Below are 72,089 nucleotides of genomic sequence, written 5' to 3' on the forward strand. Positions count from 1 at the left end.
CCTCTGCATAGAATTTTTAGAGAATTTCCGCGAAGCCCAGGAGTAGGGTAAAACCTTCCACTATGCATGAATATTGCTGTCCATAGTGCTCGTAGCAGGGGAATTGCCAAAGGACAGTAAATTCCCCATAATTGACAGAGATTTACCGGAGGCTTCAAAGTATGGTTCGCTCTGGGCCACAAAGGATGCTACAAGGATACGCGGCAATAAGATCTTCTGGGTGCTCATGGAGATGAACATCTGAATGTGGACCAACCGCAATCTACGGTTGTTGCTCACTGTTTACAACAGTCTGCAGAGTTTTGCAGAATTTAAGGCAGACATGCATAACATATATATTAGGGCACACAAGGATTCGATGAATCAGTGGACAAAGCTACCCTTTGTAGCCACTGATGATGCCATGTTCAATGTCTTGGAGTCATAGCCTCTGGAATGGCACAACCTAGATATTGCAGAAATTGAGAGGTTGCAGCACAAAATAAGAAAGACGATGCCAAGCTACACATCGCACAGTTGGCTAAAAAACGACGGAAGGAAACAGCAGCAGCCAAAGTGCGGGCAACGCAGGAAGCGAAACAGAAAGCAACTGAGCAGGAAAAGGCTGCAGCAGCAGTAACAGCAGCACAAGAAGCAACCGCAAAGGTGACCAAGGGCCAAACGACGCCTTTACAAGGGTAGGCAGCAGAGGAAGTAGAAACAAAAGAAGGAGGCACGGACCCACGAACCGCGTCCACACAACTGAAGTGCCAACACCCAGCAGAACGAGCAGGATCGTGGAAGAATGTCAAGGCTTTGAAATTGTCCATTGACCTGATCACCCTAACCGAGGGTGATATGCATGACATCGGCGAGATAGTGCACAATGTCACAAATGAGGCTCTCCAGGATTTCATGCAGGAGCACCAGACTGTGTTGGGGTCCCTTAGAGTGTAGTTGCAGGACTTGCAGGTGCCCCCCTCAGGTTGGTACCCTTTCGACCAACCTCATAGTCAGATCCACGGTAGTAGAGTAGCTATTGCATGTGTAGAGGATGAACACAATAGTGCTGCCGGAAGGGGCACTTGTGACATAAAATGAGGTCGACAGGCCTTCGGTTAGCACACTGAAAGGTCTCAGTGTTAATCTCGCTGCCCTTCTACGCGAGACATGATATGTGTTGCAGGATGGGATAATGGTAGAGCTGTGAGCTAGGGAGAGCCGCACGCTCCAAGTCCTCAGTGAGTAGAAGATAAATATGGGACAAATCAGCTTGCAAAGTGACAAATTAGTGTCGCAAAATCAACAACTGGTGCAAGTGATAGACGACACTTGCTGAAGCATCCCAGAGCTGGCCATACCAACAGATATACCAGCGGAGGTGCGGATCCACAGGTTAGCAGCAGGAGTCCACGAGGCCAGGGAGGAAACGACAAAGGTTCAGCTGGAGCTGAATCTGCAGATCGCCAAGCTGTAGTTAAAGGTGCAACCATCCAATCCCCCAGAAGTCAGAGAACAGTGCGCTAGCGCTATCACAGCGGGATTGTAGGAAATCAGAGGTGTAGTGTGAGCTTGTACCAGCATGTTGGAAGAATCACTTGAGGTCCTCACAACTCTACAGGAGGACCCCAACATCTAGCACTTAGAGACAAAGGCACAAGAACTCCAATAGCAGTATGACAGTGTCCGAGGAACTGCGCAAACAGTGGTCCTCACCCAACGGCTTGTGAGGATGCAATAGACTAAAGCACTAAAGGAGCAGGTGGACGCGGCACGACATAAGGAGGAAGTTCTCAAAGCGCGCATCCAGCCTTGGATCGATGAGGCCTTCACCATCACAATAGACATCGAAGGCAAGCTCGTGCACATGCAGGGGATGCACACATTAATGCAAAAAAGCACTCCAGACATAAAGGTCTTAGAATAGCGCATGCAACAGATCCAACAAGCAGCAGCTCAGTGCGCTGCTGACCTCCGCGCAGTTTGAGAACAGTTGGAGGAACTCCATGCAAAGATCGCCATGTCGACAGAGTGACTCAAGGGTGAGTCACGATGTTTGTGTTGTGTTCTTGTTGGGCATGGAATCCCCCCTAAGGCATGTTTTGGGGCTCAAAGCCCAAGTTTTGACCCAATATTGTTGTAAAGCTTTACGAATTGCGAGCGCGGAGCACGAAAAGTATGATAGAGTCACAGGGTTTTTTGCCCTAGTTTTGTAATGTAATGTCTATTGGATAGACCTATCCATGGTCCGTGGACCATGGGATTGTATAAATAGAGCGAGGCTCTAAGTGTAAAAGAGAGGAAGTAGAGAGATAGGAAGAGAGGCTAAGGAAATAAGGTGAAGTGTGTCTTTGGGTCATAGAGTAGGAGAAGGCTCTGCAGCTGAGTGCACAAAGGACTAGTAGTCTACAGCTGAGTGCGCGGACCCCTGCAGTTGAGTGTGCAGGGTAGAGTCGAGTCTGTAACCAAAGAAGGAATTAATAAACAGAAGTTTTATCATAATTCTATTTATCTGTTCTAGAGTTAATGCATGTTTGATATAATTTGCAAATATAATGTTTATTTACTGCACACACCTATATGAATGGTTTATTTTGTCAAGTATAACTGAAAGCACGCAAGTAGGCTAAAATAATCAGCTAACATTGGAATAACATTAAGGTCTTGGGTAGTAACACGAAAATGTAACGTTCATCCCCGAGTAGGGCTGCGCGAAGGCAGTATATCGGGTTGCGAGCTACAGGAAAGTGCAAGAAGTGACTTGCGAGCAGGGTCAAAATACGGACCACTTGAACTCACCAGACATCTCCAGGGTGCAGAAACTTGGGTTAGGCCCTAGTAAGCCAACAACCCTAGTGGCCTCTCTCTTGTGCATTAAGAATCTTGGTTGTAAGTTTTGCAAGGACAAGACCAAAAATCTATTTGTGCATAGAAAAATCATTAATTCCTGAGACCATTAGCTTGCCTTCTTCCCCTTATTTAAGATGGGTTCTTGAATATTTTTTAGTTTAGCAAGGTCTTCCACATTCTTATCAACCTTTTGCTACCTTTTTCAACCATTTGGACACCTCTAAAACCTTCAAAATTCCTTTAGATGAGAACTAGGACATCCTGTAGTAATTGTTTTCAAAACTACAGGTAACCCACAAGAAACCCTGTTAAAACTACATGAAACCCTTTTTGAGCATAAATGATAGTACGAGCTTAGGACATGCCCTCAACTTGAATCCCATGCCTTTCTCTCATTTCTATAACATCTTTTAGGCCTTGGACAAAAGCTAGAAAGAGATTAGAGACCTCTTGGAAAGTCACTTTTCATCACTGCAGTTTGAGTTCTGTTTTGATGGTGGATGCCTCATTTCCTTTTGTTGCCTTATTCTTCTCTCTTGTGGTCTAGATGGTTGCATAATGGCCTAGGTATCTCTTAGGCACTGTCATTTTTGGTTTTAGCACAATTTTTTCTTTCTTCCTTCTTGTGGCAGCATTCTCCCTTCCTGCTGTAGTCGTTCCTTCTTCCTTCAGAGCCTTCTAACTGTATGGGAGTGATGAGAAATGATGTAGGTTTTTGAAAATGGAGAGGACACTCTGTTTGTTTTTTGAAGAAATTTTGAGGGTGAGATAGGGTTTGTTCCTGAAATTATGAAATTGGATGGATGAATGATGGATAGATAGTGAATATGAAGTGGATGGAGGGCTTGGAGTGCTGTGGTGACTTGGCCTTTGCAATTTTTTTTCTTTTAACTGCTTTCCTCATTCCTTGAAATCATCACCCTTCATAATTTGAATTCTCAACATTGCATGAGTCAAGGAGTGAGCTGCAATTAACTAGTTGAAGGCAGCTCAGATTGCTGACTATACTTAGCTTATAAAACCTCATCTCTCATGCATTGACAACAAATTTTTAACTATAATATGCTCAAGAGAATAGGTCAAGAATATTGCATACCTGTACCTACCTGATGGTTGTTGGAGAGACATGCATGCTGCTGCTGAGTTGATGTTGTTGTGCTTCTCATGACTCAAGTACATCTTCTTGACTGCCTTTTTATTTTTTTTGATCTTATTTTGTTGATGGGTTGTCTTCTTGTTGATGTGCAGGTGATGGATTCCTCTGTTGTTGCTAAGCTCTGGAGGAGTTTCATTGTGCATGTAGTTATACTTCTCTTTCAATCATGGTGCTGAAGATTAGGCCTGGAGCCTGCTATTACTTCCAAATAGACTACTGTAGCTGCCTTTTTTTTTTTGAATGTTTGTGTCCTTTCTCTTTTGGAGGGTAAATATGTATTGGAATGAGTGGAAGGTGTGGCCAAAGAGTGACATGGTCATGATGGATGTTGGCTAAGATGTGGTGAAGTCAATGTACTTTTTTTCTATCCCAAAACATGCCTAATCATAATTTTTCCATTGGATTGCCTTTCCTGTAGATTTTCAAAACTTCCTGTTGTATTACAAGAAACTCCTGTAGTAATTTATGACAGCCTCTTGAGGTAGACTTGTTTTGTCCATATCTCCAAAAAGGTAGAATGGATTGACCTGAAACTTTTTGAGCATGTTTCCATCATCATTATGCACCTCCCCATAAAAAACATTTGGTCAATGGATGCATGGATCTCGAGAAAAACTAAATATGCTAAATATGTCTGAAGGTGATGGAGACCATTTTCTTGGAAACCGTGCACTAGAATTTGTTTAAATTTATTGGGCATGTTACCATCATCCATATGCATCTCCTCATGAAATTTTTTTTGAAATGGATTCATGGTTTTCAAGTTATGGTAAAAATAAATTTCTGCTCTGTGTTTTTGTTTCATGTAGTAAAAAAGAGCCTTCCAGTAGTTTTTTAGGACAACAAGTAAACTGAATGGGGAAAGCTTGAGAATGATGGGTGGATGGTGGAAATAGATGAGGGTGATGGATTGGTATGGCCTTGGCCTTGTTGGAGCATTTGAGAAAAGGAGGAGAAAGTCAAAATTTGACTTCTTTTGACTAGGTTTGACCTATTTTTTCTTTCTTTGGTGGCAACTTGTTTTTGTTCTTTATAAATGTTGGAGAGCACCTACATTCATGAAAGAGATACATGGAGCAAGGATTTTTTTATTTTTTATTTTTTCTTTTATTTTCTTTTTTCTAGGCCTACTAGATGCCTCAATGAGGTTTTCAACTAGTAGGTTTGCCTAGGCATCTCAAAGGAGGTTTTCACCTAGTATCTTTTTTTTTTTTTTCAACCCATTGACCGTCTCATGGAGGTTTTCAAACAATGAGCCAATCTAAGGTGCCTCAAAGGAAGTTTTCACTAGAGATTTTTATTTTTTTCTCTTATTTTTCATGTTTTTTTTTACTCCACCCTACTTGAAAAACAAAATCACTTTCAAGTATAAGAATACTTCCAATGGATCCATGTGCACATCAAGATGACAAACAAAATGATTTGTAGGCTTGAAATGTATGCTTTGACATGTGCCTGGATTTCAGAGACCAAATTATTTGACTTTGAAAGGATCAAGCATTGTTGAAGAAGAGAGTGATGCTCCATCTTGTTGATTTTTTGGAACCAAACCTCAATATAAGTTTGATGTACTTGGTTTTCTTGCTTATCTAATCAGTCTTCATGTCTTCTTCTACCATGACCTTCAAATATTCCTCTTTTTTCTGATTTTTCTCTTGATTACATGGAGGATTTGATGGTAACCATGAGGGGGCTCTCTCGATCTATGATTTTGATGTCTGCTCTTCATCAAGGGCAACCCATGACTCCGTGGTCTTCTCATTTGAATCTTCTTCTTCTAGATGTGGTCCTTCAATGATACCAAAATAATATAATTTTTTTCAATACTCTTCCTGAGCTGTGGTGAATACCATTGATCTCAAGAGGATATGTTTGGAAGTGTTGTACCTCAACATTATAAGTGGGCTGATCTACTTCAATGTGTGGGTTTGGAAATGGAGGTACAGGTAGTTGAGTGGGAGTGGATATTTGAGATGGATGTGGTTGGGGTTGTGGTTTTGGTGGATGTGAATGGTAGGGATAACATGGAGTTAGGTATGGAGGATATTGAGGAAAATACTAAGGATATTGTGAATGGAACCTGTTATCACCTAGAACTACAGTCTAATGTATATAATTTTTGTCCAAAGTTCACTGTCAAAAATTGGTGTCAAATGGGTTTTGTCCTATGTTTCTTACTTAGGGGTCATGTTTCTAAAGAGTCTTGATGTGATAAAGTGCAATTAAGAAAGGATGACTGTGAGACATCATTATTTCACCATGGTTTAGTGAAACTGTTAGTGCTGGATGGTCTTCAGAAAATTGGTAAGGATTGGAACTCTTTTATCTTTATGGCTGGTTTTCAGAGTAAAACAGGCCTTACTCCACAGCGGGTTAGAGAAAGAGAAGAATCAGTTGAGGAACCTACAATAGCTGAGCTTAGAAAGGAGGTAAAGGATAAAAAGAAGACCAAGACTAAAGTAAATAAATCAGTGAAGCCCTTGGTTATTAAAGAGCCACCTCAGCCATCATCAAAAGAAGAGGTCAAGCACAAGAAAGATGTACCTGGATCAAGTGGGTCAGAAAAAGTATCAAGAGTTAAGACAAGGAGTCAATTAAGCAAAGAGAAGGGAAAATCAGTAGCTGTTGAGGAAAGTCCAATATCTAAGGCCAGTTTGAGTGATTTGCTTGAGGCAATTGAGTTTGAGCAGGTTGAACCAGTGCACATTGAACCAATGCACATTGATTTAACTCAATCATCACCGGAGAACACTAAAAAGTCCAAAGCTTCAAAGAGACTAAAATTTGATGAACCTGGTGAGGAATTTATTTTCAAACCATGAAGGCCGGTTACAAGGAAACAAGTCAGGGAAGCTGCATAAAGGAGAGAAAGTTTTAAAGATGCCCAGAACAGAGGTAGTTGAAGAGCTGTCTAGAACAGAGGAGGCAAAACAAATCAAGCAAAAAGGCAAGAACAGAACAGTCATTATTTCCCAAGGGGGAAATATCATAGCCATAAAGAACCAGATGGAGGCAGCAAAAGATGAAATTGCCAAAGCAAAGAATGTCACTAGGGAGCGTGCAGTCAGGTATGCCAACTATCGAAGAGCTGTGTTAAAAGGTAGTAAACACCTAGTGGGTCAAGTAGATTCAGTGGCTGATGTATATACATGGACAGTTCCAGCTCTTAAACAAGCTAAACTCATCAGAAAAATGAACATGCATTTAAGAGCTGAAAACAAAGCTTTAAGGAGAGAGGTTGCAGATTTAAAAGCACAGCTAGGTTAACTGGCTGCTCATTGATGGTGAGAAAGGTCATATTCTAAATTTTGTCAAGTTTTGTTTAAGTTCCATTATTTTGAAGGCATGTAGACCCTGCTATACATATCCAAGGTAAAAAGGAGTTTTGCAATCAGGTGGCAGAGCAGTAAAAATCTCAAGGGAAATGGAAATTTTTTAAAACAGTTTCGCAGTTTCGTAGCGTGCTACGAAATTGCGAAACTGCTGTAGGTGTTGTTTTTAAAAAACGCAGGCAAACAGTTTGAAAGAAGAATTGGAAATTTGCAAAAGGGAACACCTCAGTGACATGAAAGGGATCAAAGGAAGCTGCTACAGCCATTCAACATATGCCAGGTGTACCTTTAACAAAAGGTGAAATCTTTTAACCTAAGTTTAAGATTTTTGGTTATAAAGCCACTTTATCCTCGGTGATTAGGGTTTTGAGGGAGCTGCATACGAGAAGTTGTTTTGGCACACCTGTCTATTAGAGAAGCTTCCAGCCCATTTGGGAATATGGTGATGCTCGTTATTTTTGGGGTATTAAAGAGCTGGGAACATGCTGCTTAATTTTTGAAGAATGGAGGGAGACAAGGACCGGAAAAACAGGGGTTTTATCCTTATGATTAATGAACCATCAGCGCATGCAGTATCCAAAGCTAACTTGTTCATTGCATCCTTCTCTCAGTTATCTCGGCCAAACTTTAAGGAAACAGGTGTCAAGGATCAAGAAAGAATCACGCTACGAGGAGAATAAAATCAGAGTTTTAGTTTAGTTAGGACTCTTTGTAATTACAGCTCAGCACTTAATGTATTTAATGAGTTAGTTAAATGGTAGATAGGGGTAATTAGTAGCAGTCATCGAGCTCCCCTCATGCTGGAGGAGGAAGCTCAAATTAGTTAAGGGTGTATCTCTATATATAGATCAAACTTTGATGTAATGGGGGTTGGATGTTTTTGAGAAACAGAGTTTATTTTGGCTTATGTAAGAACTTGTTTTCAGTAATACAAATGACTGCTTCTTCTTCTCAGGATTCATACATTGTTTCAGATGCTCAAGATATATGTGTTTTGTTTTATCCTTTATGTTTTACAGCTTTATAGATACACAATCACTCAGAATTCACTCTGCTGCTCTGATTTCCTGTGTGTATTTGTAAGTTGAGGTTTATTTGAGAAGTGTCTTGAGTATTTAAACATTACATGCCCTGACTTCCATGAATGAGTGGTTTTATAGTTTGCTGAAATGATGATTAACTCCATGAGCCCAATGGAAATCTTTGTAAGGTCTGTCCAGCCAATTTATATGTTAAATTTACTTTGCAAGAGTTAGCCATCTCATCAATATTTAAAATCAATAACCCTTTGAGAGAGCCCTCTCAGGCTAAGGAGGCTAAGCCTTAGTCAAAAGTCTGGTTTGAAATAGTTACACAGAGTCTGACTGATTAGCAGCCTTCAGTGTTTGATTTTGTGATAACATTTTGGTGCGTCTGCCGGGAGCCTGAAGATTACTCATTCCCGAAATTTCAAGATTGAACTTCTGAAGGTAGCAGGAGCTCAAAAAGGTTTTGGAGGCTGCATTCTACCTTGGTGACTCCATTAATTCTTAAAGTTTAAAAGGTGGCTTCGAGAGGAAGATATACAAGGAGTAATCCTGACCCAAACCCACCTAGTCCTGTGGAGAATCCTAATATCATCTCAAGGAGTAGACAAAGATTTTCTGATATACCAGGTACTTCAAATATTCCAAAGTCTTTGTTTCCTGAGTTTTCTAGAAGTCCTGAAGATAAAATTGTTGATGATAAAATTCAAGAAGTTTTGTTGAGGTCTGAAAACGAAGAAGAACTTATTGGTATCATTTTGGATTTACAAAAGAGAGGCATTGATACTTCATCTTTAGTGTCACAAAAAGATAAAGAAGAGTTTTGGGAAATTGTTACTTCTGAATTGTTATTAGAGGAGGAGGACTTGAAACAGCTCAAGGAGCTTGACCCTTTTGAAGTTTTGCTTAAGTCTAAAACTGGTTTGCCTCTCCCAAATTGGAGTTCTTTTGTCAGTGGTTTACAAAGTCCCAATAGCCCTTTCCGTACTCATACTTTATCTTCTGCCTCTGCTAGTCCAAATAGTCCTCAGACAACATCTCATACTAGTTCTGGTCCTTCTGGTCATACAATACCTGTTGTCACTGTTCCTCCATTCATTATGGCTGTACCTGCTAGGTATGCTCCTCTAGCTCTCCCTGCTGTTTTACATGATCTCCCTAGTAAATATGCTGCTAGAATTCCAACATGGGGAGGAGATGAAGACATTACAGCTGAAGAACATGTGGATAGATTCAATGATTTTATTGACAGGGAAGAAGTGGATGATGAAGATGTAAAATTAAGACTGTTTGCTCAAACTTTTATTGGGGAAGTCCGAAAATGGTTTAAAGCCCTGGGAGCTGGTAGCATTCATAGTTGGGCTAAGTTTGAAGATAGTTTTCTGAGGAAATGGGGAAATATAACTAATCCTGTTCAAGCCCTCACTGAGTATAATAGTCTAAGAAAAGCTCCAGATGAAACTGTTCAAAACTTTTCTAAGAGGTTTAATAAAGTATATAATTCCATTCCAGCACATTTGAAACCTCCTGGAGCTTTGGCACAGTTAAGATATGCTGAGTCCTTTGACTAAGATTTCTCTCTTTTACTCAGAGAAAGAGAGTCTGCTACTCTGGCTGAAATGCAAAATGATGCAATCAAGGTAGATGTGAATATGTTTGCTGCTAAGAAGTCGAAGATGGAAAAGACTAAGATAAAGGAAGAAGAGAAGCCTTCTACCTCTGCTCAAGAAGATAAATTTGAAACCATGATGAAAACCATGGAGAAATTGATGGACCAATTAGCACTTGGGAATACTGCTGCTCCCCAAGCACAACAAGAGCCTCGGTTTAGGAACCCTCAATTTAGAAGGCCTCAAAATCAGCAAAGACCAAGAGACAGTAGAAATCAGCAAGCAGATCCTCCAGTGAGACCTCCTTTCCAACAAAACATGGTGGATGAAGAAGAAGAACCTGAAGTACCTGAGGAATCTATTCATTGTTTTGGTGAAGAAGATTTAGAAATTTTCTTAACAAAGGAGGAACATGATGAGTCCAGCCAGTTAAAAGCAGAAGAGGAGCCTTCAGATTTCTTAAAGGGTTATCAGCATGCCATTTTTGAGATTCAGAAGCAGTACAATCTCAGAAACCGAGATGTCCCTATTACAGCAAATAAAGCACAGCCCAAGAAGAATATTTCAAAGGCAGTTGAAGATAAAAAGGAAAAGTCAAAGCAGATTGATGGTAAAGGTGATTCCTCTCTTGATAGGAAGGATATTCAAACCCCTGCTCCTCCTAAGGAAGTTGAAAAGTCTACTTCTGTTTTTAATATAGAAAATGAGATTGTAAAAATTAAAATATCAGTCCCATTCAATGAAATCCTGAAAGTAGACAAATATAGAAGCAAGATTGTGGAAATGCTTAATTCTCCACCAGGAGGGGCTGATATTCTAAATGTGCAAGAGGATAATCCTATTATCTGTTTAGGTCCACGACTTGAGGATGAACAAAATGATGAGTTTCCTCCTTTTTATATTAGCATTAATATCCATGATATGACTCTACACAATGCTATGCTGGATTCAGGGGCATCACATAATCTCATGCCTAAGGTAATCATGGAAAGACTGGGATTAGAAGTAACTAGACCATATAAGGACTTATTTTCTTTTCATTCAAAGAGAGTTCATTGTATTGGGTTGATAAAAGATGTTGTTGTGGCACTCACACAAATCCCAGCAAAAACAACTGTCATGGACATCGTTGTTGCAGACATTCCACCTAAGTTTGGGATGCTTCTTTCAAGGTCATGGGCAGCAAAAATCAAGGGTACCATGCAAATGGATCTGACATATGCTACCATTCCAGTGTTTGGTGAACAAAGGAGGTTGTATCGTGAAACAAGGATGGCATATATGGTAAGTAGCAAGGACAAGCCTCAGAATTTTCCTATTTACTCTTGTGATACAGGCCTTAGATCAGCTATTCTTTTCAATGAATCAGTTGGAAAAGAATCACAAGATGAACATGCAGAAAATCAGTGTCAGGAGGTACAGCAAAGAAATGAAAGAGACATCACTGGTTGCTGGTCCCTATACTTTGATGGAGCAGCAGGAAAAGAAGGCGCAGGAGCTGGGATTTGGATCACTAGTCCAACTGAAGAAAGCTTAGAAACCTTGATAGAGTTGAAGGCAAAGAACATTGCTGTTTGTGGAGATTCTGAATTAATTATAAAGCAAGTTCAAGGTGCATATCAAACAAAGGATGCAAGGATGAGAGCCTACAGAAATTTAGTGTTGGAATTGTTGGAAAAATTTCAATCCTATACCTTCAGTATAAAAACCAGAGATCAAAATTCTGTTGCAGATTCTCTTGCTGTTGCAGCTAGTCTTTTTATTATTCCTAAACATTCTTCTGATAGCTATGAAGTGAAGGTTCGCCATAGACCAGTCATCCCAGACAATATCATAAACTGGCAAGTCTTTGAAGATGATCAGCAGGTAAGAAATTTTCTTGAATTGAAAGAGGAATTTGAGCATAATCAAATAGATCAGCAGAATATGTTAACAGAGACAAGGGAAAAGTCTAAAGTGTTGCAGCTACAAAACAACCTAATTCCTAAAGGCCTTATTCCACTTGAAAAGTTATTTGATCAAAATGATGTGTTTAAAGCACCAAGATTGCAAGCTAATGAAGAGGAAATAGAAAGCTGTAATTTAGGTGACTCAGTTGTGCCTAAATTAGTCAAGATTTCAAAGTTCTTATCAGCTGATATGAAGGTCAAATATGTTGAAATGATGAAGAAGTTTATTGATGTTTTCGCATGGAGCTATGCTGATCTGAAGCAGTATGATTCTTCAATCATACAACATACCATCCCAATTAAGCAAAATGAGAGGCCTTTTAAGCAGAAATTAAGGAGGATCAATCCCCTTCTAATGCCACTAATTGAAAAGGAAGTGAAAAAGCTTTTTGATGCAAAAATTATTGTTCCAATCAGATTCTCAAATTGGCTTGCTAACTTGGTACCAGTCAGGAAAAAGAATGGGGAGATTAGAATCTGCATAGACTTCAGGAACTTAAACAAGGCTTCACTGAAAGATAATTACCCTCTTCCTAAAATGGATCTCATTTTGCAAAATATTGTTGGTTCCCAAAGAATGTCTATGCTGGATGGCTTCTCAGGGTATAATCAGATCCTTGTTCATCCAGATGATCAGGAGAAGACAGCTTTCACTACACCATGGGGCACATTTATGTATGAAAAGATGCCTTTTGGCCTCATGAATGCAGGAGCGACCTTCCAGAGGGCTATGGACATTGCTTTTGCTGAAGAAAAGGATAAATCAGTGGTGGTATATCTTGATGATATCACAGTCTTTTCAAAAAGGGAAGAAGATCACTTAAAGCACCTTGAAAGGATCTTACCAAAGTGTAGGAGGTTTGGTATTTCTTTAAACCCAACCAAAAGTATATTTGCTTTAACTTCTGGCAAATTGCTTGGACATATTATTTCTGAAGAGGGAATTAGGATTGATCCTAATAGAGTCAGTGCTATTCAAAGATTAGATTTGCCAAGGAGCAAGAAATAGGTTCAATCCTTTCTTGGTAAGGTTAATTTTGTTAGAAGATTCATTCCTAACTTTGCTAAAGTAGTCAAACATATAACAAAGATGCTAAGGAAAGGAGCAGATTTTAAGTGGACAACTGAAGCAAAGAAGTCATTTGAAGAGATCAAAAAAGCACTTACTCAAGCACCAGTCCTCATCAGCCCGGATTTTACCAAGGAGTTCCTGATCTTCACATTTGCTTCTGAAGATACAATTGCTGGAGTTTTACTGCAGAAAGGAAGTCAAGGTACTGAACAACCCATTTCTTTCTTTAGCAAGACATTGGCTAATGCTGAATTGAAATATAATATCTTAGAGAAGCAGGCATATGCATTGGTGAAAGCAATTAAGGATTTCAGAATTTATGTGTTGCACTCTCATATTGTTGCATACGTGCCAAGTGCTGTTATAAAAGATATTCTTACACAAGCAGACCCGGATGGAAAAAGAGGAAAATGGATAGCCAAGTTGTTGGAATATGACATTGAGATCAGGCCCACCAAGTTGGTAAAGGGTCAGGGCTTAGCAAAATTGCTGACTCAGTCAAATATGGACTGCATTGGTATCAATTTTAGCACAGAAATATCAGAAATTTCTGAGAATGAAGAAGAATTGATCCAAATCAATGAAAAGTTTTTGACATCAGAATGGTATAAGGATGTGGCATTTGTCTTGCAGTAAAATAGAGCCCCTAATAGCCTTTCCAAATCTAAAGCTCAGTTCACCAAATTGAAGTCCCTCAGATATTTTATATATGAGCAAAATTTATTTTGGAAGGATGCAGGAGGAATTTTGCTAAATTGTCTCATTGAAGAAGAAGCTGATAAGGTCATTGATGAATTTCATAAGGGAGATTGTGGAGGCCATCACTATTGGAAAGACACTGCAAACAAAGTTTTAAGATCTGGATGTTTTTGGCCAACTATGTTCAGAGACATTTATAAAAAGATAGCATCATGCCATGAATGTCAAGTATTTGAAGGAAAGAGAAAACTCATGCCTATGCCATTGGTTCCTATTTATGTTGAAGCACCCTTCCAGCAGTGGGGATTAGATTTTATAGGGGAAATCCATCCTCCTTCATCAGGGCAGCATCGCTGGATTCTCACAGCCATTGATTATTTTACAAAGTGGATAGAGGCAATACCTACCAGGCAAGCAAATGATTCAGTGATAATTTCCTTTTTAGAAAATAACATCTTATCAAGGTTTGGTTGTCCACTCAAGATTATCACAGACAATGCCCAGGCTTTTAAGTCCAAAAGAATGATAAATTTTTGTCATCAGTACCATATTTCCCTTGGTCATTCCACTGCTTACTATCCACAGGGAAATGGCTTAGCTGAAAGTTCAAACAAGAGTCTTGTGAGGATTATCAAGAAGCTGCTGCAGGAAAATAAAAAGGCTTGGCACTTAAAGCTGAAGTATGCCTTGTGGGCTGATCGAATTTGCACAAAGAGGTCCATTGGAACATCACCATATGAACTTGTGTATGGAGCAGAGGCTATTTTCCCAACATCTCTTGGGGTACCAGTTATGAAGCTAATTCAGGGATTAGAAGAGGAACCAAATGCCATACAGCGAAGGATTAATCAGTTGATAGCTTTGCAGGAGAAAAGGAATGAAGTGTTTGAAGGTCATCAACAAAATCAGAATCGGGTCAAGAGAGCATTTGACAAGAAGATCAAAGAGGTTACATTTCAGATTAATGACAAAGTCTTGAAATGGGAAGCTAGAATTGAAGAGAAAGGTAAACATGGCAAATTTGAAAATTTATGGAAGGGGCCATATCAGATTTCTACTTTCCATGGAAATAACACCTATATTCTGCAAGAAGTTGATGGAACACCATATGCTGGAGGACTTGTTAATGGCAGGTTCTTAAAGCATTACAATCAATGAAAGTCTGCCAAGTATCTCATGAGCATTGTATATAACTGTTTTATGAATTTTTCCTGTTGAAAATAAATGACAAGCTGAACAGAAAAGCTTTAGCCCGAGGAGAAGGCCCACAAAGCTAGAAAGGAATGCTTGTCAGTTGTGTGTATGTTTTATAAAATGGACAAAGCACTGGTTCTACGAGTTCTTAGTGTACTACAGGAGCACACTATCCCAAGTGGAGCCACTGTTATCACCTAGAACTACAGTCACATGTATATAATTTTTGTCCAAAGTTCACTGTCAAAAATTGGTGTCAAATGGGTTTTGTCCTATGTTTCTTACTTAGGGGTCATGTTTCTAAAGAGTCTTGATGTGAATCATTATCTAATACTATTGGTCATCCTCCATCATGATTGCATAAGCCATGTCTTATCTTGTACATGTCACTGGTCCTTTCCGTATTTTCGCAGCGCAGTCTTATTGGTTGATTTTGCAGCGCAATTATGTTTTAGCCTTTTCGCAGCGCGTCAGCATCCAGCCATTTTGCAGCGCATTTTGCTAATTTATAACTGTCTGCGCTACGAAATCGCGGTTTTTGGCATTTTGCAGCGCAGATTCCTAAAGGGTCACGTCTGGGGATGAGTCATTGTCTCCGTCCGGTTATTGTCAGTTGGCGTACCTCCCAAACACTTATGAGCCATCACTCCACCAATAGATTCATAGGCATGTACATAAAAATCATTCTAACGGTTTTATCATGCATGGATGTTTTATGATGTTTGTAAATGATGCATAAAGTGGCCAGCTTGTGTGATAAGATATCCGAATTGCAAAAGAGCCCGAGTTTCTTTTTCAAGCGAGCCTGCGTTCTAAAAATTTCAATTTGCCATTTGAGCTGAGGCTGGAGGTCATTCTCTGTGAAAAATTTCGAAAGCGGAATGGAGAGAAAGGAGCATAGGTCTGGAAGATGTCAGAGAACGGAGCCTGAAGGATTGGACCTTGCATTGAGAGACGAAGGTGTCAGGAAAGCTTTCAAGGATGCTGGCTGTTGGAATTTTTGTGAGAAGCTGCAGGGTGGCCATGCTCAGGGAACAAAGGAGTTTGCCTTGAACTTTACAGGTTTAAGTTCTAAAGTATCTATGTTAGAATTTCAAGTATCTCCAGAGGCAATTGCTAATGTAACTGAGATTCCAAGAGGGGGGGCAGGAGTGGTTTAAAAACTTTAAATTTGATTTGAACCCCTGCAAAGAATTTCTTAAAGAGGCATATGTGAATGAGGATTTAACAAAGGCTGTGCCTAGAAGCTATGTTAAGGAGCACTATGCTCTGCTTCTTACATGCATTCAAAAGTATTTAACCTGTGAGGGTAGATATAACAAGGTTTACTCCTATCACTTTAAGTTGTTGTTGCACTTTACTGGTAAAGCATCCATAGATATTCCATTTTACCTGTTTCGTAGTCTCAGCAAAATGTGTGATAAAGTGCAATTAAGAAAGGATGACTGTGAGACATCATTATTTCACCATGGTTTAGTGAAACTGTTAGTGCTGGATGGTCTTCAGAAAATTGGTAGGGATTGGAACTCTTTTATCTTTATGGCTGGTTTTCAGAGTAAAACAGGCCTTACTCCACAGCCGGTTAGAGAAAGAGAAGAATCAGTTGAGGAACCTACAATAGCTGAGCTTAGAAAGGAGGTAAAGGATAAAAAGAAGACCAAGACTAAAGTAAATAAATCAGTGAAGCCCTTGGTTATTAAAGAGCCACCTCAGCCATCATCAAAAGAAGAGGTCAAGCACAAGAAAGATGTACCTGGATCAAGTGGGTCAGAAAAAGTATCAAGAGTTAAGACAAGGAGTCAATTAAGCAAAGAGAAGGGAAAATCAGTAGCTGTTGAGGAAAGTCCAATATCTAAGGCCAGTTTGAGTGATTTGATTGAGGCAATTGAGTTTGAGCAGGTTGAAGCAGTGCACATTGAACCAATGCACATTGATTTAACTCAATCATCACCGGAGAACACTAAAAAGTCCAAAGATTCAAAGAGACTAAAATTTGATGAACCTGGTGAGGAATTTATTTTCAAACCATGAAGGCCGGTTACAAGGAAACAAGTCAGGGAAGCTGCATAAAGGAGAGAAAGTTTTAAAGATGCCCAGAACAGAGGTAGTTGAAGAGCTGTCTAGAACAGAGGAGGCAAAAAAAATCAAGCAAAAAGGCAAGAACAGAACAGTCATTATTTCCCAAGGGGGAAATATCATAGCCATAAAGAACCAGATGGAGGAAGCAAAAGATGAAATTGCCAAAGCAAAGAATGTCACTAGGGAGCGTGCAGTCAGGTATGCCAACTATCGAAGAGCTGTGTTAAAAGGTAGTAAACACCTAGTGGGTCAAGTAGATTCAGTGGCTGATGTATATACATGGACAGTTCCAGCTCTTAAACAAGCTAAACTCATCAGAAAAATGAACATGCGTTTAAGAGATGAAAACAAAGCTTTAAGGAGAGAGGTTGCAGATTTAAAAGCACAGCTAGGTTAACTGGCTGCTCATTGATGGTGAGAAAGGTCATATTCTAAATTTTGTCAAGTTTTGTTTAAGTTCCATTATTTTGAAGGCATGTAGACCCTGCTATACATATCCAAGGTAAAAAGGAGTTTTGCAATCAGGTGGCAGAGCAGTAAAAATCTCAAGGGAAATGGAAATTTTTTAAAACAGTTTCGCAGTTTCGTAGCGCGCTACGAAATTGCGAAACTGCTGTAGGTGTTGTTTTTAAAAAACGCAGGCAAACAGTTTGAAAGAAGAATTGGAAATTTGCAAAAGGGAACACCTCAGTGACATGAAAGGGATCAAAGGAAGCTGCTACAGCCATTCAACATATGCCAGGTGTACCTTTAACAAAAGGTGAAATATTTTAACCTAAGTTTAAGATTTTTGGTTATAAAGCCACTTTATCCTCGGTGATTAGGGTTTTGAGGGAGCTGCATACGAGAAGTTGTTTTGGCACACCTGTCCATCAGAGAAGCTTCCAGCCCATTTGGGAATATGGTGATGCTCGTTATTTTTGGGGTATTAAAGAGCTGGGAACATGCTGCTTAATTTTTGAAGAATGGAGGGAGACAAGGACCGGAAAAACAGGGGTTTTATCCTTATGATTAATGAACCATCAGCGCATTCAGTATCCAAAGCTAACTTGTTCATTGCATCCTTCTCTCAGTTATCTCGGCCAAACTTTAAGGAAACAGGTGTCAAGGATCAAGAAAGAATCATGCTACGAGGAGAATAAAATCAGAGTTTTAGTTTTGTTAGGACTCTTTGTAATTACAGCTAAGCACTTAATGTATTTAATGAGTTAGTTAAATGGTAGATAGGGGTAATTAGTAGCAGTCATCGAGCTCCCCTCATGCTGGAGGAGGAAGCTCAAATTAGTTAAGGGTGTATCTCTATATATAGATCAAACTTTGATGTAATGGGGGTTGGATGTTTTTGAGAAACAGAGTTTATTTTGGCTTATGTAAGAACTTGTTTTCAGTAATACAAATGACTGCTTCTTCTTCTCAGGATTCATACATTGTTTCAGATGCTCAAGATATATGTGTTTTGTTTTATCCTTTATGTTTTACAGCTTTATAGATACACAATCACTCAGAATTCACTCTGCTTCTCTAATTTCCTGTGTGTATTTGTAAGTTGAGGTTTATTTGAGAAGTGTCTTGAGTATTTAAACATTACATGCCCTGACTTCCATGAATGAGTGGTTTTATAGTTTGCTGAAATGATGATTAACTCCATGAGCCCAATGGAAACCTTTGTAAGGTCTGTCCAGCCAATTTATATGTTAAATTTACTTTGCAAGAGTTAGCCATCTCATCAATATTTAAAATCAATAACCCTTTGAGAGAGCCCTCTCAGGCTAAGGAGGCTAAGCCTTAGTCAAAAGTCTGGTTTGAAATAGTTACACAGAGTCTGACTCATTAGCAGCCTTCAGTGTTTGATTTTGTGATAACAGCTCCCATAAGTTCCTTGCCAACCTTGTTGCCAAGATTGGTTTTGGGGTTGAGATGGCCAATGTTGCCAAGGAAAGGGTGTGTTCCAATTACTTTGAGGTGTATATGAATAACCTTTAAATTGTGAATTAGGCTCTTGCATCATACTAGGTTGACTAGGCTTCCATAGTCCTCTTGGAGATACATAACATAGCTGCATTGGCAATTGACTTGATTCATTGTCCTCTTGGTGAACTTCCTTCAAACTTGGTAATGAAGAGCAACATTTAACATCACATGATTCTGCATGGACAACACAAATATCAACATCTTCTTTTTGCTCATTTTGTATTCTTAACATTTCTACTTATTCACTTAGATTGCTAAGATTTTTTTTTTAAAGTTATCAAGAAAATTTCCAAGTTTAGTTTGACTTACCGATCTTGATGCTGATTTACCTACTCTTGCCCTTCCTCTTGATATGTGTTTGCATGTTTCAAAAATTTATTCAAATGATAATTGGTATACATCTCCTCTACTCATGATATCAAGGAGATTAATCCATTCATCCCTAATTGTTCTAAGTAAGAGGATTTTTTGTGTGTCAGATCCTAAATGATGTAGTTTTTCCCTCTTAACATTATACATGAACCTTTGTATTAGATACTCTAGACTCCCATCTTATTTTTGATTCATTCTAAAGATTTCTTCTTTAAGATCACGATCTTTATATTTTTCTAGAAATATATTTTTCATATCATTCCATTATCTTATTGAATTAGTCCCTAAACTCATGAACCATTTAAGAGTTCTGTCCTTCAATGTTGCTAGAATCAATCTCAATTTTTTGAGTTTTTAATAAGTAACCATAAGATCTACAAAAAATTTCAAATTCAAAGAGAAAGTTTTCCAGATCCTCTGACCTTAGACCATGAAATCTTGGAAGAAAATATGAAGGGATATTCTTCATGTGAAAACTACCATTAGTATCTTGAATGGGAAATCCAAGAGGATATTCCTCATTGTCATCATCTCCATCCATTTTTTATACATCCTTTGCCATCTTCTTATTATACCTACAAAAGTGAATGGTGATGTGGCTCTTACCGCACCACGTAATCAAATGGGGGGGGGGGGTTGGAGATTTTTTGCTTTTAAAATGAAAGCTATAATGCAATGCAATTTTCTACTTTTGAAATTAAATATGCCTAATGCAAATTTTTTGTTTTTGCAAAAATTAAAAAGAAATGAATCAACTAGGGAAGAAAACAATGCATACTTTGACACCTCCTCGACAACGGCACCAGAAAGTGATGAGCCTCGGTATTACAACAAGAATGTTACAACTCCCAAGGCTACCGACTTTAATTATCAACCCAGAGTTCATACAAACTTAAGAGGTATCGGCAATATATGTGCATCATACAATGTGTCATTCCTTTTCTATCATGATGTAGTGGAGTGCATGTACTAAAACCAAATCCTAAACTAATTGCAGAAAGTGAAATGATCGACATGGAAAGCTTAACCTATTGGAAGAAATAAAGTACAAGGAAAGAAACATATTCTAATTGCATAAATATGATGAACTAAATGTAAAGGAAACCTAACTTAACCTTATTTATCACATGTGTTGATTTAAAATAACTAAGCATGGAGTCTGATCTAGGGAGTATTAACTGCTATGTACATGTGTGAATATAAAAGAACTCCTTTTTTAATCTTTTGTTTTATAAATGAAATGCTAATCCTCACTTGTGCTTTGGCAGGGGAGACAGGTATGGAGGAAGAGGGTTAAAATGGTCTTCATGGAATGGAGGTCAAGTAGAGGCCTAATCCCAGCTTCAATGATGATTTTTCTCAATTTGGTCTCAAAACAGGCCGTTACAGGATTTGCTATAGGATGTACTACTCCTATAGGATCCCCTGTTTTACTACAGGATGTTACAGATTTACTATATGAAATTATAATTCATCGAATGAATAAGAAAATCAAATCCAAATTGGATGGGACAAATTTTTTTATTGACTATGATGTCTTAGGCCCCCATTCCAAGTGGAATCACTCAAAAAGACCTCTGTTAACCCATGCTAACAAATAACAAGAAATTACTAGTTGGAAATCCAGAAATTCGAGAACTAGTGAGCTACTAAATCTATAAAATGCCCAACCCAATAAAGTGAAAATTCAATGGGGTAGTTTTTATTATGAACTAGAATGTTTTTGTGATCTAATAAAAGTGGAACCAACTTGATTGAAGCTCATTAGAATGCTCTAAAAATAGCAAAAATTTACTGTTATTTGCCACAAAGGAGTTCGAGAAATCTAGATTTGGGAATAAGAAAGCTAATCCAAGTAGCTCAATGATTACTATTACCTTCCAAAGCTTTTCAAAGTATGAAATGATGCTTGTGATCTTGCAAAATAACTAACATCAACCATTTAACCCAATCATACAACAAGAAATCATTAATACTAAATGCAGAAATAGAAACAAACAAAAACAAGAGATGCATGTGAATAAGAAGTGAACTGAAGGAAAGAAAATGATACAAAAGGGCTCTAAGGCTCTTGGGATGGCCAAGCCCAAGGAAAATCAAAGGCCTATGGAGGATAATAATATTTAGAAGCTGAACATGACACCAATATTCATTATTTTCATCAATACGATTACATCCCTGCAAGAAAATACAATGGAGCTACAGAAATACGAGTTATCTCAACAAGAACACTGATGAAAATCCCCCTCTAGAGGAAAATTAGACTTTGTACTTATACAAAATTATTAGGAATCATTACCCATGAATGGAGGAAGCTTTCCCCACCAAAATCCCTTGATTAGTGGATCTAGTTCCCAATACTAGGAATCTGCATTAAATGGCAGGGAACACATTCCTAGATTTTCTCAATCATTGGAGTTCCACAATCTGTGCCATAATTCCATAATATCTTGTTGATTTATTATTTAATAGTGATCCTCCTGTAGTAGGGAGAAAGTCCCTAAATTATCTCCTCCTCAAAATCTTGATAATCTGCCCAATATTCTCATAATATTCTACAAAAATAAATAATATTGGGCACAAATATGCAATTATTCATAAACCTTCCTAATGAATATATTAAAGTTAAAAATACATTATCTAATGAAAAAAGAGAGGTTTAATGTGCTAAAGGATGGTCATAGGCCTTAATTTATGTTTAATTTAGAAGCATGGACCTTAATTTATGTCTAATTTAGAGGCCCATCAGCTGGCACATCCCTAGAGGGATATTCTACACAGTAGAAGGAGTTGGTGGTTCGTGCGGCTGATTGGGCTCTGATGAGATACTACATTGTTGGCTACATGGGGCCTGACCTAGGTTCAGAACTGATTTAGCCAAGAAAATCCTGGTACTACTGGCCCTTTCGTCAAGAGTCCGCAGAGCGCGGATTGAACTCTCACTCGAAGTAGTATGGGAGGGTGTTGGAACCAGGTTTCATCACCCTAGGGATGTCTTGATGAAGTTTCTGGAGGTTTGCGGTTCGAACCTGCGCACTTGCGCTACTCCATTCAGCTGTCTATCCTTCGCGACCTGTGCCACTATCTCCACATACCTCTGTAAGGGCACGAAGAAAGTACTACCCTAATCTCTATTCTTACTGCGCTATTATATTAGTGCTTAACTTAACTTGTGAGGGCCCAATATTCTTCTTACTTCATTCAACATCCAGGCAAGTGCTTTTAATCATAAACAGTATAAACGCATAAAGATAAACAGAAACATAGATGCACAATATTCCAAATCAAACTTATCTTTATTAATATTCCTTTTCAAGTAATCCCACTTACATACCCGACTCCACCTTGCGCACTCAGTTGTAGGGGTCTGCGCACTCAGCGACGAACTCTACTAGGCCTCTGCGCACTCAGCTGCAGGGTTCCACGCACTCAGCTGTAGACTCTACCAGGCCTCTGCGCACTCAGCTCCAGAGCCTCTTTCTACTACTACAACCCAATACACTTCAACTTTCACTCTATGCTCTAACCATGCCTTCGCATCTATCTATTAATTGCTTTCCTCCAAAAAACTATCTTCACACTTAGAGCCTCGCTCTATTTATACAATCCCATGGTCCGGTAGGTTGACACAACTTTACATTAGTTTACAATTCTTAGGGCAGAAAACCCTATGGCGCATCCTAGACTTTCATGCTCCGTGTCCGTACTTCGCAGAGTCTTTACATTACATTGACCAAAACTTGGGCTTTTAAGCCCCAAAACATGTTGTGGGGGATCTCATGCCCAACAAGCCCCCAACAAAATCATCGTGACTCGTCCCGAGTCACTCTGTTGGTGTGGCGATCTTTGCACGAAGCCCCTCCAACTGTGCCTGTGCTGCACGAAGGTCCGCAGTGCACTGTTCTATTGTCTGTTGGATCTGCTCTACTCTTTTTTCCGAATGCTCACTGTTAGGGGTAGATCCTTGTCTTAAGGCATGGATCACCTTCATTTGTGCTAGCTTTTCTTCGATATCAGTAGTGATGTGGAAGGTCTCATCAATCCATGGCCAGATGCGCACTTTAAGTACTGCCTCTTTCTGTTGCACGGCATCCACTTTTTCCTTCAACGCCTTCGCTTGTTGTAGCTTCGCTAACCGCTGAGTCAGGACAACTGTCTGTGCCATTCCATGCACATTGTCATACTGCACTTGGACACTTTTGTTTCTAGGCACTGTATGGTGGGGTCCTCTTGTAAGGAAGTGAGGACCACGAGGGATTCTTCTAGCATTATAGTACAGTCCCACACTGCTTGTCCTATTCCTTCTATCCCCTTTTGGATAGTGCCAACGCGCTATTCCATAACTTCTAGGGGCATGAATGGCTGCGCATTTAATCACAGTTCGACAATCTGAAGGTTGAGGTCTAGCAGTATCCTCATTGCTTCCTCCTTTTCCTCGTGGAATCCACTAGCCAATTTGTGAATTCGAACTCCTACTGGTAGGTCTATCACAATTTCTAGCTCGAGGGCATGGTGACATGCTTCCTATACTATCTATTCCAGCTGCTGATTCTGCACCAGAGCTTCATCGTGTTATAGACTAAGCTTCTCGATGTTGATTTTTTGTTCACTGAGCATTTGTACGGCGTGTCCTTCCCTAGCGTGGATTTCTGCCATCGCTCTTTCTTGTAGCTGGTATAATATATCCCACGGAAGGGTAGCCAAGTTTAGGCCAAGTCCCTTGATCCGGCCTACCGTGGCTTTGTCCTCCGTGCTTTCCGGTGTTAGTTATTTTTGCCCATAACAACTGCTCTGTTGCCAATGTACCTACGGTACCGTAGACGGCTACCGTTCCTTCCTATGGGGGTCACACTTAAAGTTGCTGTAGTTGCGCCCTGAGGGCCTGCAACACATTCTGCTGCTCTGTAATTGCTTCCTGCAGTGCTTCCCTCGTGACCTGACGAACTGTGTTGTTGATGTCGTATAGGTCACTGTCTGTCAACGTAATGGTTCACCATCTAGCTTGGAAACCTTGGTCTTCTTTTCTGGCCCTGTTAGTTTCCTACCACACAACTGTTTCAGTTGTGTAGATGTCGTGCTTTGGTCCGTGCCTTCCGTCGTGTCTTCTGTTCCCTGTGCTGTGGTCAGGTCCAAGCCTCTTTCCTCCTACATCATGATGGCCCTAGTTGCCAATGTTGTTGCTGCTTTTTCAACAACCTTCGTCTGCTCTGAGGTAGCCTTCATTGCCTCGCCGGAAGCCCTTACCTCCTTGGCCAACTGCTCGTTGTGCTCCTGTTGTGCTAGCAGCTTGGTAGCATCCTTCTGTTTTCGTATCGCTGTCTCATCTCGTGCCGCCAGATCCGAAGTGCGCCACTTGGGTGGCCATGAGTCGAGCACAGCGAAAATGACATCATCAATCACGATGAAAGGAAGTTTGGTCCAAGTTTGTGCCGGATCCTTACGCGCCTTGATATATATATTATGCATATCTGCCTTGAACTCTACAAAATTCCGCAGACTGTCATACACTGTGGCGGATAGGTGTAGCCTTTTGTTGATCCACATCCGGATGCTCACCTCCATGAGCATCCAGAAGATCTTGGTCTCGTGGATTTGCGTGGCGTTCTTTGTCGCCCAAAGCGATGCGTATTTTGCCGCCTCTGGCAAGTCTCGTTCAAGGGGAGGGAACTGAATATCCTGCGGCAGTTCCCTTGTCACCAATAAGATAGAAAAGAGAAACCACACGTAGTGGAAGGTATTGCCTTGCTCCTGAGCTTCTTTGCAGTTGGTTAGGAATTCCTCACAGAGGAATTCAACCCAGTTGAATTGGACCCCATCCACACATTGTTCGACTAGTGCGATGACTGTCGCTGGTACCTCATTGTTGTAGCATTTTCTCATCACCTTCCCAGCCAGCAACTGGGTGGCTACGTGCACCCCTTTGTCTTGAATGCTACTAATTACGTAGCCTCTCTGCTTCTTTTCCAACTTGTATTTCTTCTTCATGGCCTCTGCAAGCACCAAATCTCCACTTTTGCTAGCTATTTCCGCGGGGTCCCTTCCCGTACAGGGAAGCCGAGAAATCCTATGAATAAGCTCCGCCGTGATGGGAATAGGCTCCTCTAGCTACAAGTACCCATCGTGCACCAGGAAAAGCAGTTGCTTGATGACAAAGATTGTGATCGGTGCCTAGTGAAAGTGTGGAATCCATAGTAGGTGGAGTAGCCCGGCCTCCTCCACACCGCACAGCCATTTCCGCGGCTCTAGCACTATAACTGGCCCCTCCTTGCTCTGCTTCATGAGTTTGCTAGTCTCCAAACGTGGGAACTTTTCACTATCTGCGAGGTCCCAATCTTCAAATCTCATCGTGGGCATGTGGCCCAGAACCAAACCTTCAAACAGAATTCCATCTAGGAGGAGCGGGGTTTGGAGTGCGCTCTTAACGGTATCCAAATCCTTGGGCACTTTTACTTTCCCTCTCCCTAGGGGGGACATACTTGGGCAGTTTTGCTGCAGCATGCACTGGCTGAATGTCTTCCTCCATTTATTCATCCACCTCGATTTCTTCTCAAAAGCCTGGAGATCCTCCTCCTCATCATCTGTCTCAAGATTAACAGACTTGCCTTGTCTTACATAGATAGTTTACCAAACCGCGGATTTTGCGGAGACATGCAGACTGGTCCTGCTGCCTGTGGATCGTTTTTGGACCTCAGCGTCCTGGGCGATTTTGGAATTTCCGGTGCATCCCCCACCAGTAGCGTAGGGCTCTATATGGCTTCCTCGGTTGTCGACATCATTCTATTGAAGAAGTCCTACATCTCCTTCGACAATGTCTCAAACACTGAACTTGCTCTCAAAGCCTCCAAATTCGTAAGGTCCATACCCACTTGATTGTGCAACAACTGAATTCTCAAAATGCCAAGGGTTGTTCGCTGGATAGCCACCTATGATTTATAGGCCTTTTTGAATTCAAATGCGACCGCTTCCCCCCTTATTCAGCCCATTAATGCTATATTTGCAGCAAATCGTCCCAAATCTAGTTCTGACTTCATGTCTTAATTGCCTGCCGCCTGCTCCTCATTGTCTTAAATTGGACATCTTGTCATGAACAGTGACACCAACGGTCACTTCCCAGCCTATCCGCACAGTAGTGCAGCCCCCCTATGCATGGGCGTGACCCCTGTAACATACTGATCCTACCTGCAACCTCCTTATCGTGCAGCTCCCATAGAGACTCTTTTATAGTCTTGCGCTCTCTTTCAACTGCTTGGAGCACTGAGACTGTGCTTCTTACGGATAGTAAGGTGGTTGTACCACCTGTGCGAGGTTTCAATTCACCTTCCAGCCTAGTCCATGGGCACTCCTCGAGTATCATCGTGATAATCAGCGCCACACGTTGTTCCTTATGCGGTGTTCTCCCCTGGTTACGCTGTTTGGTAAGGTGCGGTCGCAGCCATGGTTGTGAAGCCAAAAATTCTCAGCGACAATCTTTTAATGCAGTGGTATGGCTGCCCATATCTTTTCCTGTCATTCTATCAACGTGACATGCTTGCGTGATTTCGGTTCCCAGTTTTTTGATTTTCGTGTCCATTAACCCGCTTTTCTTCCTCAGCCATACCTGATCTTCTTTGAGTTCATGAAGCTAAAAACTCCCTCACTAAATGGCTTCCTGAAGCCACATATGTTCCCCTTCACATAGTTGCATAATTCCTTCATCTGGTTCCTCGTGTACTGTCCCAACTGTGGGAGCTGTTGCATAGGGATTCATTTCCTCCAACATTATGGTCTCGACTCTGCTTGTCAGCTTCGGAATCATTTCCACACTCAGGTTTCTGTACATGGCCCTATAGGCCCATTGGACCATTGGTATGCGCAGGTCCCAATCAGTTCGTCTCACTTGGTGAACCCTATTCAGGATTTTTCATACCTTGTTTATGCTTCTATGTGGAACGTTTGTGGTGCGGGTCACTTTTCTTGCTGCTACGTCCTGTTTTGATTTTCGATCCTTAGTTTGGGGTGTGTTTGTGTGGACTGCATAGCACACGTTTGTACCCATCGACATAGGTGGGCACACAAGCTACTTTGTCCTGGCTGCCCGACTCTCATTCGAAGCTGGGGGCTTCCAAACCACAGGCACATCATCCTTCTATATCCGCACCAGTTCTAAAAATTTCCTTGATGTGTTCCCCACCAGCGTGCAGGTGTTGTGCACAACGCCCACTTCAATGCGTCGAACCACTGTTGTTCGAGTACCGCATTTTCAAATTTTCCCAGGAATTCATCCACCGCTGTTAATCCATCATATGTCGACAGTTCCCTTGCCTTTGTTGTCACGCAACGCAGTGATCTAACCATTGTGTTGCAGTTTAGCATTGTCACTTTGTGCAACTAATTCTTCCATTGTTCTACTTATTTGTCTGAATCCGAAGTGTAGGAGCTTTCGCGCTCCCACGAGATTCTCCCATCTACAGTGGGATTCACCTAGTCTTGGTCTCACGTAGTTAGCTTGTAAATACAATCCAGCTCATCGTCGCACACTAGTTGAATGTAGCATGCTCCTTCAGCTGGGTCCAGAGGGACTACTACGCATAGCAACTTTTTCACGAAGATCATTTTGTGCTTCTTCAGATTGATGACTCCATTCATATTAGTGGCCCAGTCGATTCCTAACAGTGCGGGATAGGGATTGCTGTCATCGACAATCTCTATCACTTCAAAATCCGTTTGTGTGCTCGTGCCTTCAATATCAACTGTTACCCCTTACAACCTCCCCATGGGAAAAATCTTCTGTTGGTTCGCCATTCGTAATTGAATAGGGGACCACTGTAACACGGGCCTGCCCATGCGTTCCCATGTTTGCTTCGGTAACACATTCACGTCTGAACCCAGATCTAGGATTACTTGAACCATTTCATACTCGCCAATCTGTGAAGTGAATCTCATTTCCCTCTCTATGTGCAATGCATGCTTTCCCAATTTCCAGACTACGCACAGTTCTCCTAACCCCATGCACCTAGTGATCAGCTCCTGTAGTCCCTTAACTTCCTTGTTGTCACATAACAGTTTTGTTCATGTCTCTAGAAAGGTAGTAAGCGTTGAAGGATCCATTCTTAGCTCTGGTTGATTCTTACTATTTGAAGTGGAGGCCTTCACGAAGCTCTTCTTAGCTTCCATGAACGTCTCCTTTGCGCGTTCTAAGTCAAACTCAGGTTCCTTTGTAGGAGCCTTGCGAACCCATGTATCTTCCTTGGGCTGCTTCCCCTTATCCTCCCCCGTGGTCGCACCGCTTCTGAGCATTATGTTCACATTCGAGTCTTCTTCGCGTGGTTCAGACCTCATCATTTGTATATTCTGAGTCAGAGGAGGCTAGAATACCCCTTTTTCATGCATCTGTGTGATCAATGTAAGGCAATCTATTATTTCATGATCAAACTGAGCATAGTATGAATAGGATATCCTCGTCGGGTTGGTACAATTGTGGGCATAGTGCCCTGGTCCTCCTCAATTGTAACAAATTTACTGTCTGTAGCCCCTTCCTGGTCCCATTCCTCCTCGTCCTCGACCTCGCCCCTGAAATCCAGTGCACGCCATCACCGCAGCTGGGTCAAGGGCTTACGTTTCTATCTGCATCCTATAGTTTGGGGTCCAATCCATCATTAACTCATAACTATGACAAGTGTGCTCGTCGTGGCCTATTGACTTGTAGAAATTACAAAACAACTGCTGGGGAGTCTGTGTATTCTTATCCAACAAATGAAAATCATCTATTGTATGTTTTCCTCCTATCTGATAGATTGTGCACCATAATGCGAGTGTTGCACTCAGCCCTGTCTGTGCCTCCGGTCTCAACGACATTGGCCCCCCTCTTGCCAAGTAGTTCACGAACACTAGACAATGATCCTTGTCATGGCCCTGGTCCTTGCATTTTATGAACTATACTTCCTCGCTCGCCTCTAGCCGCGGTGCCCTATCCTACTTCAAACTTTGCATTTCCAGGCATAGATTCTATAGTTGTGCATGGATTTGTTGAACTCCCAACCCAGGGTCTTGTATCGGGGTCTAATGCAACCTCATCGCCATTTCCAATGCTTCGACCTGGGTGGAAAGTTTCTGTTGTGACAACACTGTCCTCAAGTGCGGTGTCATAGATGCCACAAACCATCCATGATGTTGTGCATCCGTTAGCATCATATTGGCCTCGCTGATCATACTCTTTAGCCTTTGGTCCATATCCCAGGGGGTCTCACCTGGAAGCATCGCGATCTCTTTAAACCCGATGATTGACTGTGTCTCTGATTTTTGCCTACTAAATTCTCAGTTCAACGCATTCTGGATCTTTTCTATCCTTGCAATTGGGTGGTCGTTAGAGTACTTGATATACCATGTCAATGCGCGATCCTACAACATGCTCACCAATGTAGCCTTCTTAATATTGGCATCCGTGACATTGTGCGCTTCCCATACTTCTCTTACCATTAACCAAAATAGGTCCAGATCTTCATTCCTTACTCCTCTGAATACGGGTAGTTTGATCGCGCTCGCCATGCTGAACTGTGGGGGTGGCGGATGTGGAGTGGGTGGAGATGGAGGTGAGGCAGGTGAAGTGGGAGGTGGTGTGGGTGGAGGTGGTAACCACAGAATACACTACCTTATGAAACTGACCATGCTTCTCGGAGAGACCTTAGCGAGCTCCTCCTTGCTCTCTCGCGAAGGTGAAATTAAGGGACTGTTTTCTAACTCTTCACTGCTTTTGTAGATCTTTCTGCTCCGCATTGTCCCAAACATTAATGTATTCACATGACCCTCTTTTCACATAATAGCATATTAATCCAAGTATTTAAAGAATTAATATACTTACCTCGTGGTCCCTTGAGAAAACGTCATTCTACTTCACTGTATCTCAGGGTTGTGTCTACCGCAAACTCAGTGATAAATCCCCTTATTATCCGGTCGAGCCAATGGTCCACAACTTGCGCGATCTTATCTTCTGATGCCTCTAGTCTGTGCACTAATTCTGGAGTCCACACTATTGGTTTGTCAAGCCTACACCTGCCATGGTTGTCAGTTAACTTCGCGATCCACTCATATAGCTCAAATAGAAAGGATGCAAAGAAAATTTCGTGGATTTCTGTATACATGTAGCGATCCAGCCACTTTTTCTCAGATACTTGCAGAGTTTTGTTTTCCTGTGTTGCAAACTCATGAATCTTCTTGTTGAACCACTATTCAATTTCCTTCTTTGTTGGGTTACAGTGGCATGACATCAAACATCCCTTAGGCCGATCCCGGTCCTGGTAATGGAACCATTTTTTGGCTACGTGGGGCTTGACCCAGGTTTGGAAGTGATTTAGCCAAGAAAATCCTGGTACTACTGGCCCTTTTGGCAACAGTCTGTGGAGTGCAGACTGAAGTCTCACCCGAAGTAGTATGGGAGGGTGCTGGAACCAGGTTTCTCCACCCTAGGGATGTCTTGATGAAGTTTCTGGAGGTTCGTGGTTCGAACTTGTGCAGTTCGCTACTTTGCGCAACTGTCTATCCTTCGCGACCCATGCCACTATCTCCGTGTACCTTTGTAAGGGAACGAAGAAGGTACTACCCTGATCTCTATTCTTACTGCACTATTATATTATTGCTTAACTTAACTTGTGAGGGCCCAATATTCTTCTTACTTCATTCAACATTCAGGTAAGTGCACATAATCATAAACAGTATAAATGCATAAAGATAAACAGAAAGATAGATGCACAATATTCTAAATCAAACTTATCTTTATTAGTATTCTTTTTCAAGTAGAATCCCACTTATAGACCCGAATCCTCCCTGCGCACTCAACTGTGGACTCTTCTAGGCCTCTGTGCACTCAGTTGTAGAGCCTCTTTCTACTACTATGACCCAATCCACTTCAACTTTCACACTATGCTCTAACCATGCCTTCGCATCTATCTATTACTTGCTTTCCTCCAAAAAACTATCTTTACACTTAGAGACTTGCTCTATTTATACAATCCCATGGTCCACGGACCATGGGTAGGCTGACACAACTTTACATTATTTTACAATTCTTAGGGTGGACAACCCTATGACTCATCCTAGACTTTCGCGCTCCGAGTCCATACTTTGCAGAGTCTTTACATTACATTGACCAAAACTCGGGCTTTTAAGCCCTAAAAACATGTTGTGGGGGATCCCATGCCCAACATGCATTGATATGTCACAGAATTTGAATGACCAAGCATCCTCATAGAAGCACATGGAGGAGTAGTGGGAGGCCACAATGCAAGAAGAGTGACCACGCAGAAGATTCTGCGCGCAGGACATTGATGGCCAACATTGCATAAGGATTCAAAAGAGTATTGTAGGGAATGCGATGCTTTCCAAAGGATGAGGAAACCATCGTGGAGGGATGAAATTCCCTTAAATCCATAGATAACATTGCAGGTGTTTGATAAATGGGCGATTGATTTTGTGAGTTCGATCCAGCCACTAGGGAAAAATAATGGTGCACGATATATCATCAAAGAAACAGAATACTTGATGTGATGAGTGGAGGTTCAACTGGTAAAGGATTGTAGGACAACTATTGTTGCGAAGTTTATTTTTTAGTTTATCTTATCTCGATTTGGCTGCCCTAAGATATTAATGAGTGACAGGGGCACACACTTCCTAAACGAAACAATTGTCATGATTCTTGAAGAATTCTAAGTCTATCATCAGAAGAGAATGCCATACCACCCTCAAGCTAATGGTACGATTGAAGCCTTTAAAAAAATCCTTAAGAGTGCTTTGATGAAGGTTTTCAATGTGAAGAGGAATGACTGGTATGTGCGCATACCATCAATCCTGTGGGCATATAGAACCACTTGTAAAATGTTGACAGGCCAAACCCCTTTTAGATTGGTCTATGGGTAGGAGGCTATGATGCCCATGGAATATATTGTGCTGATTCTGTGGATTGTAGCACTGACTGATATGGCTGATCGTGATACTATGGAGAAGTGTCTCATGCAATTGATGGAATTGGAGGGAGATCATTTTTTAGTAGGATTTCACCTAAAGTTGTTGGCTTAAGGGGTCCTGACCCAGGTTTAGAGTTGTTCACACCAAACCAATAAAACCCTCAACTTCTAGCCCTTTCGTCAACAACCCGTGTAGCGCAGGCTGTAGTCTCACCCAAAGCAATATTGGGGGATGCTAGAACCAAGTTTTTGCATCCAGAGATGATGTAATGAGTTTCTATAGCCCAGATATGCCTTCGCACAGATATAACCCTATGATAGATCTTAAACCCTGAAACCAGTCTTAAAGACCTTCGACTCCTCGTGAAACCCTTCAATTGCATTATTAAGACCCTAAGAATATAGCCCCACTACGTTCGCACAAATACGCATGCTTTCTAGGTTTTATGTGGCATAGGTCTGCCGTTGCGTAGACCTATCTTCTCTTCAATAACTATCTTAGTTTAGATCTATAACTTCACGAATATCATTCAATATATTTACTAAGCATAAACATATTCAGTTACCCAATTCACGTAGAGGAAACACATTAACTCATGGAAGTAGTATTTAAAGCAAGATAAACAGGTAAAATGATAAACAAATAAACACAGATGCAAATATTTCCAACCCAAAATTAGTCTTTATTAAATATATCCTTCACAATACAGACTTCCGTGACCCTGCGCACTTAGCTACAGGTGCCCACACACTCAGTTGTGGACTCTTCCAGGCCTCCATGCACTGAGCTGTGGAGCCTTTCCTTTGCTATTTAGAAGAAAAAACCTTCCTGTCTATCAACCCCTTACAACATCATTTATTCATTCATCTCTCTACTCTTATCTATCAAAATTTATCTATAAGACTCACTATGACTCAACTATTTATAGCTTTTCTAATACAATACGATGGCCCACGGCTCATGGGCGAGTCTTCAAAACTGCCTATTACTTACCCAAACAAGGGGCTGAGGCCCCTGTGACTCTTGACTAACAATGCGCTCGGCATCCATATTTTGCAGTGACTTTACGTTCTTAACAAAAAAATGACTAGATTAATTCAATTATAACCCTGGGGACCCCATCCCAACAGGCCCCCAACACAAATATTGTGACTCTCCCTTGAGTCACTCAGCTGGTTGTTCCACTTTCTAGTGGAGTTCGCTTAATGCCTTGGTTAATGTTTGAATCTACGCAATACTCTGTTTTGTTGCTTGTTGTACCTCCTAGACCAATTTCTCTATGGTTGACCCTCCATTGCAAGTTGCATAGTCCACTGGGTCTGCTGCATGGCCTTCAAATTTTCATGAATATTCTGTGAAAGTTGGTTGGCTTCCTCTATCCAAGGCTGAAGCCAGTCTCTTAGCAGGGACTGCTTTTTCTATAACTCCTGGATCTACATCTACATCCCCTTTCCTTCTTGCAAGCATGCGAAGCACTGGACTAGTGCCAACGTCCACGTATTCATATTGATTTCATCATATTTTTGATGCGCTTCCCGGATCTCTATGTTCAATTGTTGCAGCTTAGGGTCCTCCTGCAATGTATCCCATAGGCCCATTACCTGATTGAATAGAAGGTCACAACCATGGACTGCGACATCTAGTTGACCAATGGATTCTGTTAGTGCCTATCAGTCATGTCAGTTACCAGTGATCAAATGTGTTCTTACAAAGTTCTTTTACTAGGGTCTTTGGTCAAATTTTTATGGTTTCAAATATCTTTTCAATAAAGATTTGGTCACTGGTTTGGGAGGTACAGTATTTACTACTCATTTCAAGTTCCGTGGTCAATCAACACCATCATGGTCAAGTAAAATTACTATTAGAAGAGTCCCATAGTCATTATGTTCATAATTCATCTCATAAGTCCATGTTGGGTCACCACTAGGTCATAGGGTTAATTTCTTGAAAATTGGTCATGTCACCATTAAAATCATTTCATAAATGAGTAGTAAAATTGAAGTTCTCAATAAAGGGTTTACAACATGCTTTTTAACTCATTTATAATGAAATAATTTCATAAAGTTATGAAGCTGCACTATCAAAGTCAAGTTATGAAAATGAAGGTGGGTCCATTACCACATGTAAGTAAAAAATCAATTTCCACAAGCTATAAATGGGTCCAACTCACTCTCCGTTTTCTCATTTCATTTTCCAAGACATTATTCCAACAAGACAAGTCGAATTTTTCAGTTAAAGACAAATCTTTGCATGCCCAAGCTCAGTTTCTTATTAGCGCTACACAAATCCTCATATCGTGCTGCACATTTCCTTCAATTGCTGCATTTTTCATCAAAGAGTTGTGAACTTCCTTGCAGTGGTTTCTTTCATCACATTCTGGTTCTGTCATATTCAATCTAGGTTGGTGGCCTCTTATTTTCTCAATTAATCTCTTAGTTGTGTTGCTAAGTTTCATTTCCCTCTCCTAGGGTTTTGAAAATAGTTTTCATGATTTCATGATCTCCATGGTAGAATTGTTATCAAAACTTGTATCTTGATGCTTATACACCTTCTCCTATCCTAATCACACATTCCCAAACACCCTCTATCAAACCCATCCTTAAATTCCATCATTTTTACACAAACCCTAGCCAAAGTACACTTTCCTAGGCTAGGATTGTGTTTCCCTTCTTTGAAACCCTTACCCTCATCCAAATTTTAAAATTCCACCTTTCTTAGCTCCCTAACATCCCTCACTATCCTACCAAAGTTTCCCAAGAATATACTAGTTCCCTGTCCCTTTCATTTCCCTTAATTTCCTCAAGATATCTAAATCCCCTATTTGCCTACAAGTAAAACCCTAATTTCTCTCCCATAGAGCTAGGTGTTACCATGGATTCTGAAACATCTGAACAAAAGAGGCATAAAGGAGGGCAGGTCATCAGATATGAGCCTACCTCAACTCAAGAAATCATGTCATATACTTTCATCAATAAATAATTTGAAGATGTAGGTTGTCTTGCCTTTTGCTAGAGAATTGAGCAACTTAGGTTTCATGATCAACTGACCAGTGCTTTTTCCACCAAGTTAAGGAGGGATAAAGTGACTATAGTAGGAGTTGAGTTCACTATTTCAAGGAAAATCATCTCCATAGCCACAGGGATTCCAAACACTAGAGAAACTTGGTTTAAGAAAAGAGACATTTACCTTCAAAGTTACAAGATGTACTTGAAAACACCATATAAGACAGCTCCAAAAAATATTTTTCCATTCAGACATTATCTGGATAGATATGCCCCTCTCATGAAATTGATCATGAAATATTTTACATGTGAGGGAAGGTATTCAAGGCTGTATCAATACGACATGAGGCTTTCGATGCATTTCACTGGTGTGAGGCAACTCAACTTATCTTACTATCTTTACGGAAGCCTAACAAAAATGACAGAGAAGGTATAAAAGATGGGAGGAAATCATCATACTAGTCTATTTCATCATGGATTGGTGAAAATTTTGGTTTGTTATCAATTGGCACAGGTAAATTGTCTTGGGATGACTTTGCAAATTCAACTTTCCGCCCAGCTTCTCTAGCTATATCTAGTGTTGGTGAATCAACACCTCTAAACTCGCCATTTCAGTAAGAGGTTTCTTCTTCAAGTAGACCTACCAAGAGGAATTTTAGGGTAGAAGTGGCTAAGACTTATTCCAGAGGCAAAAGGCTTGTGTTTGCTCCAAATATTGTTGAAAGGGCCAAGCCCACAGCAGGTGAACAGAGAGCATCCCTACAACATTAGGAATTCACTCATCCAAGTACCAATGTGATAGATGTGGAGAAAATTCATGAGGACAAAGTTGCAAAGCAAATCATAATGGATAAGGAAGCTACAATCAAAAAGTTGGAAGACAAGTTGATAGAAGCAAATTCTTTGATAACATGCTTACAACAATAAAACATGCAATTGAAAGTAAACCAAATGATCCAAAATAAACACATAGCCAATTTGAAGAAAGTAGATGTAAAAGGAAAATCAGTGGTTCAATTGGATGATTCAGAACATAAACAAGAGCAAAGCATATAAGGGAAACCAAGAACAAGAGGCCTCAAGAGAGCCCTTGAGCTACAAAAAGAAGTTTCTACACCTAGAGGTTAGATCACTGTGAATGACTTAATTATTGAAGAGATCAATGCAGACAAAGTATATTGGCTTGACAAGGTTAATGGCCACTTAGATAAGCACCTCAAGAATGAAAGTAGGGACAATAACTTGCAAAGACATATGGCCATGCATTATTACACAAAAAACAGGGTATCCCAAGTCAGAATGAAGCAATTGAAGAAAAAACTCAAGGAAACCCTAACAAGACAAAAGGACAAAGAAAATCTTGATCTAGTTGCTTATGCCTATCTCATGCATGATATATCATATGATGACTTCACTTGACAATTTTGAAGAAATTTTGAGATTGTTTTTCCATTTTGGAATTTTTGGTGGTTTTAGGCCTGTTTTGAAATTGAGAAACAACTATATGGGCAGTGCCTAGGCGCTATGCTTTTTCCTCAGGGCTCCTTTTGTAAAAAAATCACCACTATTAGATAGATAATGACCTAATCATCTTAGCTATCCACTTTTTCTGACTTGTCAGTAGACAGATTGAGAGAAAATGTCAAAAAATGGGTCAAGAAGTCACTTTCTACCACTGTTTTGAAGCAGGCACTGCGCATATTGGAGTAGTCATGGCAAAACCAATTTTTCTCCTTGTTGGAGTGTCCAAATCACTTTCTTGAAGAGTCAAATGAAAACCAGATATCCACAGATTTCCAATGAGCTATCAAGCTTTGAATTTATAGCATGGGAAGGCCTCCAAAATCCTCTTGCAATCCTGGCGCTACACATATGTCTGAAGGTGCTACACATATCCCTGATGGTGCTGCACTTATCTCTGTGAAATTTTTTCTTCAACATTTATTCAGTAGATTTAGACTTAATGATGCAATTTTACTATTTCGATGTCTTGATGATGTAACTATGGATAAACTAGCTTAGTAAGTTGTTTTTATGTTAACTTAGGCCTCTATAATGAGGAGAAACTCAAATAAAAGTATAAATGAAGAGTTTGTATTCAACCTTCTCAGTTTCAGTTGTTGGTTGAGATATTCTTGGAAACTATTCCACCACTCATGGATTTGACCCCTGAGAGTGGGGAAACTATTTATTTTTGTCTATATGTATCATTTTCTCTGTGAGAAAGAAGGGTTGGACATCTGAGGAAAAAACTCTTGTAGCTTGTGCTTGAGCATTTTTAGGAAATCAAAGGAACAATTACAACTATTATCTAGGAATTCATGTGCAGTGAGTTAGTGATGTTGTATTTTCTCTTTTATAGTTTTATATGAAATATATTCATCTTCTCTTCCCATTCATTAGTTCTTCAGTGGTTTTCCTTGAAGTTTATAAGAAAAATTCTTTTCATAAATCTCTATTTTGAAGGGAATATCATTATGTGTTATTTTTTTTCTTTCTTAAGGAATTAATGATATATATGATCATTAAGACCTCTTGTTTCTTCTGAACACAACACTACGATCACAAACCCTAAGGCATCACAAAATTATTTCTACCTTGCTCCTTTATAACTTTGTTGCTGTTACCCTTTTCATCCTTTGACCTATTTACTTGGTTTTCATCCCTTGTCCAACATCAAAACCTTAGATTTTCAAAACCTACTTGAGCCCACCATATCTATCTGATGAGCCCCATAAATGGGTAATTATATGGGCTCATTTTGCCTCCTAACATAGTTTAATCAACCATTATCTTAGCTTATTGCATGTTTTTTTATTATATTTATGCTTATGGAGAGAGGTGGGTTGGTTAAGATGCCATGGAGTCTAATATGTGTTTCATGCATATTTTTGTTGAATTTTGAAGACAAAGTCAAAGATTTAATGGAAAATTGGTAGCAATAAGTCAAAGTGGACAAATGAGAGGATTTATAGGAGGGAATTCCCCTCATTTATTACTCCCCACTTCGAATTCTCCTTCATGTAGCTCGGAGCACAAACAACCAAATCAATGCACTAGGAGGCAGCCGAACAAGTGGAGGATAACTTATGTTTATCTCAAGTTTTGGGAGCCAAGCCTCCCTAATTTTGAGGAAGCTATTGGAAGCTTCATTTTTATAAGTAGAGAGGCCTAGGGCCTCAGTAGGATTTGGTCAAATTTTTGTTGAATTTTTGTTGCAGCTTTGCTCTGCTCAACTTCGAGCTTACTTTTGTTGACAGTTTCATGTAATCCTATTATTATTTTAATAATAAAGATGAGATCCTTTTTGAGCTAGCACTGAGTTACCTCAGAGGGCTGAAGCTCTTACGTTAGGGCCCAATCCAAGTAGCCAAGCTTCTCTTGTTTGTATTTATATGCATTGTTTCAGTTTATGAATTAGTTGCTGTTAGATGAATTTCTTTCTTGGTTAAGAATAGGTCGATTTTGGTGATTTAGAAGGTTGTTTCCATTGGTGTTTTCTATAGCAGGGTAAACAGTGATAGAAAGAAGATACAAAAGGCCAACAACAGTTCCTTGGCCTCCTTTCCTCCCTTTGGGACCATGAACTAAGGCCAAGACCCTCTTGCTGCCACAAAAACACAGATTTTCCTTCTCCATAGGATTTCTAGTGTTGTAGTTTGTTAGAAGGTTAATGCTTTGCTTTAGATCTCTTTCACCATGCTCATTTCTGTCTTTACAATAAGTCTTCTTCCATGCTTTCTCTCATTATAGCATTTTTCAGCATTTCTTTCCATAGCTCATAATGTAGATTAGCTTGATGCAAAATTCTGTTTTTTTGATGTACTTAATTTCCTTGCTTGCTTGATTTCATTGTTTGACTGTTAGTTCTTTTGCAACAGATTTCTTCTCACAGCAAGTCAGCCTATCAGCCATCACATTCTCTCCCTGATCTATTCCCTACAGTTCACCCAAAGTTCACCTCAAATATGCCTTAGTTTTCTGCGTTTTTCCATAGGATTTCGTCCTCTCTCCCGACCATCCTTCCTTCTCCTAATGATCCTTGGTGAACCCTAGGTGCCTTAACACATCATCCCAGCCTTTAGCTACCCTTTCCACCCACTCTCACACCTTAAAAACCTTCAAAATTGCTTTTGGCATCCTCCTGTAGACCTCCTGTAGATCCCTTGCAGCCTCCTGTAGATTTTCCTGTAGGCTTCCTTTTGAAGTCTGATTGCGGGAAAAGCCTCCAGAAGGCCACCTGAGACCTCCTAGGACCCATCCACACCATCCTACATCTCCTCAAGTCCCAAAACCGCCTTCCATCACCACCTAATCGCTACCACATTCACAGACAAATAAATTACATGCATGACAATTTCACATAAAAATACATAAAAATCCAAAAAGATGTTTTTTGCTCATTTACTTCTAGAAATAGCTTGAGTAGATGGTGTTTATTTCTTTGAGTAGGCAATGGCATTGATTTCATGGTTTTCATAGTGCTTTCTGCAAAAGTAGGATTAGTTGGTTAAGTAGGGTTTGCTAGGTTTACTTACATTTCAATCTTTTTCTTTCCTGGAATTAGAGTAGCCTCTATAGAGTAAGCTTTCCTTTCTTTCATCACATATAAAGCTTTTTCTGGAATCCATAGAAGTTGGCTAGCTCTTAGTGATCTTGCGCTAGCTGACCAAGTGATAACCTACAGTAAGAACTAGTACTTGTGCATACAACACTGTCACTTCGAAGTTTGTTACGAACTACCAGGTTGATAAGAGTAAAGTAGGCAGCCCAGGAGTTGCAGCATTATTACTGCAATACTAGTGCTCACCACTTTTTGGCGCCATTACCAGGGAAGCGTCAGAGTATTCTGTGATTACTATGTTCTTCTATTTTCTCTTGCAACATTCTACTAAGTAGTTCATTTCAGCAAACACAGAGTAGTTGTTTCTTTTAGTTTTTTCATTTCCTTGATTTCCTTTTCAATTTTGCAATTTCCATTTCAGCAAAAGTAGAGTAGTTGTTTCTTTCAGCTTCTGCATTTCCTTGCTTTCCTCTTCAGTTCTGCAATTTCCATTTCAACAAAAGTAGATTAGTCATTTCCTTGCTTTCAGTTCTGAATTTCATTTGCTTTCCTTTTCAGTTCTGCATTTCATTTCAGCAAGTTCATTTTAGTTAGTTGCAATTTGTTTGTTCAATCAATTTTAGTTTTGCAGGTACAATCAGTGGAAAAGAAACAAAAACCAACTAAAAATATTTCCTTTCATGCCTCGTAGGAACAGAGATAATTCAGGAAAATTCTTCCCAACACCCCCACTACATCACATAGCCAACCTTCTCTCTTCTTTGGTGGCAGTGATCAAGAAGAACCTTTAGGTGAACAACCAGAGATATTTGGAGAACCTATAGGGGAATAAGAAGAAGAAAACATTCCTCCTGAGCCAATGGCTAAAAAAAGAAATTCTAGGGGGAACGGAGAAATAATAGAGGGTAACTTTCCCATCCGGGAGACTAATGGGGACACCAAAATGAAGAATATAAGTCCTTCAGCCCTACCTCACTTCCATGGTTTGACTACAGAAGATCTTGACACCTTCTTGTTTGAGTTTACCATCATCTGTCGAACCTATGACTATGCTGAAGATGAGAAAATGTTGAAACTATTCCCTTCTGCTCTCAAGGATGCAGCATTGCGCTGGTTCATGGGGTTACCTGGCAATAGCATCACAACTTGGGCTCAGATGCAGTAGGCCTTTAATAACAAATATCGAGACTACTGTAGGTCAAAAAATACCAAGGAAGAAATCTTTCGAATGACCATGGGAAGTGATGAATCCTTGGAAGATTATAAAGAGCGGTTCTAGCTTAGTTACAAAACGGCCAGGTGCACACTTGACCCTGAATCTCTAAATTTGGTTCTGCTCAGGGGAATTCCGGAAAACATTCTACACACCCTGCATCTACTGGCTGGGGGAGACATCTACCAACTACCTTATGAGGACATAAAGAATGTCTTTAGAAACCGTTCTAGAGCAGCCAAAAAGAGGGGTAGGGGGAGTCAACCCATAGCCAGTACCTCCTCTTCCAATTCATCCATCAAAGGTGAACTCAGAAACATGCTAGAAGACTTCAAAAGTGAGATGTTTCAGACTCTTACCATGCAAATGGATACCTTGCATATCAAAAGGAAACAAGAGGAAGCAGAGAAGGCTTTGGCCATCTTTTATCCTAGATGCACCAGGAGGCATCCTAGGAATGAGTGTCCATTGAACTCTATAGAGGTTTGTTTAGTTTATGAAGAAGATCATTCTACAGACAAGTGCCCTTCCTTGCCCGAACTTAAAGCAGTATACCAAGGGGCCGAAGGAACCACTGAACCACTCTATTTCATGAACCAAAGGAGACCACATGGGCCCAGACCATACCAGCAGGGGATGCAAGGGACATCTCAGGCATACTACAACCCCAACCAAGTCACTTCCATACCTTCTTGGGGCCCTCCTGCTCATCCTTCCTTGTCTACGCCTCCTCCTTGGTCCTTTCCATCTCAATATCATGCCCAACTAGCCATTCATTCATTTCAATCCTATGCTCAGCTGCAACCTCAGTGGAATGCATCTCATCAGGGGTGGAGGCCCCAGTATAACTCTCCTCCCACTCTTTTGCCTCCACCACCTGCTCAACCGAAACCATTGCCTCCTACTCCACCAAGGCAACCCCAAATACCTGCCCAGCCGAACCCGAACTCGAACAATAGACAGGCTCAACAAGTATATAGTGGGGAACCATCATGCCCCACTTATGCTGTGGAGAGTCAGGAGATTAACCTACGATCTGGGAAGGTTCTCCCAGATAGCCAACCTCCACCTAGGGAGGTTGAGGAAGATAAAGAGGAAAGTGAACCTAAAGCAATTCCACCCTTTCCTGACAGACTATCAGGGACAACACAACCTACCCCAGAAGAAACTGAACTTCTGGGAGAATTGAAACAGTTATGTGTGAAGATACCACTTCTCCAAGCCATAAAATATGTGCCTATCTATAATAGGTTGATCAAAGAGAAGTGATTTAGGCATCCAAGAAGGCGCAAGAGAGATGCCCCAACCATCAATGTCATAGGACAACTGTCCGACCTGATGTTGGGGCAGGTAATTTGTCTGAAATATCTAGACCCTTGAAACCCAGTAGTTGATGTCCACATCAATGGCACCATGATTGCACATACTTTGATTGATCTAGGAGCTACCATTAATGTGATGACCAATGACACAATGCTCAAACTTAACCTTCATGGCTCCTTGAGGAAGACCATGACAGTACTACAGCTAGTAGACCGCTCCACCATGATCCTTGAAGGGATTGTGGAAGATGTGATGGTCTCCATTGATTCCTGGGAGTACCCTGCTAATTTCTTAGTTCTCCAGCCGAAGGAAAAGCTCACTAGGTATCCTCTCGTCGTGGGAAGACCCTAGTTGGCTACTGTTGATGCCTACATCAGCTGTCAAGCTGGGAACATGACCATCAAGAAAGGGCATATGTCTAAACAGTTAATCCTCTACCCTCTTGCCCAACCCTTGCTAGAACATGATCTACCTCTCTGGTTGGAGGAGGAGGATGACGATGAAGTCTATTCTGCACCACTTTGTGCATTAGAAACTGCCATGGGGGGGAAACTGCAAGATGAGGATGATAACATTGAAAATGTGATTCAGAATCCACCCCCCAGTATCTTACCATTAGAGGACCTAGTGAAAGAAACCCAAGACAACCCCTTAACTGATCTCTGTGTGGCCAACCCGACCTCTCTCCATGTTAAGAATATAGAGTTTGGCCGAGGAAGAACCTTGAAAATCAATCCATCCCTATCCCCTTCCTGGGAGAAGTTGCTGTGCAACTTATTGAGAAAACATTTAGATGCCTTCGCCTGGAGTTATAAGGAGATGAAGGGAGTGCACCCTTCAGTATGTACTCATCATATATACATTAAGGAAGATTGAAAACTAGTCAGGCAACCTCAAAGGAGGATGAATCTAGCACTTAAAGACATTGTTAAGGAAGAGTTGCAAAAATTACTTGATGCAGGATTCATCTACCCCATCTCTGACAGTGAATGGGTCTCTCCTTTGGTGCTAGTGCCAAAGAAAAATGGTAAGTAGAGAATCTGTGTCAACTATCAGGAATTGAACAAAGCAACTAAAAAGGACCATTTTCCTTTGCCTTTCATAGGTCAAGTGTTAGATGGTTTGGCGGGGAAAAAGTTTTTCTCCTTCCTAGATGGGTTTAGCGGGTACAATCAGATTCAAATCAGCCCAAAAGACCAAGATAAGACCACTTTCACTTGTCCTTGGGGTACCTTTGCATACCAAGTCCTTCCTTTTGGTTTGTCTAACGCTCCAACCACTTTCCAGAGAGCAGTATTGAGTATATTTTCTGAACTGGTTCATGATGTAGTGGAAATATATATGGATGATTTTACTCCTTATGGTTCTAACTTTCAGGAAGCTTTATCTAGCCTAGGAAAAGTTTTGGACAAGTGTATTGAAATGAACCTGTCCCTCAGTCCAAAAAATGTGAATTTTTGATGACTAAAGGGACCGTGCTAGGTCATGCAATATCTCAACAAGGATTGCAGGTGGACCCCAATAAAGTTTCCATCATCCCCCCACCTCCTCAAAAGGTGAGAGATATAAGAAGTTTCTTAGGCTTAGCTGGGTATTACTGAAGATTCATTAAATATTTCAGTCAGCTAGCCTCTCCATTGTTTGGTCTTCTAGGTAAAGATGTTGAATTTGTATGGTCGGAACACTGTCAAGAAGCCTTAGATACCTTGAAGAGTAAACTTGTGACTACCCCAATTTTGAGAGGCCCAAACTGGGCCCTACCTTTCCACATCCACACAAATGCCTCGAACAAAGCAATAGGAGCAGCCTTAGGACAAACTGATGAAAAGTTACCTTATGCCATATACTTTATAAGCAAAAATTTGTCAAAGGCGGAGTTAAACTATACAATGACCGAGAAGGAACTCCTAGCTGTTGTGCATTCTTTAAACAAATTTAGACATTATATCATAGGCTATCAGACCTTCGTGCATACTGATCATGCTGTAATTAGATATTTAATGAAAAAATTGGATGTAAATGCTCACATTATTAGATGGTTGCTTTTACTGCAGCAGTTTGATTTGACGATTGTTGATAAGCTTGGTAAAGAAAATGTTGTTGCTAACTTTTTGTCTAGAGTAAATTTGCTTGCAAGTGAAGAAGGAATGGTGGATGATCAAATGCCAGATGGACACCTGTTTTCTATCTCAGTACTCTCTCCATTGTTTGCTGATATAGCAAACTACTTGGTTTCAGCATAGTTTCCACCACACCTGTCCTCGAAGGAGAAGAGCAAGATAGTGAGGAAAAGCGCCCCTTTCACCTGGATTGGGGGTAATCTCTTCAACCTTGGCCCAGATCAGATCTTGAGAAGATGTGTCAGGGAGGAGGAAGTTTTTGACATCCTCCTGACCTTTCACAACGAGCCGTGTGGAGGTCATTTTGCAGCAAAGAGAACGACCTTCAAAATCTTGCAAGCAGGCTACTATTGGCCCACTCTTCATCAAGATGTGAGGAGATACACCAGCCAGTGTGATCAGTGTCAAAGGATGGGGAAACCTACTCCAAAGGATGAGATTCCCATGCAACCTCAAGTGACCTTTGAGCCATTTGAGAAGTGGGGCATGGACTTTGTGCGTCCCATCAACCCTCCTTCAAAACAGAAGCAATACATCATTGTGTGCACTGATTACCTGACAAAGTGGGCAGAAACAAAAGTAATCAAAGCAGCAACAGAGGAAAAAGTAGCTGAGTTTTTGAGAGAAAACATATTCTACAAGTTCGAGTATCCAAGAGAGTTGGTCACAGATCAAGGCAGTCAATTCACTTCCAATTTGATTGAAGACTTGCTCACACATCATAAAATCAAGCACAGGAATTCCACCCCTTACCATCCAGAAGTCAATGGGAAGGTGGAAGTCACTAACAGAGCTTTGGAAGGAATTCTGACCAAGGTAGTGAGCAGCAGTAGAAAATATTGGGCGGAAAAATTAGCTGAGGCCACCTGGGCCTACAACACAACATGGAAGACCACTACAGGGTTCACACCCTATGAACTGGTCTATGGGAAGAAGGCTTTGTTGTCAATAGAATTTGAATTGAATACACTAAGGATAGTAGCTCAGCTGGACCTAGACCTCAGCCATACACAGAAGGAAAGGCCAGTCCAGCTCAATGGATTGGATGAACAAAGATTACAGGCCTTTCTCCACACAGAGGTAGTTCAGCTTCAGAGGAAGATATGGCATGACAAAAATATCAAGGAGAAGCAATTCCAAGAGGGAGATTGGGCACTTCTCTATGATTCAAGGTATAAAGACTTCAAGGGAGAGCTGAGGACAAGATGGCTGGGACCCTACACTGTGGAAAAATGAAATGACAATGGTTCAATTCTGATCAGAACCATTGATGAGGAAGCCATCCCCATGCTTGTTAATGGGCATAGGTTGAAAACTTACATGAAGCCCCTCTCCAAGCGAGAGTTCATTGAACATCTGAATAAGACAGTGATGGTAGTGGAGCATGTCTCAGCCTCCACACACTGAAGAAATAGAAAAAAAGGAAAAAATAATAAGGACTCAAGTGAAAACTTCCATGAGGTGCTTGAGTCCCATTATTGGGTTGAAAACCTATTCTGAGGCGGCCCAGTGATGCCAAAAACAACAAAAATAAAAAATAGAAAAGAGAAAAGAATAATATCCTTGGGTGAAAACCTCCCTTGGAGGCACCCAGGGCAGAAAATCAGGGTGAAAACCTCCTTGAGGCGCCCTAGCTGTCTTTCAAAAAAAAAAAAAACAGAGAAAAGAAGAAAAATAAAATTGAATTGTAATGTGCATTGCAGTTTGTAGGAGGACCACAGGGAGCAAGAGAAGATACCACAGAGCCTATTTCATCTCCTCCACACTCTTCTCCTCATTTCTGACCTTTCTTCCACCTTACTATGTTTTTTTGGAAACTGTGTGTTCTACAGGAGGCCTTGTGTTTTCTACAGGAGGCTCCTCTAGGAATCACAGAGAGCCAGAAATGGTTCCAAAAAGCAGTTTGAGGGGTTGGGAAGCTTCATGAAGAGCATGTAAACCCTCCTACAGATATCAACCCTCCTTTCCATCCATTCCACACCTGCATCACATCATCATCATAATTTTTTCCTTCCTATCACAGAAAAACACAGAAAACCAGCTTTTAGAAAAAAAAACAAAAAATAAAGGAAGCAGCACCTCAAATCTCACCTGCATCATACCTAGGACCTCTCCATCTCCATCAGCATCTTTGGCATCATCCTCATAGCTCCCAGCATAAAAAATCAGCTAAAATTTTAAAGGGAGAAGCAGCTACAGGAGCTCTTGTAGGAATTCCTGTAGCAGTTAATTGCATTAAAATCAAGCCACAACAGCAAAAGAAGTGCAACCATGGGATTGAAGGACACATCTGAAGTTAGATCCATCTAGAGGATACCTTTACAAGACAAATAGCCACACATCAGATAGTAGAGAGCATGCAGCAAAGGAAATACAGACATGCAACAAAGGAAATACAAGCATGCAGCAGCAAAAGGAGCCATAATACCTCATAGCACATACATTCGACTTACAGGTAAGTGACTAACCCACTCCTCTTTTGCATTTGTGTAATTTAAATATATGCATAAGCAAATGAGATGGTTAGGGTTGAACGAGAAAAGGTGGCCAGTTAATTGGGCCACCTTCATCTAGTTGACTGCACTCATCCGAATATGCCACCGCACGTGCGCATAGTCAACTCAGAGAAAGATCCCAAGGATAGGTAATGGAGGGTTTGCAAACTCCGATACAATGATGAGAGGTGATTGTGGGAAGAAACCATGATGACAAGGCAAGTGGGGACCAATGGTCCAAATATGGCAACGTACATTTTTGCCAGCTCACCCTATCACCAGAAATATCTAAAAGAAGAAATAAGTACTCCTCCTCGAAACTCCTTCACCACCTTTTCTTTCATTCCACCCTCGTCCACTTAGCTGCAACATGCTCATTATCACGCTACAGCCTTGACATCATCATTCTCCATCACTCTCATCCATCCTCCTGCTATCAGCGTTCTACAGGAGCACTTATAGGTTCTACAGGAGCACTTACAGGCAGTTCTAGAGGAGGGGCAGTGAGGTGTTTGTAAGGACAAACCACGGGTTTTTTTGCTCGATTTTTGGCTTGAGGAGGTAGCTTCTATGCATACCTAGCTTGATTATCAATATGTGCAAGGAGTGATATCATTTTTAAGGAGGAATTGAGTCCATAGAAGAAGGGGAATTACATAAAAAATTTCTGCCTGTTTTTTTTTAAAACACTGTTTTCCTGTTTTCTTCAAAATTATTGTCTCCATCTCTACATTTGGTGTTCAAAAGGGGTATAAGAAAAATGACACAAGGATTCATGAGGAAGGAGCCCACTAATTCAACCAGGCTCCATGAACATCCCCAAGTAGTAGCCATATTCACCAGGGCAAATTGGATGACATTTTTTGAGAAATTCTGAGGGTTTGATGAGGAAATTGCCCAGGAGTTTGCCCTTTCTTTAGTCCCTCACTCAAAGGCCCATGCCACTGTCACTTTTAGAGGACTTTAGATGGAAATCACCCTAGAATTTATCAGTAGGGTTACTACCCTTCCTCTTGGATTTCCTTGGCGCAAATATGAAAAACCAATTGGACAGGCTGCCAAGAGAAACTTCTTCCAAAACAATGAACATCCTGTAGAAGAAAAAAATGGCATTAGAAGGACAAGCATACCCTACCCTTGGGATGAGGTCAGTTACCAAATCATCAAATATGTTTCCTATGAAGGGAGGTATAGCATAGTCTATGGCTACCATTTTCGAATCCTTCATGAGTTGAGATATGGCATGGACACTCCAGCATCCCAGAAACTTAGCATCCCCTATTTCCTCCTGCAGTCCCTCATAGACTCTAGCATTAAGTTCAAGGCGGGGAGTCCAGATTAGCTGGCTCACCATGGGTTAAATTAAAATTTTAGTGGAAGAAGCCCTCCATACATTCACAATCCCCATAGCATGGGAAATTTTCTGAAACATGACAACAGAAGATGACATAAAGACCCTCACCTATGATATCTGTCCTTCTGATAGCGAGGAGGAAGAGCAGCAAGAGGGAGAAGGAGAAGAAACTGAGGAACAAGAAGGGGAGAAGAAAGAAACCAAAATAGAGCAGGGAGAAACAAAAGAAATAGAGACAGAGGAAAAGACAGAAGGAGGAGAAAGAGGGACGCAAAAGACAGAAGTGTCTCCTGAGACCCTAGAAAGAGAGGCAACAACTACTCTCACTACCCTCAGCACCCCAATTAAACCAAAATAAAAGAGGAAGAGGCATACCTCAATGTATTTCAGGGCTACGAAGAGCACAAGGATCAAACAAGGGAAACCCAAACCTTCTTCTAAACTGCCTATTGTTATTGAAGATTCACCCTCTGCCCAAGGGAAAGAATCCCCTTCCAAGACACCTATCACTTATGAAAGGGTGACTCCTAGATCTCCCACATGGAAGGAAAAAGTAGAACTACAGGACTCAAAAACAATTCTACAGGAGGCACAGACTGTTCTACAGGAGACCCTGTCAAGACTACAAGAGACCGAACAACTTGAAAAAAGGATAGAAGGACAACCATAGGAGGAGGAAGCAACAGAAGCACAAGTACCTGACCCCCAACCTAGTCTGGGCTCTTATTACAATCTTCTTGAGGGGGGAAGAATCATTCCACAAAAAATGCAATCCCACTTTTCTTTGAGTTGGAGAAAGAAAGAATAAGGACCCACAAGTGGATGCAAATTGCCAAATCCAAGCGAGTTGAGGATATTGGCCATATGGAGAATCAACTCAGAGAAATGGGTAGGGAATTAAGTGCTATTAAACATAGAGAAGAAATCACAAGAAATCACCTTAAAACAGAAAATGAATTGCTAAGAAGACAGCTGCAAGAAAAAGAGACACAATTGGCATGCATGGCCAGCTGGTCCATGGAGGCACTGCAATGTAGAACACCAACAAAATCATATGGATTATACCTCAAGGACAAATGGCTACAGTTTCAGATAAAGACTATGGCATAGAGAGGCACAATGCCTTTTCAAGATTACAGACAATTTATGGACCTGTGTGACCAAAGCTCATCAGAAGACAGGGAAAAAATAGTAGAATTCTATCTGCATAACATGGCCCTCATAGACATGAATGTGTGGGAACCCAATGCTAGGCTAGGGGACCTGCAATTAATGGCCATGGTATCATAGAAGAATCAAGAGGAGTTAAGGGTAGAAAAAATAAGAAAGTTGACGATAAAGGAGCAGAACGAGCCCTTAATGATCAGAGCTGAGCCATCAGACCCCATGGCTCTCATAAGCACACACCGGATGCTTGCAAATAATTCTGAAATTGCCCCTAAATATATCAATGATCAGGCTCAAGCAATTGCACATTTTGAGGATATGGAAAGATTACTTGGGGACAACTATATTCATGCTTATATGAGGAGGTGGAACACCTTACCACATAGTTTGCAGATCAGGGAGTATCACTCCCCAACAAGGATGAAAGAGGCATTAAGGAGAGTGCCAATGTATAAGCGCTCCATGTAGAATTTGAAGGTTAATTGGATTGGCCTCAAATTGAGTCCCCCACTGCTGCTAGGCATGCTAGAAGGCAGAAAAGAGGAAGAAGAGCAACAACAGTGGGAAGAGGTAGACAAAAAGGCAAGATTCCATGACAAAGAAGAGGAGCTCACATCAGAAGCATGGGATGTTAGGGAGGCCACCAGGGCCATCAAAGATGAGGAGATGGACTAAGTTGCTCAAAGGATGAGCAACACCTTCAGTAGGGGGGTGATGATGAGCCCCATAAATGGGTAATTATATGGGTTCATTTATCCTCCTAACATAGTTTAATCAACCATTCTCTTAGCTTATTTCATGTTTTTTGATTATATTTGTGCTTATGGAGTGAGTTGGGTTGGTTATGATGCCATGGAGTGTAATATGTGTTCAATGCAGATTTTTGTTGAATTTTGAAGACAAAGTCAAATATTTAATGGAAAATTGGCAGCAATAATTCAAAGTGGACAAAGGAGAGGATTTATAGGAGTGAATCCCCCGCATTTATTACTCTCCACTTCGAATTCTCCTTCATGCACAAATAGCCAAATCAATGCACTAGGAGGCAATGGAGCAAGTGGAGGATAACTTATGTTTATCTCAAGTTTCGGGAGCCAAGCCTCCCTGATTTTGAGGAAGCTATTGGAAGATTCATTTGTATAAGTAGAGAGGCCTAGGGCCTCACTAGGAGTTGGTCGAATTTTTGTTGAATTTTTGTTGCAGCTTTGCTCTACTCAACTTCGAGCTTACTTTTGTTGACAATTTCATGTAATCCTATTATTATTTTGATAATAAAGATGAGATCCTCTTTCAGCTAGCACTGAGTTACCTTAGAGGGCTGAAGCTCTTGGGTTAGGGCCTAATCCAAGCAGCCAAACTCCTCTTGTTTGTATTTATATGCTTTGTTTCAGTTTATGAATTAGTTGCTGTTAGATGAATTTCTTTCTTGGTTAAGAATAGGTTGCTTTTGGTGATTTATAAGGTTGTTTCAATTTTTGTTTTCTATAGCAGGGTAAATAGTGATAGAAAGAAGATAAAAAAGGCCAAAAACAGTGCCTTGGCCTCCTTTCCTCCCTTTGGGACCATGAATTGAGGCCAAGACCCTCTTGCTTCCACAAAAACACAGATTTTCCTTCTCCATAGGATTTCTAGTGTTGCAGTTTGTTAGAAGGTTAATGATTTTCTTTAGATCTCTTTCACCATGCTCATTTCTATCTTTACAATAAGTCTTCTTCCATGCTTTCTCTCATTATAGCATTTTTTAGCATTTCTTTCCATAGCTCATAATGTAGATTAAGTTGATGCTAAATTTTGTTTTTTTGATGTACTTAATTTCCTTACTTGCATGATTTAATTGTTTGACTGTCAGTTCTTTTGTAGTAGATTTCTTCTCACAGCAGGTTAGCCTATCAGCCATCATATTCTCTCCCTGATCTATGCCCTACAGTTCACCCAAAGTTCACCTCAAATCTGCCTTAGTTTTCTGCATTTTTCCATAGGATTTCATCCTCTCTCCCGACCATCCTTCCCTCTCCTAATGATCCTTGGTGAACCCTAGGTACCTTAACACATCATCCCAGCCTTCAGCTACCCTTTCCACCCACTCTAACACCTTCAAAACCTTCAAAACTGCTCTCGGCATCCTTTTGCAGACCTCCTGTAGATCCCCTGCGGCCTCCTGTAGATTTTCCTATAGGCTTCCTTTTGAAGTCCGATTGCCAGAAAAGCCTCCAGAAGGCCACCTGAGACCTCCTAGGACCCATCCCCACCATCCTACATCTCCTCAAGTCACAAAACCGCCTTCCATTTCCACCTAATCGCTGCCACATTCACAGACAAATAAATTACATGCATGACAATTTCACATAAAAATACATAAAAACCCAAAAAGATGTTTTTTGCTCATTTACTTCTAGAAATAGCTTGAGTAGATGTTGTTTACTTCCTTGAGTAGGTAATGGAATTCATTTCATGGTTTTCAAAGTGCTTTCTGCAAAAGTAGGATTAGTTGGTTAAGTAGGGTTTGTTAGGTTTACTTTACATTTGAGTCTTTTTCCTTCCTGCAATTAGAGTTGCCTCTGTAGAGTAATATTTCCTTTCTTTCATCACATATAGAGCTTCTTCTGGAATCCATAGAAGTTGGCTTGAGCTCCTAGTGATCTTGCACCAACTGACGAAGTGATAGCCTGCAGTAAGAACTAGTACTTGTGCATACAGCACTGTTGCTTCTAAGTTTGTTACAAACTACCAGGTTGATAAGAGTAAAGTAGGCAACCCAAGAGTTGTAGCATTATTGCTACAATACTAGTGCTCACCACTATCCTAAAATCATTTTATATTTTAGTTAATTCTTTGGTTGTGATCTCATAGAGAGATGCCTCTCTGGTTTGGTATGGCTAGCTACTAAACTGAAATGTTGGTCTGTGGTTACCTCCACCGATTCCTCTCAGGCTGGGACATTGTGGAGGATACAAGATTATTTTATAGTGCACCTCTTTATTCTTGAACTTTTGGCGGTGTAGTTGATTGAGGCTTGAGTTGGAAGTTGGTTATCTTCATATGGAACTCAAAAATGATGCACCCAAACTCATCTTTGGCGTTGCATACGCAACAGATAATTTTATGACATTTGTCTCGGCCTGTGCATCATCTGGGATATGCGATTCTGGAACTGTTTGACAGGCTTGTTTGATTACTGACCCAAGGTTTGTACTTCGCGCTTTCATTTCCTCTTTCTCCTTTAGCGCCTGTGTCTTCTCCTCGTACATCTTTGCATTGTTGACTTTACACTCATTGAGGACTGCAAGGGCATGCCGCTCCCTAATCTGTAACTCATATGAGACACCCTGATGCAATGCGTGGAGGGTCTATAACGGCAGTGCAACCACATTGATCCCAATACCCTTGATATTTTCAAGCATGTTGCGGTTGTCCTTGGTATCTGCTCGTAGGGATCCTTCTGGTAAAGGAATGATCCTTAGGTCCATTATTCGTTCCACTTCTGGAACACTCACGCTTGCTTGATTCAGGCTTGCTTGCACCGCGCTTGCTTACCCAATGCTCACCTAGATTCTACCGGGCCTAGATCTGCAGCTCACGTAGATCCTTCTGGACACTCCCTAGTGTATGCATATACTGCTGCTCAAAGTGCGACCATAACTCGAATGTGGTATTGCGAACCTTGTCACCAATCTAATCTAAATCGCCCTTTGTTCACACAAGAGGGTCCACTTGTGATTGTTTATCTGACTTACTCTTCTTTCACAGACTTGTTGCTGTCGCTTTGGTGTGCTTCTGGAATTTAAAGGGGGTGGACACCTCCTCACTCCCATCACCGCCTTGTGAATATATCTCTTGCTCATCAGTGCACTGCAATGCTAATTTGTTGCTTGCTTCAATATCTTGTTTTTCTTTCTCAGCCTGCTCTTTAGTATCACGCTCCTTTGTAGCCCGCTCTTCTTTCACAGCTGCCTTAGCAGTAGCCCTTTTTTCTTCTGCAGGGAAGCTTTCTCCTGCGTGACCGCAAGTTATTTTTCTTTCTTATTTTTGTAGCAGAGATCTGCGCGGAGGAGATTTCTCCTACTTTTCTTATCCCGACATTCAACTTGGTAGGCTTGTGCCACCTTGCTGGCCATCCACCCACAACCTACTGGACATCTGTGTCGACCACTAAGTAAGGCAGCTTGTGCCATACCTCTTGAGGGTCTCTCCTCATGTGGATCCATACATTGTGAAAGTCTGCCTTAAATTCTGTGAATGTTCTCAGTTGCTCGAACAATGTGGGAGATAACTTTGGCCTCTAGTTTACAGCCATTTGGATGTCCATCTCCACGAATATCCAAAAAACCTTGGATTCAGTACTCCATGCCGCATCACTTGTCTGCCACAACGAAGCATTCTTCACTGCCTCTAGGAGGGTCTCATTCAGTGGAGAGAACTAACTCTCCTTCGGGAGTCTCCATGCTACCAAAGCGATTAGAAATAAGAGCCAAGCATAATGGAATGACTGGCTCTTGTCTTGCACCTCACGACAGTTCTCCAAAAATTCCCTACAGAGATATTGGGCTCAGTTATACTGGACCTCGTTTGCAAAATGCGCTGCTAATGAAATGACCAGTGCAGACACTTCATCTAAGGAACACTTCCACATTATCTTTCCCGCTAGGATCTGTGCTACGAACTGCACCACTTGATATTTTATGGAGTGGATAGGATATCCGTGCTTGCCTTTACAAGCCCGAACTCGGTCTTCATGCAGTCTATGAGCTATTTTTCCTTAGATTTGTTCGCAAATTCCTTTGCCGGGTCTACTCCTTTATAGGGTAGATTAGTAATTCTATGGATTAACATATCCAAGATGGGGATAGGATCACCTAGCCATAAGCACCCATCATGCACTAATGTCAGCAACTAGAGCACACATGTTGTATTGATGTTGGAGCGGTGAAAATGGGGTATGAATAGCATGTGTAATAGCCTTTCCAGATGAACTCCTTGAACCCATTTCATGGGTTCCAATTTCGTGACCCATGTATTTTCATAGTATATGCGGGACATATATTGATTTGTCGCTAAATGTGGGAATTTCGCATGGCCGGTGAGGTCCCAGTATTCGATCTTTAACATTGTTATGCATGGTAAGAGCGTACCCTCAAATGGAACTTCATCTGGGAGGAGCGGTGTAGCAATTGAAAAGTTGTTGGAATCTAGGTCTTTGGTCACCTTCGTTTGTCCTCTTCGCTATGCACATATGATGGAAGAATTGTAATTGGTTCTGCATCCTCAACGTCGAACTCCTTAATCCCCTGGTGGAGTTCCTCTTCAATTAGATCGAGGTGCACAAAAGGTTGCTTTTGCTTGTCCATTTTTCCCTTCTGCCGCACCTCCTATGGATGCTTTCTGGGTGAGTGGCGTACTAGTTCAATGACCAGCTTCTTTTGTTTTGGCTTAGATGAAGACTACTTTGGCCTAGGTGACCTTGGCACCGTAGGTACTGTTGGTGTAGCTTCTATGCCCGCAGCTTCTGGAGCTGGGGCCTCAGACACCATGGCCTCATAACTCATAGGCTCAGATATCCTCTCCACAGAAACTTGACACAATGTATCAGAATAATGAGCGAGCCCTGGGTGCTTAAACAAAACCTCCCAATTTGATCGGTGTGTGCAAGAAACTCTTAGACAACAAAGTGTTTATTTGCAAACCAAAAGGACATACTTATAGCAATTTTCATATTCAAATTTGACAGTTCCCTCCATAACTCTGTGATAAATCTAGTCTAATCAACTACAGTGACTCCAACGACTATTTTTAGCCTGGGCTACGTGGCACCCTCCTCCATGATGCAATATCCTGAGTGCAGCTGCATCTAGTGCTCCCTCGACAATTTTCGTGGAACGTGCTTGCTGCCATGTCCTCCCAGTTGGGCAGTGTAGTTTATAGGCCCGTGTTCCCTTGCAACTTCCTCGAGCACTAAGACTATCCTGCATCAATATAGTCATTGCACAAGGGCAGGATCCCCTGTGTACAACTAAACTGCAACACCCTCTGTAATTTCTTGACAATATATGGTCCTAACCAATGCATCTGGAATTTACCTGGAAATTTGGCGAATTTGCTATCGTATAATGACACAAGATCATTTATTTTGAAAGTGCAAAGCTTGATATGGTGATCATGCCATGCTTTTTTGCATTCCTTCTGCACTTGTTGGTGGAATCCTACCAGAAATCAGTCCTCTTCTAACTCCATCAGTTGCGCAAGTTGTTTCTCCAAAGCCTCACGATCCACCATATTTGTCAAAGTTGCTATGCGTAGACTAGGTACAATATACTCCATAGGAATCACTACTTCAACACCATAGACCAATGTAAACAATGTTTTCCCTGTCATCATTTTACAAGTTTTTTTATAGTCCCATAATACTGCAGGTACACGCACATCCCAGTCATTCCATTTTGCATTACCGACCTTTATCAACGCGTTCTCCAAAATTTTGTTAAAAGCTTCAACTGTCCCATTTTCGTGTGGGTGATATGGTGTGCTCTTCTGATGGTAGACCTAAAATTCATCTGTCATCGCACTAATTGTTTCATTCAGAAAGTGTGTTCCCCTATCACTCATTAATACTTTCGGGCATCCAAACTGCATTAAGACATATTCAAATAAGAACTTTGTTGCATTAGACACTGTACAATCCTGCACTGGCTGTTCTTCCAACCATATGGTTAAATATTCTATGGTAGTGATAATGTAGCACACACCTATTTTCTTTCCAGGTGGCTAAATTGGCCCAATAAAATCGATCACTCACTTCTCAAATGCCTACAAAGATACCTGAGGATGTAGTGGTAGTTCATCCCTCCATGATGGTCTGCCATTTCTTTGACATGCATCACATGCCTTACAGTATCCTTTGGAATCCTTGTGCAATGTTGGCCACCATAGTACTGCGTGAAAAATCTTCTACGCGGTTGCTTTCCCTGTGTAATGGCCTCCCGCAGATCCCCCATGAGCTTCAACATGAATACTATCACGCTCAAATTCCAACACATATCTCCGCAATATTTCATCTGCCCCCATTTTGTACAAATGTCCCACAATGATTGAAAAATCTACTGCGTGAATGACTAGCTCTTTCTTCTGTTGAGTTTTATATATCCTTCAAATGCCAACCCTGTAGTTAAGAATTGAATAATGTCAGCAAAATTGTCATCTACTACACGTATCGTAAAGAGTTATGCATCTAACAACCTATCCTCCATATTACTAGGTTCTTCACCTGTTTCAATCCTCAACAGATGATCTAGACTGGTGTTCAGTCGACCAGGCTTCACAATAACTTCAAAATCATATTCCTGAAATAATAACAACCACCTACAAATATTCCCCGCAACATAGGCTTGTTGACTAGGTGCTTTAAGGCAGAATGATCTGTATACATCTTTAAATGGCCCCCTAATAGATAATGCCTGAATTTCTGCAGCGTGTAGATCATGGCCAATGCCTCACGCTTTATCGTTGAATAATTTTTTTCAGCTTTTCATAAATTCCTACTTGTGAAGGGTATAGGGTGATCCAGTTTGCCTTCGCTTGCCTGTGTTAGTAATGCACCCAGCACAATGCAAGAAGCATCCACATGTAGATGACATTCCTTCCAATCAAGAAATACCAGGATGGGTGCAATCACCACATTTTCTTTCAACACGCCTAAGCTGCGCTGACATTCCTCATCCCAACAGAATGTCACATCCTTCTTCAGCAATTTTTCCATGAGCACGGTAACTTGAGCATACGCTTTAATGAATTTTCTATAGTATCCAGTATGTCCCTGCATCACGCGTAGCTATTTGATGTTTCTATGGGCCTCCAAGTTCATAATTACAATGATCTTTGCATGGTCCACCATCAATCCTTGATTACACATGACATGACATAGAAAGATCCCAAAAGGAACACATAATATACATTTTTCCAAATTTAGCGCAATCTGGTATCTTTGACATGTATGCAACATAAAGTGCATACTTTCTACATGGCATTTTACCAATCCAAAAATGGCCCAATCATCAAAGTATGCTTCTAGAAACTTATGAATGAATTATTTGAACGCTGCTATGATTAAGTGGGAAAATATTGCAGGCATGTTCTTTAATCCAAAAGGCATAATAGTGTACCGAAAGCAACCCCACTCTGTCGTGAAGGTGGTTTTTCTTCGATCCTCTAGCGCAATCTTAATTTGGTGATACCTGGAAAACCCATCAGTCAAGGAATAGACCTCCTGTCATCCTAAATTGTCTAACACTTCATCTATAAATGACGTTGGAAATGGATCATGAACACATGCATCATTCGACTTCCACAGATCTACGTAGATCTTTATTTCACCCTTTTGTTTCTTCTCTTGGACTATCATGGGGCTCATCCAATCAAACTCTTCAACAGGTTCTATAATGTCAACATCCATCATTTTATCAAGCTCTTGGTGAACTTTCTCCTTATACTTAGGATTAAGGCAGTAAGGCCTCTGTTTGACAGGCTTCGCATCCAACTTCAATGTGATTTGCATAACACCCAAATCACCAAGTATGCCCTTTAAATATGAAAACTTATTGGGGAAGATATCCTACTACTCATGAAGTAATTCAACAACTTTGTCTACTGTAGCATCATCCCAACAATTTCCAATCTTCGAGAACTTTGGTTCTTCCTTAGTGCCAATGTTTACTTGTCTTGTTTTCAAAGGTGCAGAGATGTTTGGGTTCTCTACTTGTGGTTCTTCTGTTATGCGATTCCCTTCTATTTCTGGAATATTGATATTCCTCAAGTCTTCTTCCTCCTCTTCTATGATCACATTATAGCATTCCAATGTGTGGTGCAGTTGGGTGCTCCAATCAAGTTGGATCCATTCCATAGGTTCCTTTGGTGTCCTGAAGATAACCGCTTTAATCTCTTGAAGTGCTTCGTCGATGAATGCAAACTCATCCTCGAAGCTAAAGGTTAATAAGAAAATTTCTTTCAATACATCCCACTCCACAGTGTCGTGGCAGAGCTCTGTTTTGAGATACCAGTTCATGAGGATGGTATCCAAGGTATGAAAAAATATATGTACCCATTCTAGTTGTGGTTTTTCCCCCACTCCTTAGTCCACTACGCCAGATGATTGTGCAGATCATTCTTCCCAATGTGCTTCTCAGTCATTCTTGTATTAGCATACCCATATCATAACTTCATCATTCGCCTATAATCCCTCCATTCAACAAAACCTTCTTTATGAATACCCCACTATCGTGCAGGTGTAGCGCGCAATGCCAACTCCAATGCTTGGAAACAGTGGTCTTCAGGGACTTCGCGGTGAAATTCATCTAAAACATATTTACATCAATTAGACCATCATAATAAGGTAGCTTCCTTACCTACGATGAAACGCAGTGCAGTGACTTTGTCATCATATTGCATCACAATGTAGATACTTCATGTAAGTTGTTTTGCAAATTCTCTAATTCCTCATCTGAGTTAGAAGTACATGAACTCATCCCATGCAATCCATCCATCCACCATCTGATTGATCAGATCATGATCTCGTGTTGTTATCTTGTATATTTGATCCAACTCATCATCACTTTCTACATAGTCGCGGACATGTTTGGTATAGCGTGCTCCTTCTGCAGGATCTAGTGGCACTACGACCCTAAGAGACTTATTTTCAAATGTCATTTTTCTCTTCTTCAAATTAATGACCCCATTCATATCAACAGCCCAGTCGATTCCTAGGAGAGCAGGGTAGGGATTACTGTCATCGACAATTTCTATAACTTCGAAGTCTGTTAATGCACTCGCACCTTCAATATCAACCGTCACAACATACAATAGTCCCATAGGAATGATTTTTTGTTGGTTCACCATTCAGAGCTGAATCAGAGACCACTATAGCACAGGTCTCCCCATCCTTTCCCAAGTCTGTTTTGGTAGAACATTCGCATCAGACCCCAGATCCAAAATTACCTGGTCCATTTCGTAATCGCCTATCTGCATTATTAGTTGCATCTCGTGTCCTGTTCATTCCTTATGCTTACCAATATTTCTAACAATGTGCTGCTCTGTAGGAGTCTTTTCCTTATTAGGGAACTTTTCTATTAAGTCTTGCAATCATTTAACAATTTTTTGATCATGCAACAACTTCATGTAGGTCTCAAAATAGTAGTGAGTACAGAAGGAGAAACCTCTTGTGTCACACTAGTCTCTCGTGTCTTTTCATGGCTTCCTAAGGTGGAGGCCTCAGCGAAGCTCTTCCTTACTTCCATGAATGTTTCCTTAGTTCGATTAAGGTCAAAAGTGGCTTCTTTTTTAGGAGATTTGTGGACCCATCCGTTTTGCTCAGGTTGCTTACCTTTATTTGTGCCAGTTGTTACACCACTTCTTAGTACAATATTAATGCTCTAATCTTCCTCGTGGGGCTCAACCCTCATCATTTTAAATTCTGCGTAGGCTGTTGAGCCTACATTTTCTTTTCTTGTATCTCAGCTATTAGCATCAGAAAATATTATATGGCATGGTCGAATTGTATACAGTATTGACAAGAAGGGTGTGTAGGATTCGGGAAATCTCGCATGAAGTGCCCCAGCTGTCCGCAGTTGTAGCAGATAATCTAACCACAGCCTCTACCAGGTCCTCCTCCTTGTCCTTGTCCTCGGCTTTGAAAACCCCGGGTGCCCCTCTTATGTCTTGATTTGGAGATTGAATTTCTATTTGCATATGGTAGGTAGGGGTTCTTTCCATCATTAGCTCATAGCTTCGACAATGGAACTCATCATGATCCACAGATTTATAGAAATTGCAAAATAGTTGCTGGGGTGTCTGAACGAACTTCTGAAGTAAGTGGTAGTCATCCATTGGATGTTTCCTAGTGACTTGAAAAATGGCACACCATAGTGCAGCTCTCATGCTCGGCCCAGTTGGGCCTTCTAGCTTCAGGGGGGATGCCCCCCCCCCCCCATAAGATAATTTTCATTTACTAGAAAATGGTCTTTATCGTGCCCATGGCCTTTGCACTTCAAGCATGAAACCTCTGCGTGCACTTTTGGCTTAGTCTCCTTCTCTTTCTTTAGACTCTTTTTGTAGTGGCTACAACCACCCTCCAAAACTTTGGCCTGCACCCTCCATGAGATCATGTGAGTCTTTGCTCCCACCTTGCTTATTCATCTCACCCAAGTTTTTTCATGTTGATGTCAAAGTCATGCTTGCGACCATGTTCTAGCTGTACTCAAAGTCTTTGTTTCATGTGTACTTGTTGTATTCGCTATGAAAGCATCTGTCGCACTCACACACGGAACATTCACTGTCATGAAAGAATCTTTACGGTCGACCAACGATCAATCACAAGTGTCACACTTGTCGCTTACACTGTTGGTCAATCATGTTGAACATGTGCGTCTGGATGCTTTGAGTCGTCTCATCATCGAGGCATATAAGTGTGTGTTTGCAGGATCACATATGCATCTTTCACTCATTTACGCACTTAGTCATTTTTCTGAAGTTCTGATGACCAGACTCCTGTCTGACAGCCGAACCATCACCCTGCCATCGACTCGATCGATTGTCACCCAGAAAAACGCAGAAGAACAAAGATATTCATTTCAAGCTACGCTGCTCGCAAGAAAATCATTCAACCTTCATGCTGGTCAACCGGAGAGTTTGACCCGACAGCCATCCCGGGACTAACTCCCCTCAAAAATTGCACAGAGGTTGTAGACCTTGCCTACTCTATTGACTAGGAAAATTGTGTAGAGAGGCTAGACAGACACCCAGTGCCCATCCCTGTCTCCCTCAGAAAATTTTGCAGTTTTTCTAGCCAGGCCTCCCGACATTTGACCGGCTACTCACCAAGAAAATTGTGTAGTTTTCATGAGAAAGCCCTCTACTGCCTAATGTTATAGACATATTTGGGCACTGCAACCCCAATCACATATTCCCATAAGCCAAGGGTTTCTAAGTGCCTAAAAGTGTTGTTTCATACCCTAAAGGAACAAGGTCAGCTGATTACATCATCTCCCAGAAGTTTTCCATGAAAAAACCACTCAGAACTGGTCAAAGCAGGACCATACAGACTGCCCAGTGCTAAAGGTGCGATGCATCTCACCTACCACATGCAAAAAGTGTGATGCATACTGGAAAGCCCTTCTATAGGGTGTGATGAGCGAGAGCAAACAAATGGCACAAGCAGTTTGCTAGGTGGAAACCCTGAGAATCTTCTAGAAACTGCTCATTTGACACTTGCCTCTCTGATTTCGCCCAGGGATGAGTAAGAGATCTAAAATCTCCATGTGGAATTAAGAACTATCAGAGAGATGACACTAATCAAAATCCTAGAAGCTGACTCACCCCCCTGCAAATATCTATAAATGGATCCCTCATCCAAGAGATCCAAAGGTTGGAATTTGGTAATTTGCAAAGAGGTGCTGTTGGTTTCTCTTTGAAGACATTGTTGGGTGATCTTGCTTTGTGTGAGGTGAAGAGGGCTTTCAAGCTGGGAGGTTGGCACTGGGTCAAACCAAGTAGTTGTAATCCTCTCTTCTACGACTTTTACTAATAAATCTATTTGAGTTTTCCTCCATATTCTTGTGTATCTCTGAATATTGTGTTGTTATATGCATTTATATGGTCAATATATATCTGATCCTATATTGTTTACAGTAAAAGATCTCTATGCTTTGATGGTATTATGCTGTTGTGAATCTACAGGTGCTCTTTGAAGCTAGACAAGTAGGGAAGCAGTGGCGAGATTCTGTCAAAGGGGAAAGGAAACAAGCAAGGAGCCAAGCGGAAGACTGAGGTTGGTACTCTCTGATTGTTTCTCATCTCTCTCTCGTAAAGGAAAAACAAGTGACTTTAATCTGTTTGTTTCTAAGATAGCTACCCATCTTAGTGGGACTAGCAGCTCTGAATAGACACTAGATTTCCTGATAACAAAATGGCGACTCCACTGGGGAAGAATTAGTTTGATTACTTGTCTCTATTTGTTTGATTCATAAACCACAGATGGAGCCTGAAGTCAAGCTAGCTAGCCTTCGAACTGCATTTGCTATGCAAGTGCAAAGTAGATCAATGCTACTTCAGTCAATCTCTGGGTTTGTTTATGAACTGAACAATTGACTTGCAAACATCCTAAGTGCCCTAGAGGTAGCTTGAGTAATCTCATTAGATCAGCCCTATATTTTGTAGTTACTGACTATCATTTTCTCGGCCTAAATCCCTGAACTAAACTACAAACTGTGACCAAAAACCAAGTTAAAGTCTTGTTCCTTGACCATTTCACCCTCCCCTTTAGGAAATCTGGATGAATCGCACCTCCCATGTGCAGTAGGTGGGGTGCATCCCTGTTTCCCTGTGTTACAGGTGAAATGATCAGACAAGACTAGATTTGCCTCTAGGTTTTGGTTTTTCCTTCACTCTCTTCAGTGTTATTCAGGAGTTTTGCTATCAGTGATCAGTAGACCACTATTGAAACCCCCCTTCTTTGCATCATCCAACCTCTATTATACGAAGAATTGTGAATGTTTTTATGTATTGTGTGCCATTTACAATTCTCTTTTACAAAATAGTAACTTAATCGAATTGTCGTCTTTTGATTTGGAAGTGTCGCAAGTGTCGTTTTCAGTCAAAGAAAAGAATATTACTGTTCTTGATAGTCAATTGTACTGTTACTCTTGTATTTGATCTGAATTAGTAGTATTTCAAGCGTCGAAAGCAGTTTTCAATTCAAAATCATAAAGTGTCATCTTGTCTCCTTTTTGTTTTTGAAAAGAAAATTGTTAGTACTGTCGTTTTGAAAGAAGAGGTAATCCAGATTTGTATTTAACATTCTTTTTGTCATTCACACATTAAGAAAGCGGAAAACAAATACATGCACGTGCATTTGCATTTAGACTGCTTGTTGATTTTGATTTAAGACAGTGCATCTAGTGTGTGCTCTATGCTCTATGTTGAAAGGATCTCATTTCTCTTTCCTTAGTAGCTAGGATTTTCATTGCAAAATGAAGATTAAACGACTATTTATCATCTTAGATTGCATTTTAGGAATTGTATATCTACATCATGCGGTGAACCTGAAAGGAAAATTTCTTAAGAAAGATCAACTGTAAAATAAATTTAGTGAACATAAAAACGCTTTGGAACCTAACGCACAACATCTGGAAGTCTAGGCTAGAGACGTATTTCGGCATTGTAAAGCCTGGTAACTGTTGCTTTCACCGTAGGTTGGGTGATTCCTCCTTTTTGAGACGACAAGTGCCAGTATGGATTTGTGCTCAAATGTACCATCGAGTATATATTGGGAGACCACAATAGGCTATATCCTTTATCCTTAGGAAGCTATTTTTGCCACCCTATCGATCGCAATGCACTGAACACAACATTCGGGAAGATTGACTGCCGTATTGTAAAACATATTCTACAGTTTTGCGATTGGTTTGGTAATCCCTCTGTCTAGATTTCCAGAGTAGTCTCTTTCATTCCTCTTTAGACTCCTTAAAGGAAAAGGTCCATCTGAGCACTTGTCACTTCAGGCTCATTAAAAATCGAAGGCGACTAGAGTCATCTTTAGCTTTTTCTCAACTCTTAAAAATTGAAAAAGCAAGTTGTGTCAAAGCGTCTAAAGTTTATTTTAATCGGAATAACGTCATTGTTCCCTCGTTGGTCTTTGTTACACAGTAATTTGTCACTATCTTCACTTATGTCTTCCCGAATGTGTCATGTGTCCAAGTCATACATGCTCATCTTAGACAAGTGCTCTATGATGTTTCCAAATGACCCACTTTTTCAAAGGTTTCTGTATCATCACGTCTGTTTGCCAAATAAACGCGCTGATTGGCACTCCAAAACAGTCCAGAAGCGCTGCCATTGCAGAAGTACACATGATTCCCGCGATGGTCAAATTACATGTGTCAGCGCAACTGCCGCTTGTAGTTTCCCGTGATGACATGACTAGCTCCGTTATGTAATGGCGATGTCAGTGCGGCAGACCAGTTATGTGCCCGCGATGATCTAGTTTGGTCCAGTTTGTTCCAACAGTCGGCCTTCCAGATGACTCCAGACCTAGTTGTTGGCCTTGTTTATGTTGCCCTCCTTTCTCTGGCATGGTTGTTTCATCATTTGTGTTACCTTCCTTGGAGATAAGCTCATCCTCCCACCTTTCATGGAGACTCCTCCTATTTAAACTCTCACCATTGCTATGTGCTGCTGGTTTTTGGATAGTTTGGAATTATTAGTCTTTGGAGTGTTGCTGATAGTATTGTGAGCTTGTTAGATAGTTGGTGTGAGTGTGACAAGTGTGGGTTTGTTGAGAGCTTGAGGAAGGTTTGTGAAGTGCCTTTGATCTTGTGTAAAACTTGTGAGTGAGAGGGACTTGTGTATTGGGAGATCCATCTTCAAGAGTGAATGCTTGAGGAACATGCTGGCTGGACCCTCCTGAGAAGGCTTGTAATGTCAAGACCTTGGTTGTAAGCTTACTCTATTTTATATTTAATGCAATCAATGATGTTTTCCTATGTCTTGTATGCAATGTACTAGATAGCTCATAACTTCTTGAGTTTATGAGTAAATAGTTCTTTGTAGTATCCAGTTACGTGCTTTGTTGTATTTCCTTTGCTTTGTTTTAGGTTGATCACTCATTAGGAGAAGGAAGCGGAAGTTGGAGCAGCGCAACGGAACTCCATCAACCACTGGTTGAGGTAGGCCTCCAACTTGAACTATTTAAGGAGAATTGTTGTTGATTTGTCCTTGTTTGTGACTAGACCCAATCTAGTGCTAGAGGGGTTGCCTCTGTCCGCAGAGGGAACACTTTCCTGCATCACAAATTGGCGACTCCGCTGGGGAGCTGGCCTTTGTTCTTTTCTTGTTTACTCTTGCCTTAAGTTTTTGTTTTGGTCTCTTTTGGAGTGTGGCAACTAGTTATCTGTTTTCTAAATTTCCTGGCCTAATCTAGGAAATGTCCTTATTTGCTTAAAGATTGATTGCTTTTGGTTTGGGAGTTTTTGGCTCGCCTGTGGCTGTTTTGAACATCATCGCGTTTTTTAATTTAACAGTCACACTGTCATCGCGTCACCCTTTTTGTAATATCCTGTCCATCGCGTTATTACACCTAACAGTCGCGATGGTTCTGTAAATCGAACCATCGCGGAAAAGGCGTGTACTTCTGCGCTGACGTCGCTTTGTTGTTGTGTATTGTTCTTTATTAGCGCTTTATTGCCAGTATATTACCTGCGCTGATTGTTGTAGAATTGAATTTTTTCAATTCTGCCTCCTGAATCCGTCAGTCTTGCTAGTCCCCTGCTGTTCTCACTTGTTTGATGACTTGTTTTTCACTTTTTAGAGGCTGAGGCACTTTCTTGTGAGCTTTATTAAATGAATCTTGTTTTTCTTGCTTTGTGACCTAGTTTCATTATTTCAAGTCTTTTGGATCAATTTCACTTGGTTGCCTGTCTGCAAAGATTCGTTTGCTACTTGCTGTTGGTTTGATTGAACCTTACCCTTTGCTTACTTTGGGTTGATTGTTTAGTGATTGTTATTGGACCAATCTTGGCATTGTTTCGATTTCTCTTCACTACTTGGACATAGATTACAATTGTTTGGATCAACCGTTCTTCCACATTTGTTTGTTTCTTATTGGTTTCTTTATATTAAAGGCATCAAATCAAAAAGATTGCATTTCATTTTAGCATGGGAAAGTGAAAGTAAATTTGCATTTCAAGTTGCATATTGAAAGCGAATAATTAGATCTCTCATTAGTAGTATCCGTGCACTTTAAGAATTGATGTCTGCTTGCATTGAGTGACTGTTTGTTGCCTTGGTTTTCTTGGTTTGGGAATGATCTCTCTACCCTCCCATAGGTAGGTGTTCATTGAAGAAAAAGGATATTTCATTCATTCTAGCTGCATCCTAGGTTTTGTTATATACATACGGCAAGGCTTGAAAACTGAAACATAATCCAAGATCAACTTTAAAATGAACTGAATAAATCTAACAACGCATTGGAACATAACGCACACATTTAGAGGTCTAGGCTAGAGACATGCTCTGGCGTCGTTAAACCTAGTCACTTTTGTTTCCACTCAAGGTTGGGTGATTCCTCCTTCTGTGACTCAATAGTGGTCTAGTACGGAATTGTGCTCCCACGTACTGTCGAGTATATGGGGAGACCCCACTAGGTTATCATCCTTTATCCATAGGAAGCCATGTCTACCACCTTACAAGCCGTAATGCACTGAACACAACATTCGGGAAGATTGACTGCCGTACGGAAAGTCCTTGGTTTTCATATGACTGCCAAGGAGTATATGCAGTTTTATGGATTTGTCTGGTAAACCTTTTTGCCTAGTTCTCCAGAGTAGTCACTTTCATTCCTTTTTGGACTCCCTAAAAGAAAAGGTCCATCTGAGCACTTGTCACTTCAGGCTCATTAAATATTTGAAGGTGACTAGAGTCATCTTTTTTCATTTTCTCGACTCTTTAAAGATGAAAAGGTCAAGTTTTGTTCCTGTGTCTTAAAATTTATTCGGCTGCAATTCACATTTACCCGGTTAGGTCTTGTTTGCGTTAGCTTGAGTATGGTTCTTTCTCATTTTCGATGGCAACATTCCTCAAGTCTACTGGCCAAGGTTTTCCCCCAGATGGAAATCCTGGTCCGTTTCCTTCATTTGGAAATGTCGGTGCTCCATATATGGCAACATTGTCTTTGCCTGGGTTAACCATCGATTTGCTCGTATGGTTGTTTTCAACCTCGGTGGTCCCGAGCATCATGACTCTTGTTCCACCGTCTCCTTCGTCCGTACCAAGACATGTTGATTCCAAGGATGAGCCTATGCCTTCTCCCCCTGTTTCCTCCTCCTCCTCTCCTCCTTCGCTTGGTGAAAGTGTCACATTAAGTAACTAGGAGCCTAAGAAGAAGAAGAAGAAGACAAAGAAGAAGAAGAAGTCCGATAAATCTAAGGCCACCTGTGTAGTTACCGCTCCGAGTCCATCCCAGGATGAACCACCTTCCGCTACTCCATGGAAGGTTAAGTTTCCTTGTAAATTATGCAAGGGTGACCATCTTCTTCGTGATTGTCCTGGCATTCCAAGGGTCCTCGAAGTATGGTCTCACGATCCGGTTCGTCCCTCATCATCCTCTGAAGCTCAAGGCGATGTTATCCTAGCAACTGGCCACGGTAAGAAGAAAGGGAAGATTCGATTCCCCTGTAGGCTATGTCAAGGCAACCATCCCCTTCACCTTTGTCCACTCATGGATAAAGCTTCCGCCATTTTGGAAAGTCTTACAGCTTCCTCACCCCAACTCCCCGTTAGTTATCAGTGGCTTTCTTTAGACCCTCCCTCCATTGACAAAGAGATTAACGTAGATTCTTCTCTTGTCCCTCCTTCTTCTTCTGAGCCTGGCTGTGCTCAGCTTGTTCCAGACCAACCATTGGTCGGAAAGAGTGTCAACTCAGGTTCACCACCTGTTGATTGCTCTATTTCGGAAGAGCATCATGCTCATTTTCTTCTCATCTCCTCAGATTCTCCAGAGTTTGGAAACAACTCTCCTATCCTAGTTGATCTGGGGAGTCCTCCTCCGGTCCCTGGGGGGCAGGGGGCCAATCATGCGATTCCCCCACCAGGTAGTTTGGCCGTCACTTTCGATTGGAGTCATTTGACTACTTTCCGCCTTCCATCCTATTTGCCTTTCAAGATTACAGTATATGCCTATGATAAGGCAGTACCTGGCACTGCCTTGGATGAGGGTGCGTCTATTAGCCTTATGCCTTCCACTACTTGGCAAGCTTTGGGTTCCCCACAGCTTGTGCCAGTTACACAAAATCTGTTGGCATTCGACGGAGAACCTTGTCAACCTCTCGGTATCCTCCCAAAGTTTCCTATTACTTTGGGGGGTAAAATCATCTATATAGACGTCATGGTTGTCCAAGGTGCGAATTTCAGTCTTCTCCTTGGCCATGATTATATTTATGCCATGGGGGCCCTTGTTTCTTCACTTTTTTGTGTGGTTTGTTTTCCACACGATGGAAGAATGGTTACCATCGATCAATTATCATTCGTTAGTCCCTCGGTGCCTCCTGTACAGCAGTCATCCCCTCTCAGTTCTTGCCCTCAAGCAGTACCTTCCTTGCCACAGGTCAATTATGTGGCTACTCGTTCCATTTCCGCCTCTGCTGATGACCATACAGCTGGTCTGGTACAAGATGTACTAGGGGCATTGGAACCCGACCTATCATTGGTGCACCCTGACATGTGTTCCTCCCAGAGTGCGTTTCTTCCATCCCGTGAAGACCTCTTGGGAGCCACGTTCTTGGATGGCCCATGAATAGGGTTACGAGGATAGTTTGTTCCTATCTCAACCTCGTTAAAAAATGAAACAAGGTGTCCCGAGGATAGTTTGTTCCTATCTCAACCTCGTTAAAAAATGAAACGGGGTGTCCGAGCATAGTTCCTGATCTTGTGTCAAGCTCGTTAAAAAGTGAAATAAGGGCTACGAGCATAGTTCCTGATCTTGTGTCAATCTCGCTTAAAAATGAAACAAGGGTTATGAGGATAGTTCTTTTTCACAGTGTCAACCTCATTAAAAAATGAAACAACTCCCTTTCCAAATCGATTCTTTGATTAAGATCTCGTAAAATCCAAGGCGAGTCTTTCCAAGATCTTGAGTGTGAACCTTCATTCCATCCACCTCGTTGAATGCAATGAAGCTTGGGGGGCATGCACCTCGATTTGCGTCATTATGCTGGGGGCATGCGAACTTATAACAAGCATAGTTTTTCGTTTCAAGCTTGTGTAAACATGAAACCGAATCCAAGCAGAGTTCTCCATGGTTCAAGCTTGTGTAAAAATGAACCCATACCTGAGTTACATCTCGTGATTGCCGTTTATCTGCTAAATTTTTCTAAATGAGCCTTGGTTGTTTCATTCCATCGCCACCATCTCTTTGGCCGATCATATGCTTTCACTTGGTTGTTTATCCCTTCCTAAGGAACCGCAACGATGAGTGGTTTTATTAGCTAGCCTCTTCACCATTACATGTTTTGAGTAGTTCCACCATTGCTAGAACCAGTTGCTACCCTTTATACCACTCGTTCCTCCAGGACGAGTCTCCTTAAAGGCGACCACCTCTTATTTCTTTTTAACGAGTCAAAAGGAAATCTCGGCAATCTTTTTGTCTTTAAACGGTCGGAAAAGAGCTGAAAGAAGACCTCCGTTTTTATTCTCTTTAACGAGTCAAAAAGGGAAAAATACTCGGCAATATTTTCATCTTTTACGAGTTAGAGGCTGGCTAATAAAACCACTCATCGTTGCGGTTCCTCAGGAAGGGATAAACAACCAAATGAAAGCATATGATCGGCCAAAGCGATGGTGGTGATGGAATGAAACAACCAAGGCTCATTTAGCAAAATTTAGCAGATAAACGACAATCACGAGATGTAACTCAAGTATGGGTTCATTTTTACACAAGCTTGAACCATGGAGAACTCTACTTGGATTCAGTTTCATGTTTACACAAGCTTGAAACGAAAAACTATGCTTTTTATATGTTCGCATGCCCCTAGCATAATGACGCAAATTGAGGTGCATGCCCCCCAAGCTTCATTGCATTCAATGAGGTAGTCAAATGACTCCAATCGAAAGTGATGGCCAAACTACCTGGTGGAGGAATTGCATGATTGGCCCCCTGCCCCCCAGGGACCGGAGGAGGACTCCCTAGATCAGCTGGGATAGGAGAGTCGTTTCCAAACTCTGGAGAATCTGAGGAGACGAGAAGAACATGAGCATGATTCTCTTCCGAAACAGAGCAATCAACGGGTGGTGAACCTGAGTCGACACTCTTTCCGACCAATGGTTGGTCTGGAATAGGCTGAGCACAGTCAGGCTCGGAAGAAGAAGGAGGGACAAGAGAAGAATCTACGTTAATATCTTTGTCAATGGAGGGAGGGTTTAAAGAAAGCCGCTGATAACCAATGGGGAGTTGGGGTGAAGAAGTTGTAAGAATTTTGAAAATGGTGGAAGCTTTATCCATGAGTGGACAAAGGTGAAGGGGATGGTTGCCTTGACATAGCCTACAGGGGAATCGAATCTTCCCTTTCTTCTTACCATGGCCAGTTTCTAGGATAGCATCGCTGTTGTTGGGAAAAGTATCCAATACGGAATGACCCTATCCCACTCTAAGGGTGATAGTACCTCAGCAACAATCAAAGCAAAGCTATTTTAGATTACTTCTTTATGAGATGTAAAAGAGGGGAGAAAGAGATCCACTAACCGATGTCTTTCGCTAATGATTGATCCTGTTATCACTTAGAACTAAAAAAAAAAAAAAAAAAAAAAAAAATTTGCATATAATCCTTTGTCCTAGTTCAATGTCAAAAGTCTGTGTCAAATTGTTTTCGTTTTATGTTTCTTACTTAGGGTTGGAGCTTTAAAGGTGTTTGATTTAAATTATACTCGAATCCTATTGGTCCTCCTCCACCATCATGGTTTCATAAGTCATGTCTTGTCTTATCCTAGTCACCGATTCTTTTCGTGATTTCGCAGCGTAATCTCCTATTGGCCAGTTTCGCAGCGTAATCATTGTTCAGCCATTCCGCAGCGCGTTATCATTAAGCCGTTTCGCAGCGCATTATTAGAATTCAAAACTAACCGCGCTGCGAAATCGTGGATTCGTGCATTTCGCAGCGAATCTTTCCCAAAGTGTCAAGTCTGTTGATGAGTCACCAATTCTGTCCTCTCATGTCAGTTTGTGTACCTCCCGTAACATGTCTAAATGCTCATTAGTCACTACTCCACCAATAGATTTGTTGAAATGCACAGAAATATCATTCCAATGGATTTTACCGTGCATGGATCTTTATGATGATCGTAAGCGATGCATAAGTGACAAGCTTGTATGATGATGTATTTGAGTTTTCAAGCGAGGCTGTTTTCAAGCGAGCCTGATTACAAGCGAGGCCGAGTTAAAGAGAACTGAACCGCCATTTCAACTGAAGCTGTTGGTCATTGTGTGTGTGAAGATTTCAAAAGCAAAATGGAGAGGAAAGAACACAGATCTGGAAAATGCCAGAGGACCGAACCTGAAGGTTTGGACATAGCATTGAGAGATGAAGGCGTGAAGAAAGCATTCAAAGATGCCGGGTGCTGGAACTTTTGTAAAAAGCTGCAAGGAGGACATGCACAGGTAACCAAAGAGTTTGCTTTAAACTTCACCAGTTTAAATTCAAAAATAGCTATGTTGGAAGTTCAAGTGTCTCTGGAGGCAATAGCTGCTATAACAGAGATCCCAAGAGGGCGACAAGAATGGTTTAAGAATTTTAAGTTTGATATGAATCCATGCAAAGAGTTTTTAAAAGAGGCATATGTGAATGAAGACCTAACAAAAGCAGTGCCCAGAAACTATGTCAAGGAGCATTATGCCCTTCTTCTCACCTGTATTCAGAAATACTTGACCTGTGAAGGAAGATACAATAAGGTCTACTCTTATCACTTCAAGCTGCTTTTACATTTCACTGGGAAAGCTTCCATAGACATTCCTTTTTACTTATTTCGCAGTTTGAGTAAAATGTGTGATAAGGTGCAGCTTAGGAAAGAGGATTGTGAAACCTCTTTGTTTCACCATGGTTTG

This window comes from Pinus tabuliformis, chromosome 9 (genome assembly GCF_031772625.1).
Source record: "Pinus tabuliformis cultivar Carrire ecotype Pingquan chromosome 9, CPIR1, whole genome shotgun sequence".
Classification (NCBI taxonomy): domain Eukaryota; kingdom Viridiplantae; phylum Streptophyta; class Pinopsida; order Pinales; family Pinaceae; genus Pinus; species Pinus tabuliformis.